This window comes from Sphaeramia orbicularis, chromosome 14, assembly GCF_902148855.1.
Source record: "Sphaeramia orbicularis chromosome 14, fSphaOr1.1, whole genome shotgun sequence".
Taxonomy (NCBI): Eukaryota; Metazoa; Chordata; class Actinopteri; order Kurtiformes; family Apogonidae; genus Sphaeramia; species Sphaeramia orbicularis.
This window is the reverse complement of record NC_043970.1, coordinates 51,744,511-51,816,599: the sequence shown is the minus strand read 5'-3', so window position 1 is coordinate 51,816,599 and position 72,089 is coordinate 51,744,511. Positions and strand designations below refer to the sequence as shown.

The following is a 72,089-nucleotide window of genomic DNA, read 5'->3' as shown; positions in this document are numbered from 1 at the left end:
GCATGAGAATAATGCAGATAAACTAGTTCAACCCACAGACCTTGAGCTGCTCATAAATTAACCTCCCACTTCGGTGTTTTGTGCAGCTCATTCACACTGACATGGATTAGACGTCAACGTTCATTATTAATAATCCACCGCTGACAGAGAACTGTTGAGCCTGTGAAACGTGTGTAAATGTTCTTTAATGTCGCTGACACCAACATGCATGTCATTAATCCTGTCATATTTTGAAATCTCACTCTTCTAAAGAATGCAGTTTGATCGTTCAGTGAATATCAGTGTTACATCACTATAACACTTTCACATCTTTCACTTAAAATAACTAACGTGGAGGAAATAAAAACAATGGAAATGACAACAATATTCCTCTTAATTCCCAACAGATCACAGACGATCGAGTCACCATCTTATATTAAATTACATTAAGGTTTCCACAGTAAAACGTCTAGTATAGCCCAGAAAGACCCAGTGCTACTTATGTGACAGCTCCAAAATATTTTTTCTCTATATTTAACTTTTCTTTTTTTAATTTTCAGCTATAAGTTTCCACATTTTGCTTCGTATTTGTATTGCATCTTGTGACATATTTATTTACTTATTTTGGTCTGGTAGAATGTTTTTGCATCATTTCCTCAGGTACATGTTTACCTATGTTTTGTACTTCCTGCACATGTAGTTTTACACTTGGTTTTGTATTCATTTGTATTATCTTTGGATGAATTTAGTTTGGTTTGTCTGACTTTTTACAGTATGATTTTATAGCTAGTTGTGTATGGCTAACCATTAAGGCTATTATTATTTAGAAGGAGGCAGGAAATATAAGATTTGCTTCATCCTGCTCCTTTTCGAGCATGGGTGTGCACGTTTGTTCAGTTGATGATTATTGAATGTTTGCTGATGAAACACACAACCATGAACGAAATAAATGAAAAATGAAAATGACATTTTAAATTATACATTTACATGAACATGTACTTAGACATAAGGAACCACACAGACACAATAGAAAAAAAAAATACAACAAACCTACAAACCTATTAAACACAAAAAAAGAGAAAAATAAAACAAAACACAACACCTTTTAACAATATTTAACTTTTCTTAAGTGATTGGTCACCAGTTGTTATAATATTATCCTTTCTATTTTGTGTTTTTCCAGTTTAAATCAGGTATTTTATTATATGAAATTTACAGATCATGTAGATGTTCATAAAAACTCAGATGACAGTTGAGGAATATTATATCAGAAACACAGAAAACTCAAGAAAAAGTGACTTTTTCAGCAAAATCTCTCATTAACTGAACATAAACCCAGTGTGTCCATCCACTATCATTGATCCAACTCCATGGGTTTTACTGGTGAACCAGTGTTGTAGAAGATGACAGTGTTTCCACGGTAACTACAGAGCCTCTGAACGTCCAAATGTGTCATATCTGATGACCATGAAAAGATGAAGAACTGTATTTTATACCAATTATTGACATGGATTAATAGGATGAGTGGATCTACAGTTATTAAACGTTTTACATCAGAAGACGGTTTTGGTCGACCGTGGATGTTTGGGTCTTTATGGGTTAAATCAGACATGGATCAGGTGTTTGTTCAGTAGAATAATGTGTGTTTGTATTAGAATTCAACAGACACAGGAATGGAATGGCTGTCAAACATGCACACACACTGTAAAAAAAAAAAAAAAAATTAAAAAAAGTTTAAAAAAATAGTATTATTCTGGCAGCAGGGGTGCCAAAAAAATACTGTAAAATAACGAAAAATAACCATCTCATAAAAATAAGGCAATTTCCCATAATTTAAATACAGTTTTTTGCCCTAACTTTACATGAGATTTGGCATATTTTTTTAAAGTAATTTTCAGTGAGACTCAATTGTACAATCCACTGATAAAAACTGTATTTGGACAGTTTATCAGTGCTTATACATGTTATACATTCACAAAAATACATTTATTCAACATTTTTGTTGTGAAACCTCCTGTAATTACACAAGATATTTGTCAATTAACAAACAAGTCTGGTTCAACTGACAGAACTAATGCTTTTACAGTTAATTGCCAGTAATTTTATCTCATTTTACTATTTTTTTTTTACAGTATTAAACTTTAAATTAACAGTTTAACCTCATAAATAGAAGAGAAATGTTTGTGAAACTATGATACATTTGCAAATGTATTTTAACTGTATTTTTCTGTGAAAAAAGACAGAATTTCTTAAAAAAAAAAAAAAATGAAATTTTTTGGTTATTCACAGTTACAGTTTTTTTGTGTTATTTTACATTTGACATGTAAAATCACAGTCTATTTTTGTCATTTCATTGATAGTTTCCTGTATCTTAAAAACACAGGAAAAATCTGTAAAATAAACTGTGAAAATTCTGTTAAATTACAGATTTTTTCTTACAGTGTAAAGTTTGACTTTACTGAGTTTTCATGAGCATCTAAATTCAGTATAGGAAATTAAATATAGGAAAATCCATAGTTTAAACTGAAAAATGTAAAATACAGAGGATAATATTATAACAAATGGTGATAAATCACTCAAGAAAGGTTAAGTAGAGAGAAAAATTGATTTGGGAACTGAAACAAAATTAGCACTGGGTCTTTATGGGTTAATCTTTGCAAACACCTTCAATCTATTTCCATTTTGACACTTTCACTGCGACGTCATTTCGCTTCATGTTTGCATCTTGTGTACATTTCTGCTGCAAAGAAGAGTGAATCCAGCCTGAACCCGTCACATCTGTCTGTGCTGGAGCCCCTGATGTGACAGCCATCAGCACAACTCGTCCGTCACAGATTTTCTCTCCGATCCGACTGATTAGACGTTATTCTGAAGTGGGTGTCAGGAGGGCTAGTGCTGTCAGAGGAGGAGGATGGAGCTGGAGGAGGCGTCGCAGGTCATTTATTACACAGACTGCATGTGTGTGTCATGTTAAAGGAGGCCTGAACACACAGGCTGACATTAGCAAAACTGGGCTGAACACACAAACACACAGCTGTGAAAAAATGAAGAAACCACTGCAATTTCCTCTGAAATCAGCCTGCACTGTAAAAAAAATCTGTAATTTAACAGAATTTTCACTGTTTATTTTACAGATTTTTCCTGTATTTTTAAGATACAGGAAAATATCAATGAAATGACAAAAACAGACTGATTTTACATGTCAAATGGAAAATAACATGAAAAAACTAACAGCGAATAACCAAAAAATTTCAATTTTTTAAAAGAATTTTTTTTCTTTTTTCACAGAAAAATACAACTAAAATACATTTGCAAATGTATCATAATTTCACAAATATTTCCTTTCTATTTATGAGATTTAACTGTTAATCTAAAGTTTAATACTGTAAAAAAAAAAAAAAATTAAAACCAGATAAAATTACTGACAAATAACCATAAAAGAAGTATTTGTTCTGTCAGTTTAACCACACTTGTTTGTTAATTGACAAAAATCTTGTGTAATTACAGGAGGTTTCACAACAAAAACGTTGAATAAATGTATTTTTGTGAATGTATAACATGTATAAGCACTGATAAACTGTCCAAATACAGTTTTTATCAGTGGATTGGACAACTGAGTCTCATTGAAAATTATTTATATATATATTTATAGGTAATTTGATTGTTTTAGTACATGAAAATATTCTTTATTAAACATTAAAAATAAAATAAAAATTTTAAAAAAGCCAAATCTTATGTAAAGTTAAGGCAAAAAAACTGTATTTTAACTATGGGAAATTACCGTAATTTTATGAGATGGTTATTTTCCGTTATTTAACAGTATTTTTTCGGCACCCCTGCTGTCGGAATATTACTGTTTTTTTACGAGTTTTTTTTTTTTTTTTCTTTTTTTTTTTTCTTTTTTTTTTTTTTTTTACAGTGTATTACATTAAAACAGAGAAACCAGAAGAAAAAGTGACATTTTCTATAAAGATTTCAATAACTGAATGTAGAAATGAGTATCTACAACCACTGTTACTTGTCAAACTTCATGGGTTTTACTGGCGAATCAATGTTGCAGAAGATGACTGTGTTTCCATGGTAACTACGGAGCCTCTGAACGTCCAAATGGGTCATATCTGATGACCATGAAAAGATGACAAACTGTATTTTACAGCAATTATTGGCATGTATTGATAAGATTAGTGCTTGGATGTCAAACTCATTTTAGTTCCGGTTCCACATTCAGTCCAGTTTCATCTCAAGTGGGTCGGACCAGAAAAATATTAGCATAATAATTTGAGAACTGCTGAGTTTTTATTCATTTTATTTATTATTTTATTTGTTTTTGTTAATTTTGTTGCTTATTTTATTCTTTTTTTTAACTTAATTTTAGAAATTTTTTTGCCTATTTTTTATGTTATTTATTATTTTGTAATTTTTAAATTCATTTGTGATCATTTTATTTATTGTTTAACGTAGGCTATATAAAACAAATGTGTCCATCCACTGTCACTGATCCAACTCTATGGGTTTTACTGGTGAATCAATGTTGTAGAAGATGATATTGTTTCCACGGTAACTACGGAACCTCTAAACGTCCAAATGGGTCATATCTGATGACCATGAAAGGATGACAAACTGTATTTTACACCAATTATTGACATATATTGATAGGATTAGTGCTTGGATGTCAAACTCATTTTAGTTCCGGTTCCACATTCAGCCCAATTTCATCTCAAGTGGGTCGGACCAGTAAAATATTAGCATAATAACTTAAAAACTGCAACATTTTTTTTATTCAATTTCTTATTTTTTATTCATTTTATTTATAATTTTATTAGTTTGTGTTCATTTTGTTGCTTATTTTATTCTTTTTTTTTTTTTTACTTAATTTTAGTAAACTTTTTGCCTATTTTTTCATGTTATTTATTATTTTGTAATTATTTTTAATTAATTTTTGATCATTTTATTTATTGTTCAATGTAGGCTATATAAACCCAGTGTGTCCATCCACTGTCACTGATCCAACTCCACGGGTTTTACTGGCGAATCAATGTTGTAGAAGATGACGGTGTTTCCACGGTAACTACAGAGCCTCTGAACGTCCAAATGGGTCATGTCTGATGACCATGAAAAGATGAATAACTGTATTTTACAGCAATTATTGACATGTATTGATAGGATTAGTGGATTAACAGGTATTAAACAGTTTAGATCAGTAGATGCTTTTGGTCATCGGTGGATGTTTTGGTCTTTAAGGGTTAAACACAAACTTGTCTCAGTCTGCTTAATTATTGTAAAACCCATGAGGATACTACAGTCACAACCATCCATCTGTCTGCAGCAAGGTTTGACATGAAATTGGTCCTAAAGGTCAGTCTCAACCATATTTCAGTCTGTTTTCATGGATTCTTCACCATGAACCAAATCTGACAGGAGGACAGTATCTACCAGTCCATGTCCTCCATGTCTTACTGATCCAGAGGAGCATGTTGTCATTACTAAATCCACCATATTAACGTCCTGTCTCGGTCTTGGACAAACACCATTCTTGATTTCTTTCAAAGCCGTGGGGATTTCATTACATTTCTGCTGCTTTTTCTGTGTTTGAAGACGCTGTGTTCATCTTTGTTAGCAATTTCTTCAAGCATCTTCTTTGACAAAACTACCACTCAGATTCTTTTCAAATTGTAAATGTAGCTTCCTTTGGGCAATGTCTACAAAGTTTGTTCACGGTTTAGAGAAATTTTTAATTTCTTTAATTTTTTATGGATTTTTGAAAAATTTTAAATGTGCCTTTACTTATAATAGTTCATATTTTGATGGTTTATAACATGTAAATAGTTACAGATATTAATATAGTAACTATTGAGCACTGATAGGAAGTCATATATGGACTTCCATTTGGGTCCATGACCTTTGACCTTGAGTGACCTCAAAGGGTCAAACTCAAGGTCACCAATGTCTAGGTTTCAACAATTTTCTTCTCTGATACTACTGGTCGGATTCATTTCAATTTTTTTTTTTTTACATATATATTTTCTTTGGGACAGTGTCTACAAAGTCAGTTCACAGTTTTGAGAAATTTAGATTTTTGAATTTTTTATGGATTTTTGAATTGTTAAAAAATGTGCCTTTATTTATAATGGGCCAGATTGTGATGGTTTAAAGCATGTGAATGGTTACAGATATCAATATAGTTACTATTGAGCACTGATAGGAAGTCATATATAGACTTTCATTAAGTCCATGACCTTTGACCTTGAGTGACCTCAAAGGGTCAAACTCAAGGTCACCAATGTCTAGATTTCAACAGTTTTCTACTCTGATACTAATGGTTGGATTCATTTCATTTTTTAAATACATTTTCTTTGGGACAGTGTCTACAAAGTTAGTTCACAGTTTTGAGAAATTTAGATTTTTGAATTTTTTTTAAGAATTTTTGAATTGCTAAAAATGTGCCTTTATTTATAATGGGCCATATTGTGATGGTTTATAGTATGTAAATGGTTACAGATATCAATATAATTCCTATTGAGCACTGATAGGAAGTCATATATAGACTTTCATTAGGTCCATGACCTTTGACCTTGAGTGACCTCAAAGGGTCAAACTCAAGGTCACCAATGTCTAGGTTTCAACAATTTTCTCCTCTGATACTACTGGTCGGATTCATTTCAAATTTTTTATATATCTTTCTTGGGACAATGTCTACAATTCAGTTTTGAGAAATTGAGATTTTTGAATTTTTGACAAATTTTTAAATTGTTAAAAATGTGCCTTTATTCATAATGGGCCACATTTTGATGGTTTATAACATGGGAATGGTAAAACAGTGAGAAAAGGTCAAATACATATAGTTTCAAGATAACAAATACTCATAAATATCATGACTAAAATGTAAAAGTTTATATGAAAAAGAGTAAAATGAGATGAAAATAGAAGAAAAGACAGTGGGAAAAAGTTGTGCAGCTATAGTTTCACGTATAAAAGACAATACGTCCATAAAGAAGAGAAAGAAAAAAAAAGACAATACGTAAAAGATAACACAGCTAATACGCAAAAAAGAACAATAAAGTAGTGTGAAAAGGTCAAATAAATGTAGTTTCACATGTAAAAGACATGAAATACCACTGCTAATACATAAAAGTTCATATGTAAAAGAATAAAAGAAGAGTAAAACAGTGAGAAAAGGTCGAACAGTTTCACTTGTAAAAGACATTACATACATAAAAATACCACAGCTAATACAAAAAGGTAATGTGAAAAAGAGTAAAATGAGATTAATATGGAAGAAAACTATAGTTTCACGTATAAAAGACAACACGTAAAAGATAACACAGCTAATACATAGAAAAAGAAGAGTAAAACGCTGAGTAAAGATCAAATAAATATAGTTTCACATATAACAGACATGAAATACCACTGCTAATACATAAAAGTTAATATGTAAAAGAATAAAAGAAGAGTAAAACAGTGAGAAAAGGTCAAATATATATAGTTTCACTTGTAAAAGACATTACATACATAAAAATACCACAGCTAATACAAAAAGGTAATGTGAAAAAGTAAAATGAGATTAATATGGAAGAAAACTATAGTTTCACGTATAAAAGACAACACGTAAAAGATAACACAGCTAATACCCAGAAAAAGAAGAGTAAAACACTGAGTAAAGGTCAAATAAATATAGTTTCACATATAACAGACATGAAATACCACTGCTAATACATAAAAGTTCATTTGAAAACGAGATTAAAACAGAAAAGACAGTGAGACAAATGCAGATTCTGTCGCTCTAACAGAGACATCGGAGCTCAAATGTCCTTTCATCCAGACTTCCATAAAAGGCTGCAGTTCCACCTGGTGCTGCATGCCATTACTGGCTGGAAAACACTTTGGGTGTAACACTTGAAACCCTGGGTGTGATTTATTGCACTTTCAAGAACAGGATGAATCATTCTGACAGTGACGTAGTATCACTGTCGGCTCCTGGACACCTGTTAGCCGCTATTTTGTGTTGCGAGCTGTGTTTTCATGTTTCTTCCGAGCCCGTCGCTCCCCCGCTTTGCCCCCGTACTCGACGAATGGCAGCCTTATTTGTCATGTGGACACGGCTGACGGTCAGCTGGAGCAGAATGGATCACATGTGTGACGGGTGCATATAATCTGTTGGCCCCAGACTCCTGTGGATATGAGCTTTGTGTTGTCTGAGCGATAGCAGGCCGACCACGCTGAGCTCTGTTTGACCTGCGGGGGCATTTTATTATCAGGATTAAAAAAATAACAATTAGTCTGTTTAAAATGTAAAGAGCAATCTTACCGATGGAACGTGGTTGAAGTCAAACGGAGTGAATACAGAAGCACACAGTCATGTCACACTGATGTTCAGACTCCGCCTCCCTGTTGACATTTAACAAAGGGCAGGGATGAGCTGTAATGTGTATGTATATAATTATGGAGTGCAGTCGGACTGCATAATGTGGGTATACCACTGGAAGAAAGCCCCTGAATTAAGTCCATATGTGTTTCAGACACAGTATGACTGCTCTAATACAGGTTTTGGACATTAGGGCTGTGTACTGGCAAGGATCTGGCGATATGATACAAATCACAATACTAGGATCACGATACGATATATCACAATATATCATGATTAGGGATGGGAATCATTAAGAATTTAACAATCCCGATTCCATTATCGATTTTGCTTATCGATCTGATTCCTTATCGATTCTCATTGGGTGAGGGAATAAAAGAGTACAAGCAGGTGTGTTGGCATGAACTGTCTTTTACATTTCAGAATCAGAATTGCCTTTATTGTCATTTGACAGCACAGTAGTACATTAAATGAAATTAAGATTGATGATTAGGGACATCGAGCCGCTGCAACTCCAGTCACGCCGCCACAGAACCCTTTGTTCGAATTTTTCAGTGAGGAACAGAGAGGATAATGCAGTGGTTCGCAATTTTTTTCTGTCGGGCCCCCCTTTGGAGCACGAAAAATCTCCAAGCCCCCCTCAACCCCAACAACATTGTACCTGTGGTGCAATTATTACTTTTATTGAAAGAAACATCAATATCGTAAAAATACTTTTTGCTTTTCTTGAATAATTTGTTGTGCAAATTAAAAATAACAGATTTTTGATTGAACAATACAAATGAACTCAACAAGACTGCTCCCTGAGACATTATTTTTCAAAATAAAAATAGGAAATGTGTAATTATCTTAAAACTATGACAATAAGGTAATTTTTTTTAGAACAACAGACACATTTTGGTAACAAAGATTCCACCCTTTTGAAGACATGGAAGCTTTGACAGTGTTCCAGTGGACCTGGTGTGGTCTGTTTAGACCTGGTGTGGTCTGTTTAGACCTGGTGTGGTCTGTTTGGACCTGGTGTGGTCTGTTTGGACCTGGTGTGGTCTGTTTAGACCTGGTGTGGTCTGTTTGGACCTGGTGTGGTCTGTTTAGACCTGGTGTGGTCTGTTTGGACCTGGTGTGGTCTGTTTAGACCTGGTGTGGTCTGTTTAGACCTGGTGTGGTCTGTTTGGACCTGGTGTGGTCTGTTTAGACCTGGTGTGGTCTGTTTGGACCTGGTGTGGTCTGTTTGGACCTGGTGTGGTCTGTTTAGACCTGGTGTGGTCTGTTTGGACCTGGTGTGGTCTGTTTGGACCTGGTGTGGTCTGTTTGGACCATTTCTGCCTCAACACCATGTTGTCTTCGTTCTGACCAAAACAATGCAGCGTACGTATGACATCATCGCACATGCACAACGAAGGCGGAATCGATGAGCAGAGTCGTTAAACAGGCAGGCAAACGATTCCAAGGAATCGAGCTTCTGGGATCCGGTTCTCAAAAAGAACCGGTTCTCGATTCCCATCCCTAATCATGACACGGTTAAAAAGGCAAAATTTTGCTTCTTTTTTAAAAATATTATTTCTTGGAAGAATTAAATTAAACCCGAAATATGCACAAATACCAAACACATTGTTATCTGATCACAGCAGGATCTGATGCTATATCACAACATTTTCCTTTGTTCAAACGTAAATTCTGTTTTACAGACATTACAGTTTCAGATCCTGTTCAAATGTTCATATTCTATTAGTTCAGAACTAACATCAGAACAGTATTTTTGTGCGATCCCAACAAAGGAACTAACATAATTTAATAAAAGAGTGTTAAATAATAAAATAAAAATAAACAAAAAAGAAAAACAAAAAAGAAAAATGAACCTCCACAATATGTGCATTTGAATAAATACCGAAAAATATCAATAGTCTATTATCTATTAGTTCAGAGCTAACATAACATTTTTATTTTCAGAAAAATGTAATAACATGGTTCATTTCCAAGATCATAGATACTGTATCAGACACGGCTGACACAGCAATAGAATAACAACGTGCTAAAGTAATGTTTAAACTGTGTGGTTAAAGTTCTGATTCCATAACCTGTAGCTCCTGTGACTAATTTCTTCTAAATTACTCTGAAATTATATTATATTAATTTGGATTGTTATTACATCATGAACCATGTTATTACATTTTTTTTTTTTTTTAAATAAAAATGTGTAAAGTGCATTTTGTAATAAATTTCTCAAATTGTAATAACTTACTACATAATGTGAAAAAATTCACTATATAATGCATTGATGTAGTTTATAACAAAATGCGTCAACTTATTGCATAATGTGGCTTTATTACAAGATGACGTGACATTCTTATTACATTTTGAACTTTTATTACATAATGGGAATTTATTACATAATGGGAATTTATTACATAATGCGCCTCAACACTGTTACTTATTTTTATTTGAATGCATTTCATATATTTCACTATATAACCAAAACTGCTGTTTGTTTATGTACTTTTCCCACCTGCTTAATTATTTCTTCATGCATCTCTATATCTGTACCTGCTTTGATCTTGGTGTTAATTGCACAGCAGAATTATAATGTGGCAGGTGAGAAGAGAAACAGCGTCACACGGTCCATATTGAAAAAAACAAACATATATAACACACTGATGCATTATTCAACAGGAGGATAGTATGCAAACCTCATAATTATGTTAGATTGTGTTTTGTGTTGTCTTGGGGGGACGCAGGATGTTGTTGTGTTAAAGCATCCAGCTGAGGGATGTGAAGGTAGTTTCTGTTTGTTTATGGAGAGATGGTCAATAATAAATAAAATATGAAATGTTTCTGAGATTGGTGTTGAAAATGCAAAATCAGCATTTCAGCAGGAGACAAACAGTGGAAACAGGCCTGAGTTGATCTTCTCCTTTAGTTAAAAAAAATCTAAATTCTGCCAAATGGAAGTCCACTGAGGTTCAGACCGACCTGGTGTGTTCACTGTTCTGTCCACGCAGGGTCTGAACTGAAACCAATGACATCACAACAAACAGGACACAGACAACATCTGTTCATGGTATCAGTGGACACCCATCCATCCATCCTTACTTTCATCCATCCATCCTTACTTTCATCCATCCATCCATCCATCCATCCTTACTTTCATCCATCCATCCATCCATCCTTACTTTCATCCATCCATCCATCCATCCATCCATCCATTCATCCTTACTTTCATCCATCCATCCATCCATCCTTACTTTCATCCATCCGTCCATCCATCCATCCATCATCCTTACTTTCATTCATCTATCCATCCATCCATCCATCCATCCATCCATCCATCCTTCTTTCTGTCTTTCCTTTCATCCATCCACTCCGCTCGTCTGGGGAACGTAGTCTGGTGGTCCCCAGACCTTGTACAAGACAATCCAGGCTCTTTTCATGGGTCGTTCCACGTTGGTGGAACGCTCTACCAAGTGCTACAAGAACAGAGTCATCCCTGCCTATCTTCAAGAAGCTCCTGAAGACCCAGCTCTTCCGAGAGCACCTCCTGTCCTAGCACTTTCAAACATTCCATTTTAAATATTCTAATAAGGTTTTTCCCAGGATAACCACAGATTCTTTCACGATTATCTCTGGACCTGCTGCGGTGGTCCGGCCTCTTCCCTGCCCTCATCATCACCACTCACTTATCCTCAACCGCCTCCATGTGTCTCCCCCTACTCCCCCCTTCTCCCCCTCTCCCCCAGTCTCTATCTCTATCGCTCTCTCTTTTTCCCCTTCTCTACTCTCTCTCTTTAACCCCAACTGGTCCTGTCAGTCGTCCATCCTCCAGGAGTCTGGGTCTGCTCCAGGTTTCTGCTGTTAAAGGGAAGTTTTTCCTTCCACTGTCACCAGTCACAAGTGTTTGCTCCAGGAGGATTCTGTTGGGTTTCTGTAAATTGACTTAAAGTCTGGTTTTGACCAACTCTATATATAAAATGTCAAGAGATAACTTTTTTGTGATCTGGCGCTATATAAATAAAATTTGATTGATTGAGTGATTTAATTGGTTTTCCCCTGTAAGTCGCTTTGGAAAAAAGCGTCTGCCAAATGCGTAAACATAAACATAAACATAAACATCCTTCCTCCTTTTACTCTATCTATTCTTCATTCCTGCCATCTATCCATCCTTCTATTGTCTTTCCATCCAACATTACATCTTGGTTCATTCCTTCATTTGTTTCTTCCTTCCCTTCATTCATTCTTCCTTCCCTCATCATCCATCTTTTGCTCCCTTTCATCCCTCCATCCATTCATCCATCCATCCATCCTTACTTTCATCCATCCATCCATCCTTACTTTCTTTCATCCATCCATTCATCCTTACTTTCATTCATTCATCCATCCATCCATCCATCCTTACTTTCTTCCATCCATCCATCCGTCCATCCTTACTTTCTTCCATCCATCCATCCATCCATCCGTCCATCCATCCTTACTTTCTTCCATCCATCCATCATCCATCCATCCTGTACATGTATGTATCTTCTCATAGCTTCATGCTCTCCATCCTGTTTTCCGCTCAAACAGGTTCATTATGAACCTTACATGTGTTGCTCATCATTGTCTGTTGTTGCTTCAGTCCTGTTTAATGTTTGACCTGATACTTTGCATCAGATTTAGAAAGTAGATCATTTCCATCTGCTCCTCCTTCCAGGTAAACACACATGTAAAACATCTACACATCTGCGTTGTTGACTCTATCATATACAAACATACATGCAAAGCCTAAGGATACTGTGCATCCATGTACACGTTCTTACTGTCGGTTCCAAAGATCTGAACACAACTGGAAAAAGGTGTTTAAGTAAATGTTAAAAGGTTATTTTAATACTCACCATATGAGAACAACCTAAAACTGCAGCAGAAACAACAGGATGCTTTTGTAAAGTGGCTTCGTTGTTTGTTTCTCCACAGTGTTGATGAAATGAACAGCTGTGAACTTCTGTTTTCCTCAACACACGTTTAATTCACAAATCAGCGTCGGCTTTGTGTGAGTCACTGTAATCGTTCAGTTTGGATGTGAGCAAATGGAAACTGTTCCAAGCAAAAGGATGATTTTATTTATTATTTAAGCAGTAAAAGAAGACTCAGTGATCAAACATACAGTGAAAAAAATCTGGGGTGGATATACGTTTATTTTTACAAACAAACCTCAAGTAATTTACTGATGATTATTAATATGGTCACTGAATTTTACTTTCTTCTTCTTTGTAAGTTTTATTTAGACTCTGACTGCTTCAGACTGAAAAATGCTAATGCTAATGCACCTAAAGCTAATGGTTTTTCAAGGTAATTTTTAAACACTGTGACTTCTACAGTAGGTAGAACAAAGTTATGGGAGAGTGACCATTGGTCGTAGTTCTCAGATTCCAATACTCCACATGTTTGTGAAAAGTCAGTGGAATTTACTCTTATTAAACAATGTGAGGACTGTGTACGACAGCATAGACCAGGGGTCACCAATCCTAGTCCTCGAGGGCCGGAATCCTGCATGTTTTAGATGTATCCCTCTTCCAACACACCTGATTCAAATGCTAAGCCTATCATCAAGTTCTGCAGAAGCCTGATAATGACCGTCATGTGTGCTGGAAGAGGGAAACATCTAAAACATGCAGGATACCGGCCCTGGCATAGACTGTATGACAGCAGCACAGAGCGTTCAGTCATGGTGTCAAACTGAATTATTCCTTCCACCCAGTTCACTCACATACTTTCCCCCACTGAGGTTTTGCACACACGTCACATGATCACGTGGTTTTCTGTTTATGACGCCACATTGGTAGGCAAGCTTTCCTTGGATCGTACAACGTGTTAAACGATGGAGCTGCTAAACTCCTGTGTGCCGTTTATTCCTTAGCTTTCACCAAGTATCAGTTCTGCATACAGACCGCTGGGTTCCACTGGTGGCAGCGGTGGTTCTGTTCTGCCGACCGCTGTTTATAGTTATTACCGCAGTTAGCGTAGCTTCTCAGTATAGTTAGCCTGCGTGCCTGTTGCGCTTAGCAGCGTGGAAAAAAAGAATTGTCATCATGTGGTACGGTGATGAAGACCCCTTTAAACCTACCAGGAGGGCTTCCCCTGGACTATCACCCTATAGACCACACATGTCAAACATGCAGCCCAGGGGCCAAATCTGGCCCGCCAAAGGGTCCAGTCCGGCCCTTGGGATGAATTTGTGGTACGCAAAAATTACACTAAGAAATTAACAATCCTTTTAGTTCAGGTTCCACATTCAGACCAATTCAATCTCCAGCGGGCAGGACCAGTAAAATACTATCATAATAACATAGAAATAATGACAACTCCAAATTTTTGTCTTTGTAAATATAAATATTTTCATGTATTTACACTAAAACAAAGTATAATTTCGCCAAAAAAAGGTGAATAACCTGAACGAATATGAACAACCTGAAATGTCTTGAGACATATATATATATATATATATATATATATATATATATATATATATATATATATATATATATATATATATATATAAAATTATTATTATTATTATTATTATTATTATTATTATTATTATATTATTGACATGTTTAGTTTTACTTGAATAATTCCAGTTCTCACTGATACTTACAATTACAAAATAAAAATTCTGACAGTTAACCTAATAAATATTACTACACCAAAAAAAATCTGTTTTTTTTCAGTGTATACAGATAAATGCTCATATACACCTTTTTATGTGTTTGTGTTTTCTCTTTTTGCCTTATTTCAAACCTTCTTTCCACCATTATTCTTACCCCAAAGATTGGCTTTTGGAATAGCCAGCATGTTAATAATATTCCATCAACCCTGTGCTTTGGAAAATACATTCAAGGGTTAAAATAGGGAGATTTTGAGTTGTTTATTTCATTTACTTTGCACCTGTATCCATGAAAGTTCAATCACAATAAAATCAGTGTATCTTTAACAGATTCCACAGCTTCCACAACAATCATCTCTGCACATATTTGCATTTTAATAAATATAATTTACTTTCAATTCTTTGTATTTTCTTCCACTCATTTGTGTTAATTCCATCCACGTTGTTTTATTTGCATAAAACCATTTCCATTAAATTCAGAGACATTTGTGCTGTTTATCTATTATTTCAGATAACCATCATCATTTTATGATTATTTCTCATTTCCTGTGAGATGCAACATGCCATTAAAAATAATTGCAGTGCTCTGGTATTCAGCAGATATCTGATATTATTGACATTAATAGTCAGCGTGAATATATGATGATGGAAGTAAATGTGGAGCTGAAGTCGACAAGAAGACACGAACGTCTAAAAGCTTCAATCCAGTCGTTAATAAAAAGCCCTGGAGACTGATCCTGATTCACAAATCATTACAGAACAGATGGATGAATAAAAATTATAATTTATTTGATTAAAACCAGTGAAAATTAGATGTGCGCATTGTGAAATGGGAGCAGCGATCGCGTCTGTGTAATTAACAATGAATGTGATGTGAAGTGACTTTCTCTCCTGAATAACCATTAAATGAACAAAGAAATGTTCTTTTCACAGCCTTAGAATACACCATCAGCCTTTAACTTCACTGTATCTCATGCATATTCAGCAGCGAAGTGTGGGTGTCAAAGTCTAATTAACTGACTTAAAAGTACAGATTGAAGTGATACCTCCATTAAACAAAGTGAGTGTTTGGAAACTTATAGATAAAAATATAGTCCCTAATTGTGTTTATTTTAACCTGTTGAAGGACTTTTTTTGCAGTTAATTAAAATTGGTAAAAATATATATATATATATATATAAATAAATTTAAAAAATAATAATAGTAATAATAAATGTCCAGTAGGGGGCTTGATCCAAAAATTAGTCAATCCTCACAGACTTAAATATTTTTAAAAAATATATTTAAAATATTTAGAGGAGAAATAAACATGTTTGCAGCCTGGTACAACAAGGTTTCTGTCTCTGTGGTTAATTTATGAACTCACCTCTTTAGTTCATATTATACCATATTAAGGGGCATGTTGAGCCGCATTATGTAATAAATTCCCATTATGAAATAAAATTTCAAAATGTAATAAGAATGTCACGTCATCTTGTAATAAAGCCACATTATGTAATAAACTGACGCATTTTGTAATAAACTACCTCAATGCATTATGTAGTAAATTTTTTCGCATTATGTAGTGAGTTATTACAATTTGAGAAATTTATTGCAAAATGCATTTGACACATTTGTATTTTCAGGAAAATGTCATGTGCTAAATTAATCTTTAAACTGTGTGGTTAAAGTTCTGATTCCACTACCTGTAGCTCCTGTGACTAATTTCTTCTAAATTGCTCTGAAATTATATTAATTTGGATTGTTATTACATAATGAACCATGTTATTACATTTTTTTTAAAAATAAAAATGTGTCAAGTTCATTTTACAATAAATTTCTGAAATTGTAATAGCTTACTACATAATGTGAAAAAATTTACTATATAATGCGTCGACATAGTAGGATTTACCCATGTTCTCTCTATTTAACCTTGCCTAAGTGATCTATCATCATTTATTATAATAAAATCCTCTTTATTTTGCGTTTCTTCAGTGAAAATCATGCATTCTTCTCTATTTAATGTACTGATCATGTAGATGTTCATAAAAGCTTAGAGGTAATTCAAAGGTGATTGTATCAGAAATGGAGAAAACTGAAGAAAAAGTGACTTATTCAGCAAAGATAGCAATAACTGAATATAAATCCAGTGTGTCCATCCACTGTCATTGATCCAACTTCATGGGATTTACTGGTGAATCAATGTTGTAGAAGATGACGGTGTTTCTACGGTAACTACGGAGCCTCTGAACGTCCAAATGGGTCATATCTGATGACTGTGAAAAGATGAAGAACTGTATTTTACACCAATTATTTCAGCGTATAATAAGTTTAGTGGTTCAGAAGTTATTAAACATTTCACAGCAGTAGATGCTTTTTGTTGCCAGTGGCGGTTTCGGTCTTTATGGGTTAAGAATATATGTAAGTGTCACCTCTAAGAAGGGCTTGATGGAAAATACATATGGTTTTATTCCAAGAGCATCAAGTTACAAGGTTATATATTTTAACAGACGAGGGTTGTGTGACATTTACCATGAAACACCCACTGTATGAGACTATGGCCGGACATGAAACCCTGTTGGAGCTGAGTAACAGGGACATGCTCTGACTCTACACTCTAATTAAAGGACAATAGAATTCCTCCGTTCACTTCTGTAGGATTATTAAACTGCACTGTAAAAAAAAAAAAATCTGTAATTTAACAGGATGTTTTACACGTCAAATGTAAAATAATATGAAAAAACTGTAACTGTGAATAACCAGAAAATTTCATTTTTTTTAAAGAAATTTTTTTCTTTTTTCACAGAAAAATACAGTTAAAATACATTTGCAAATGTATCATAATTTCACAAATATTTCTTTTCTAGTCATGAGATTAAACTGTTAATTTAAAGTTTGATACTGTAAATTATTAAATAGATAAATAAATAAATAAATAAATAAAGCGAAGTAAAATTACTGACAATTAACCATCAAAGAAGTATTTGTTCTGTAAGTTTAACAAGACTTGTTTGTTAACTTACAAAGATCTTGTGTAATTATGGGAGGTTTCACAACAAAAATGTTGAATAGATGTATTTTTGTGAATGTATAACATGTACAAGCACTGATAAACTGTCCAAATACAGTTTTTATCAGTGGATTGGACAACTGAGTCTCACTGAAAATTATATATATGTGTGTGTGTGTGTGTGTGTATATATATATATATATATATATATATATATATATATATATATACATACATTTTTTTTTTTATTATTAATTTTTTTTTTATCGGTAATTTGATTGTTTTGATACATGAAAATATTCTTAATCAAACATAAAAAAGTCAAAAAATATGCAAAATCTCATGTGAAGTTAGGACAAAAAACTGTATTTTAATTGTGGAAAATTACCGTGTTTTTATGAGATGGTTATCTTCCCTTATTTTACAGTATTTTTTACAGTATTTTTTCGGCACCCCTGCTGCCGGAATAATACCGGGTTTTTTTTACTGTTTTTTTTTTTGTTTTTTTTTTTACAGTATGGGAATGGGCTCCACTTCCATTTCACTGAGACTGATCGCTGCTCAGACGTCGAACTACCCACTGTACGGAGCGACACCCTGGAATTATGTGAGATGATTATGAATTGTGCTTTGTGAGTGGGTAAAAGTGGGTCTGCAGTGTGTCTGGAGACAGACAGAAATTGAGAGAAAGCTACTTAGTGCACTCGAACTCTCTCTGGAGCATTACTATTCTGCACTATCACTCACTCCCACTCCAGTCCACTCTGATTAATTTTCTCATTAATTTATTCTGTTGAAATTTACATATTGTGTCAGCCTGTAATGTCTTTGCATAATTTAACAATGGTCGACTAATGTATGATGATATAACTCTCCGGTGATTTAGGTCTGAGCATAATTGTGTTCTTTGCTGTTTATCTCGCTTTGCATTGTGTAAGTTACACACTGTGATTACGGTGGACTGGGAAGGATGCTCCTCTGTAACCACAACTATTGTCGCTTTGCAATTACACCATCACAACAAGTCTAATCGCTGAGGATCCAGACCTGAGGCCGCCATTCAATAAACAATGAGTGCGGCCTTATACCATCCAATTAATTCCAATGTAGATCCTCAAATTGCTTCTTGTAACGCATCAGAGGAATTTACATTTTTATTAAATTCCATCTTTATTTATGTATTTCCTGTCTCTGCACCTGTGATCTGGATTCTCACCTCCCATTGGTTCCTGCCCTGCAGCCTTTTCAGGTTTTTATGAAGTGCGAGGGCTGCTTTTGAGAGATAAACGTCAGCAGAGGATCAGTTTGAACAGTGTTTCCATCTCGCTTTGATGCACAGAACAGAGAATATGTGGGAATTTTACAAAGTAGGTACATAATAAACTGCTTTAACCCATAAAGACCCAAAGCTCCACCGACAACCAACAGCATTTACTGATCTGAACTGTCCAACACCTGCTGATCCACTAATACTGTCAATACATGCAAATAATTGGTGTAAAATACAGTTTGTCATCTTTTCATGGTCATCAGACATGACCCATTTGTACGTTCAGAGGCTCAGTAGTTTCCGTGGAAACACCGTCATCTTCTACAACAGTGATTCACCAGTAAAACCCATGGAGTTGGATCAATGACAGTGGATGGAGATGCTTGTTTTTACATTCCGTTATTGAAATCTTTACAGAAAATGTCACTTTTTCTCTGTTTTAATATAATAAAATTAGAATTTACTGAGTTTTCATGAGCATCTAGTTCAGGCCTGTCAAAGTCATTTTCTTTCAGGTAACATATTCAGCCCAATTTAACCTTCCATGGGCCAAACCAGTAAAATAATTGCATAAATAGCCTATAAATAATGACAACTCCAAAATTTTTAGTGCGAAAAATAACATTAAATGATGAAACTATTTCTATCCAAAACAAAAAAGATGTGAATAACTGGAAAAAACTGAAATTTCTAAAGAAAAACAAGTACAATTTTATCAATATTATGCCTCCACTTATGATTTATATACATGTGTATTACAGATCAGATTTACCAAGGCACAAAACAGGCAGAATATTGTTAAAATTGCACTGATTTTTCTTTAGACATTCCAGGTTGTTCATGTTTGTTCAGGTTATTGATGTTTTATTGTTAAAGGATATCAGAATTTAATGTTCTTTGCAATAAATCAAAGAGAAAAAATGGGTGTTGCCATTATTTAGAGGCATAATCTCATATTATTTTTCTCACATTAAACCAAGAAGAAAATTTGGAGTCATTATTTTTTTATTTTTTTATTTTTATTTTTTTATTGAGTCATTATTTCTAGGTTATTATGCTGTTATTTTTGAGTTTGATGCCCTTGACTGTTAATATCTTCAGGGTAATTTTCGCATTTTGCACTTTGTATATTCATCTCATGGGCCAGATTGGAACCTTTGGCGGGCCGGTTTTGGACCCCGGGCCGCATGTTTGACACCTGTGATCTAGTTTATTATGAAAATATATAGTTTACACTGAAAAATGTAAAATACAGAGGATAATATTCTAACAAATGGTGATAAATCACTTAAAAATGGTTAACTAGAAAGAAAAATTGATTTGGGAACTGAAGCAAAATTAGCACTGGGTCTTTATGGGTTAATCTTTGCAAACACCTTCAATCTATTTCCATTTTGACACTTCCACTGCGACGTCATTTCGCGTCATGTTTGCATCTTGTGTACATTTCTACAACAAAGAAGAGTGAATCTACAACACTGATTCACCAGTGAAACCCATAAAGTTTAATAAATGACAGTAGTCCTAGACGCTTGTTTTTATGTTCAGTTACTGATATTTTGGCAAAAAGTCACTTTTTCTTCCGTTTTCTCTCTTTTTGATACAATCACCTTTGAATTACCTCGAAGCTTTTATGAACATCTACATGATCAGTACATTAAATAGAGAAGAATGGACGATTTTCACCAGAGAAATGCAAAAGAAAGAGGATAATATTTTAATAAATGATGATAAATCATTTAAGAAAGGTTAAATAGAGCAGGGGTGTCAAACTGATTTTAGTTCGGGGCCACATTCAGCTAAATTTGATCTGAAGTGGGCCGAACCAGAACCAAAATAATAACATAATAATATATTAATAACCTTAACTCCAAACTTTTCTCTGGGATTTACAGTGAAAAAAGTAAAATTACAGTATGGAAATGTTTACATCTACAAACAAGAAAAGCACTCGGAGAGCGCAGACCTCCGCCAGGACAGATCTGCCCCCCCGTGTTTGTTTGTTTGTTTGTTTGTTTGTTTGTTTGTTTGTTTGTTTGTTTGTTTGTTTGTTTGTTTGTTAGTAAGATAACTCAAAAAGTTATGGACAGATTTTCATGAAATTTTCAGGAGATGTTGATACTGGCACAAACAAGACATGATTAAATTTTGGTGGTGATCGGGGATGGGGGGTCCACGGGGGGACCCCACTGATTGGCCTTGGCGGAGGTCTGCGCTGTCTCTTCTAGAAAAGCACTCGGAGAGCGCAGACCTCCGGGGGGGGGGCAGATCTGTCTTGGCGGAGGTCTGCGTTCTCTGAGTGCTTTTCTTGTTACAATTGCACTTCTCTTAAGACATTTCAGGTTGTTCATATTTGTTCAAGTTATTCAGATTTTTTGCACAATTACACTTTATTTTAGTGTAAATACATGAAAACATTTACAATAATTACAAGTGTTCAGAGAATGCAAACCTCCTCCAAACACCCCGAATGGTGTGCATGTGTGGATCGACTATTTCTGTTTAAATTCAACAGTTTCCAGGTTGTTCCATACAGCAGAAAAAGGTGAAGCTTGGTACCAGTCATGTGTCTGTCCAATTATAGTCAATTCCAATCAATATTTGTTGAGTTCTAATTTTAAATGTGTGGGAAATGGGATTGTCAGTGTTAAATGTAAATGTCCACAGAGTCCACATTCCACTGTGGATGTGGACAATTTTGGGTCAGATACGAGATTTTGTTTTAAGCTACGGGTGGATCCAATTGGAGGCTAATCGGAGTCATTTTGAATTTTTTATGAATTTTCAAAAATTGTTCGGTGATGACAGATAGGAAACATGTAGATGTTGTGACCTTGCTGTGACCTTGAACTTTGGCCTACTGGGACCAAAATGTAATGGGTTCATCCCAGGGCCTAGGCCTATCTGTGGGGAAGGTTTGGGAAAGATGGGTGGAAGAGTTTTCCTGTAAAGTTGCTAACAAACAAAAAACAAACAAACAAACAAACACACACAAAGCAAAGTGATCACAATACCTCCTGGCGAAGGTAAAAATTTGGAGTTGTGAGTATTTATAGGTTATTATGAGACTGAATTGTTCTGAATGTGGAACCTGAACTAAAAGGACTGTTAATATCTTAGTGTAATTTCTGCATTTCACACATTCATCCCAGGGGCCGGACTGGACCCAATGGTGGGCCAGATTTGGCCCCCGGGCCGCATGTTTGACACCTGTGAAATAGAGAGAACATGGGTAAGTCCGAATATTTCTGGATGTTTTTATTCTTAGTCTTATTTTTAGTCTTTGTACATCTGATCTGTAATGCACATGTAGAAATGATAAGTTATAAGCATAATATTGTTAAAACTGCACTTCATTTTCTTAAGAAATGTCAGTTTTTTCAGGTTATTCACTTTTTTTTTTTTTTTGCTTGGACAGTTTGTAAATATAAATATTTTACTAATTTAATGGGTTTTTTTGCACTAAAAAAAAAAGAAAAACATTTGTAGGTGTCAGTATTTATAGGTTATGATGTTATTATTTTACATTTATTCTAATATTATTCTCTGTATTTTGCATTTTTCAGTGAAAATCAGGTATTTTCATATATTAACTTCACTGATCATGTAGATGTTCATTAAAACTCAGATTAAAGTTGAGGTTTATTTTATCATGAATCAGAGAAAACTGAAGAAAAAGTGACTTCTTCAGTAAAATATATCATTAACTAAACATAAACCAAGTTTCTTGGTTTAATCTGAAAAAAAAATTACGTTATTCCTATGAATAGTAACTGTTTTAGTGCAAAAAAACCCCAAAACGTTAAAGTATGAAAATATTTATACTTTATCCCTTAGCGATAAAATGTGACCTGACAACCTGAAAAGACTAAAGAAAGTTAAGTGCTATTTTAACATTATTCTACCTGTTCCTAAATGTTGTGTGTCTTTGTACATCTGATCTGTAATGCACATGTAGAAATGATAAGTTATCAGCATAATATTGTTAAAACTGCACTTCATTTTCTTAAGAAATTTCTTTTTTTTCAGGTTATTCACATCTTTTTTGTTTGGATAGTTTATAAATGTAGATATTTTACTAATTTAATGGGGTTTTTTTGCACTAAAACAAAGAAAACAATTTGGAGTTGTCATTATGTACAGGTTATGATGTTATTATTTTACTGGTCCGGTCCATTTGAAATTAAATTGGACTGAATGTGGAACCTGAACTAAAATGAGTTTAACATGTCTGGTTCACATGATCATAAGAATAATCTGATAACGTCACATTTTCTGTCTAATTTGACTAAAACACATCATCATTTCCATTTTAGATGTTACTTTATGAACTGTATGAACACTTTTTCAGCCATTTGAGAAAAAAAAATCATCTTTAATTCACTGCAGAACAATGGAAAAGGAAGACATTCTGCTGAATTATTTAGGGTCTAGATGTGGTTGCATCAGTGCAACAGTGTTCAAATAGTGTTGCTTCCCCGTTGACCAGCACATGAATACTTTATCCACTGGTTTATTGGCTGTGCGTTGTGAAGAATCGGCCTGTGTTTGCAGTGTTTGGTGCTGCAGCTCGCTCTGGGTTCTGCAGGTTGTCGCTCTCACCGATAATCAATACCTCCAGCCTGCAGTTTGTGCCCAGAAAAGGCAAAAGAAAATGGATTTTCCAGTGTTTCTTTGAAAAGTCTCTTGAACTGTCTGTGCATTTGTGCGTCAGATTGACATCGGACAAAGCATGAGGCTCAAAACGCTTTTCTTTTGGTTTCATCGGTGTCATATATGGATATATACATATATAAGTACTATATAGAATATTATATGTGTTTATATTATAGATGTATATGTGTTTTGTTTTTGTTTTTAGTTTTATTAATATCTGGTATTACTATCTGGTAGGTTAAGTTGTAAATGGGTGTTATCGTATTAGTGTATATAGGAAAAAGGATGTTTGATATTATTATTATTATTATTATTATTATTATTATTATATTCATACAAAATAATAATTGCTATATAGTGATCATAAGGAATAGAAAGTGGGGGTACGAGTACATAATTTTTTACTTCTTCCTACTCCTTTTCGATCATGTATAATTTAATGTAATTATTATTATTATTTTTATTTTTTTTTTATTAATATTTTTATTTTTTTATTTATTTTTTTTATTTATTTTTGTTGTTGTTGTTTGTGTGCTTATCAATCATTTATGTACCAGTACTTATATTTTGTTGGTTGATTTTTGTTCATTCATTCATTCATTCATTCATTCATTCATATATGATGTTATAGACAGCATACATGATGCATATGTTATGTATAATAATAAGAGGATAGAAGGATTGGATGTGAAACTCCTCTAGAAAGTAAAACTAAGTGTCTGATAAATCTGGAAACACATTCAAACACACAGCTTTGGAAATAATCATCAGAGAACTTGTGGTTTTCTTTAGAAATTCAACATGACACTTAATTAAATGACCTTTTGACATTATGTTCTTGAAATATTAACTGGTTCTAGGTCGTTTTTTCTTCATTTACGTGTCAGTTCTGTTGTGCATCTTTAATCTATACGTCTCTGACAGATTTAATGGATGTTTTAACAGGTTTTTGCCTCATTATTAATGTTTTTTGTTTTTTTTTCACTTATATTTTATTTTTTCATTTTTTAAATTTTACAACGCAAACATTTAGAACATAGTGTTAGTTGTCTTTTTGTATATTGTCTATTTTTTCCATTAACCTTCACATGGATTTGCACATGGTTTGATGATGATATTTTCCATTCCTTTATAACAAAAAATATAATGTATTTTCGTGCAGTTCTCCAAAGGAAACACATGTAATAGAAGCTTTTTTGATGATGAGCCTGGCTCCACATTATGTTTGTTATAACTGATGCCTGTTATACAAAATGGACTCAACTAATGCCATATTTTTCCCTCCACCACCCATAAAATGACTTTTAAATTACTGGTATGAGTTTTTATGAGTGTTTTAAGAAGATGAGAGAGGCTGTAGAGTTCAGCAGTAGAAACAACTACTGGAAAAAACACACAAATCAAACATGACCAACACCTGAGGACCAGATAATGAAGAAAATGCAGGAATTATCAGAGTATTTTATTGTTATTTGTGCGCATGTTGCAGAATTTATATTTGTCCAAATCTCTCATGAAAACCAAGTAAGTAAATAACATAGTGCTGTAGCTCCCCCTACTGGCAGAATGTGTCTTTACACATTTATCAACAACACAGAACAAAGAACCATGTAGAGGAAACAGTGACATCTAGTGGACGGAGGTTGTGCAACAGAAAAACCCTGCACAGAAATGCAGATTAAACAATTAGAAAAAATAAAAAATAAATAAAAAATTTTTTTTTAAAAATTAAAAAGCACATTTAATGTTTTTTTGGGGTCATGGAAGAGGCATTTTTGTCAACATAAACTGAAACAGGCTGTAACTGTAAAAACAAACAAACAAAAAAACACCTTAAAGAATGATTGCAATGTTACATTAATGGAAATGAAGTGAAATCCAATATAATTGATTTATAATATTATTATTATTATTATTATTATTATTATTATTATTATTATTATTATTATTGTTGTTGTTGTTGTTGTTGTTGTTATCGTTATTATCATCATCATCATCATCATCATCATCATCATTATTATTATTATCATTATTATTATTATTATTATTATTATTATTATTATTAGTCAGATTTACAAATATTTCACAAAACTTAACTTAGATTCACTAGGTCCCTGGATAGTTGTATGTGAACTAAATTGCTAATTTAGATTCATTTATCAAATATTTTCGGTCATTTTTTCAAACGTTGTATCCTGCACAAATGTATAATGTTTGGAAGGTCTGAATGAACACAATTAAACTGAAAACTGATACTGAATTTTGTTCATTTTTTTAAACAAATCATAAAAAAGTAAAATAGGCTTTAGTTAAAATGAATAAGAACTGAACTGTCAAGTGTAAGAATATGCAAATATTAGTTTAAAAAATGCAAAATGAGTTTTTTTTTCAAACTGAAATTGCTCAGATTTCAATAAACAGATGTGTTTAATTCAGTGTTGTATTTATTCATTAATAATTTTAGCCTTTTTTTTGTATTTATAGTTTCTAGTTGTATAAAGTCAGCCCAGTGTGGTGTAAAACTAGATAATTCAGGAACAGTTTTATTCTGAATAGATGAGATGGGTTTATTAGATCTGATGATACATGGGTTGTGGGTTCAAAACATCTGAACATCTACTTTAGAAACAGTCTGTTCATGCTGCGTTCAAGGACATTCTGATTTTGATTTGTTCATGCCACGTTCAAGGACATTCTGATTTTGATTCTCTTTAATCAGTCTTTTCTTCCATGTGATTGTTAAATAAATACTCTGAAGGTAAGATTCTGTTTCAAGGACAGATAATAACAGACTAATAATCTGAGTCACACTGACTCCATGTGGTTTAATGTGCTCAGAGTTTATTAAAACTATAAAACACTCTCAGTAAAGGCTCTGTATTCAGGGATTTAATTAAATAGAAGTATGTATATTTTATAACAGAAAATAAAATATTTAAAGTCACTGGGTTCAACGTGCAGTAAAATGGTTCCTGTCACTGTTCTAATGTTATTTCCGATGTTTCTGATTCATTTTCTGCTGCGTGTACATGACTGTTGTCGGTTTAAGTCACATCAGTGCATCATTTTCTATCAGATCAACATGTGTTTGTAACGTCATGATCTAAAGTTTTATCAGTGACACAAACTGACTCCTAATAAATGTGACTGATTCGCTGAAAAATGTCTTTGAAACGTATAAAAAGCTTATAATTGTTCTTCAACGTTCGTCAGAAACACGTAGAAAAAAGCTTGTGAAAAAAGTTTACGTCAAAACGTTTGGTTTCTGTTGTTTGGCTGGAAAATCATCTTTTAATGAGTTCAGAAAACAGATGTTTTCAGCTTCACCATGATGCATTTAAAGAGGAATCCAAGAGTTTTAAGAGTCTGTTTATGAGAAGAATATGAACACTTTTAAAGAGCCCAATGAAATATTATTCTAATTTGGATGGTTGAAGTCTTGGATTTAATCACAGGTTTGTCAGTATTAGTATTCGTCAGTATTAGTCAGGATTCCTTTGTGTCACTAGATTTTCTTGGTTTCACTGGGCAGTTGTAAATTTCTTAGGATCAGCTTGTTTCAATAGGAACCATCTGTCTAAACCAGAGTTAGTTAGGTTCTGTTCTTCTGCTGGATACACGTCTGAACACACACATTCACACACACAGTGTTGTCAAATATAGGTGACGAGGGTAAACTGACTGTTGGTGTAAGTTTAGCAGTAGTAGTAGTAGTTTATTTCAAACACATAGAATCATCAGATAACAAAGAATCATACAACATGGTCAAAATGAATAGATAGATAAGCTTTATTACAGACTCATGGTCCACATTAAAAAGCAAAGAGAGAAATACAGATACAATTAAAAAAAAAAAATATATATATATATATAAAAATAAAAATTAATTTAAAAAAACAAAAAACAAAAAACCTCTATACTTTCAAGAGCCAGATAAATAAAGAATAAATAAATAATGAATACAATTTTTTTGCGCATGAAAAGGAGTGGGAAGAACTATAACTTATTGACTCCACCCCCTTTTTACAAACTAATAATCAAACTAGATCCGCTTCCTTTGCTTTGTTAACACACATTTATTTTTACAATAACACAAAACATCCATAAAAACCATTCATATACACTTTTTTTAGTCACCTCACACACAATCAGATTTGCACAACACTGGTCTACAAGGAAAATGCTTCCAGAATAAAGTAATGAAATTTTACCACGAGAGTCACTGATAAAGAAAAGTCAAGTCAAAAATGCTGGTTGGCTGAACTTTCCAAGATCCAGCCTTGGGTCAAAATGTGAAACTCAAGAATTAACGAGAGAATGGGTTTGACTCCAAAGGAATATTTGTCTCAGAGCTACAAGATCTACTTCCAAACACTGTCTGCACATTAGAATACATTCACTTTACAGGTTCGATTTAGTGGAAGATTTATAAAACTATTATATAAATGTACATAAACCAGTATATATGTGGAATAACACTTAATCATATACCTTGAAAACATCAGCAAACCGGCACTTGTGTCATTTATTTTCCAATTAATCTTATTAAAATACGTAACATTTAGCACATTTAATGTCTGAAGCAAATCATTTCTAAAAAATTATAGACCAGTGTTATCAACCGTTTTTAATATAAACTATAATATTTAAATGCACTTTAAATATTTACTCCAAATACAATGATCAATAAATATGATAGTACCTTCTTATGATAACCAATTAACTACAATAATATCTTATTTTATGCGTACTTCTATAATGTTCTATATTTTGTTATTATAGTGGATTTATACATCCTTTTAAACGCACAGATTGAAGAAGACATTTTTATGTTTTGCTCCAGATTATTCCACAGAGTTAAGGCCCCACATCTGTTTGATCTTTTTCGATAACGCTAAGTTAAAGACCCATAGTTTGAAGATCAGTTTACAAGGATTGTAAAAGTGATGTGCACTGGAATGTTCTGGGTTCATTTCCCCACTTGGGGGGTGGATCCTCAGCTGAGTTATATTTTGTTTGTGATCAGATCAAGTCAATAAATTTATAAAAAATGAGACAGAAAAGAATCCGGACTTATTCTTGAAGCTTCCAACAAAAGAACACGCTTACACCAGCATGGGTCATGGAGCTGTTTTTATTTGGTAGTCAACTTCCAAAGTAAAGCCCATAAGAATAATACAATATGTGAATTCATTTACATTAGAGTGCAATGGACTTTGTTTATTGAAACTAAAACAGAAGAACGACTCAAATTTAGTAAAAATAACACTGGGTTACAAAAAAATGTTTTTTGCAAGTTGTCTAGGTTTTTTCAACTGAACTAGGACCATTTTGCACCGCTAAATCCAAAAATGAAATCTGTTTTTCTCAATCAGGTCAGGTTTTTTCGCTAAATTGATTTTGAAAAATTTGATCTTCTCACAAAATTGATTACATTTTTGTGACTTTATCAGTTGATTTTTTTATATAGTTCTCACCCAAAATAGGTTTTAAGAGAAAAAAAATCATTTTCTAACAGGATTCCTGTTAGGTACAATGGTGTATTCACCGCAGATGTAGCAGAATACGTCAGGCCGTCTTCTAGTCGAAGCCATTTCATTCACCTGTAATATTAAAAACAACATTAATCATAAATTGGCAAAAGTAAAATCTTCAGAACTCGTTTATTGCAAGAAATATGAAAGAACTTTGTATCATATGATGTGAAAATGCCCATAAATGTAAGCAAAAATGTTAAAAAGCCAATATGTAGCATAGTTCAGAAAGTTGACCTGACTGAGCAAAATGAATGTGATTTTTGGATTCAGCACCAAAATGATCCTAAACCAGCTCAAAAAACTGAAACTATACATTTGTTGTTGACCAGTGTTAATTATCATATTCCATCACTGACAGTGTTGATGAGATAATTTCATAGAAATAATTTATGTGTTTATGTATGTATGGATGTATTTTTGTGGTCGGAACAACCTGGAGCTGAACACGCTCAAAACGGTGGAGATGACACTGGACTTCAGGAGTAGCCCCCCTAAACTGACCCCTGTCACAATCCACAATGACACAGTGACTACAGTGGAAACCTTCAGGTTCCTGGGATCCACCATCTCCCAGGATCTGAAGTGGACTTCCAGCATAGTCACAATCACCAAGAAAGTCCAGCAGAGGATGGACTTCCTGCGCCAACTCCGGAAGTTCAACCTGCCCCAGGAGCTGCCGATCCGGTTCTACACCGCAATAATCCAGTCTGTTCTCTGCACGTCCATCACCGTCTGGTTCAATCAGGACAAGAACAGACTGAAACGGACAATCAGGACTGCAGAGAAGATCACTGGTGCTGATCTGCCCACCATTCAGGACTTGTACACCCCCAGACTCAGGAAACAGGCAGGAAACATCGCTGCAGACCCCTCACACCCCGGTCACAACCTCTTTGAACTTCTTCCCTCCGGCAGGCGATACAGAACACTGTACGCCAAAACAGCCAGACACAAGAACAGTTCTTCCCCCGGGCCGTCACTGATGAACACTTCATGACCCATCCAGTGTCAGTACCCCTGACCCCAACTCACCACCTCACAAACGTATACTTCTGCACTCTGTATAAACTGTCTAATCTGCACTCTGTAAAAAGGACAACAAAACAAAACAAAACAAAACTGTATTTGCACTACAGTAACATATGTATATATATATATATATATATATATATATGTATGTATGTATGTATGTATGTACGTACGTATGTATGTATGTATGTATGTATGTACAGTACAGGCCAAAAGTTTGGACACACCTTCTCATTCTTTGCATTTTCTTTATTTTCATGACTATTTACATTGTAGATTCTCACTGAAGGCATCAAAACTATGAATGAACACATGTGGAATTATGTACTTAACAAAAAAGTGTGAAATAACTGAAAACATCTCTTATATTCTAGTTTCTTCAAAGTAGCCACCCTTAGCTCTGATGACTGCTTTGCACACTCTTGGCATTCTCTTGATGAGCTTCCAGAGGTAGTCACCTGAAATGGTTTCCTAACAGTCTTGAAGAAGTTCCCACAGATGCTTAGCACTTGTTGGCCCTTTTGCCTTCACTCTGCGGTCCAGCTCACCCCAAACCATCTCGATTGGGTTCAGGTCCGGTGACTGTGGAGGCCAGGTCATCTGGCGCAGCACTCCATCACTCTCCTTCTTGGTCAAATATCCCTCACACAGCCTGGAGGTGTGTTTGGGGTCATTGTCCTGTTGAAACATAAATGATGGTCCAACTAAATGCAAACCGGATGGAATGGCATGTCACTTCAGGATGCTGTGGTAGCCATGCTGATTCAGGTTGCCTTCAATCTTGAATAAATCCCCAACAGCGTCACCAGCAAAGCACCCCCACACCATCACACCTCCCCCTCCATGCTTCACGGTGGGAACCAGGCATGTAGCATCCATCCGTTCACCTTTTCTGCGTCGCACAAAGACACGGCGGTTGGATCCAAACATCTCAAATTTGGACTCATCAGACCAAAGCACAGATTTCCACTGGTCTAAGGTCCATTCCTTGGGTTTCTTGGCCCAAATAAATCTCTTCTGTTTGTTGCCTCTCCTGAGCAGTGGTTTCCTAGCAGCTGTTTGACCATGAAGGCCTGATTCACGCAGTCTCCTCTTAACAGTTGTTGTAGAGATGTGTCTGCTGCTAGAGCTCTGTGTGGTATTCATCTGGTCTCTAATCTGAGCTGCTGTTAATTTGCGATTTCTGAGGCTGGTGACTCAGATGAACTTATCTTCAGCATCAGAGGTGACTCTTGGTCTTCCTTTCCTGGGGCGGTCCTCATGTGAGCCAGTTTCGTTGGAGCGCTTGATGGTTTTTGCGACTGCACTTGGGGACACATTCAAAGTTTTTGAAATTTTCTAGACTGACTGACCTTCATTTCTTAAAGTAATGATGGCCACTCGTTTGTCTTTACTTAGCTGATTGGTTCCCGCCATAATATGTATTCTAACAGTTGTCCAATAGGGCTGTCAGCTGTGCATCAACCTGACTTCTGCACAACACAACTGATGGTCCCAACCCCATCAATAAGGCAAGAAATTCCACTAAGTAACCCTGACAAGGCACAGCTATGAAGTGGAAACCATTTCAGGTGACTACCTCTGGAAGCTCATCAAGAGAATGCCAAGGGTGTGCAAGGCAGTCATCAGAGCTAAGGGTGGCTACTTTGAAGAAACTAGAATATAAGAGATGTTTTCAGTTATTTCACACTTTTTTGTTAAGTACATAATTCCACATGTGTTCATTCATAGTTTTGATGCCTTCAGTGAGAATCTACAATGTAAATAGTCATGAAAATAAAGAAAATGCAAAGAATGAGAAGGTGTGTCCAAACTTTTGGCCTGTACTGTATATACAGACTGTATTCCTGTACATACCCACTCACTGTATAAATACTTCAATTTGCACTTTTCTGTACATACTACATTGTAAAACCCACTGTAAATAAGATATACATGTATATCTTATTTACAGTGGGTTTTATCTATCGATCTATTGTTCTATCGTTCTATCGTTCTATCTCTCTCATTGTGTTACTTATTTGTATTTGTTTTTGTCCATTTTCATGCCTATTTTATTGTTGTCTTTTTGTTTCTTTTTTTGTTTTGTGTCATTTTATTCATTTTTCTGCTTATTTTTTGTCTTTACTCATTTTGATGTTTGTCCATTTTTGTCCACTTTTTCCCTAATTTTTTTTAAAACTTTTTAACTGATCTGACAATTATTCATCTAGCTCTATCTCTTCCATAAAACTTGCTATTAACCAGACATATTGAATTTTTCATTAATTTTTCTGCTTATTTTTTGTCTTTACTCATTTTGATTCATGTTTGTTGATTTTTGTCCACTTTTTCCTTCATTTTAACTTTTTTAAAATTGATTTGACATTTTTATCTATCTATCTATCTATCTATCTATCTATCTATCTATCTATCTATCTATCTATCTATCTATCTATCTATCTATCTATCTATCTATCTATCTATCTATCTATCTATCACATTATTATTATTATTATTGTTTTTATTTATTGTATTATCATCTCTGTCAGTGATAATATCATGTTCATGTACCTCCTCATCCCTCCACACTCTTCTTCATCCTCATCTCCATCTACTGCTCAGATTCTTCTAAATGTCATCATGGTTCAAACTCCTGAATGGAACCCCCCCCCACCCCACCCCCACCCCTGTCCTATGTCCTATTTTTACAGGGCGTCATGACGTGAACATGTTTCTGTGTTACATAAGCCCTGACCTGGGGGCTATGTGTTATGGACACCGCCGGTATGTCGTGTGTATATTCACTTTGAGCTTCATTTACGATTTCCCCTTTGTGGTGATTTATGAGTCAAACATGTTTAGGTGTATTTTAAGTGTTTACTCGTCTTGGAAATGCTTTCATGACATTGTGTGATAGTGTATTGGACTGTGGGACCTTGGTGGAGGTATGCACACACTAAATGACCTTTCACATAAATATCATGAAGGATATAAGACTGCTGGCGTTCTGGGAGTTGATAAAGGCTCATCAACTAAATACAAACTGTAACACAGTAACACAAACAAAAGGCTCCTGAACGCATCACGGTTGTATGTTTTATTCAACCAAGGACAATTATTACAACTTTTTAGTGTAAATAATTTCACTTCCTGCATTCTGGCAACTATTTAGGACCAACTTAGGCCTTTTCTGTAATATCTCTAATATCCCACATTACATAAATGCATCATAGAACCATGTGACATCACCTTCACCTGATTGGTTCCTCACTGTGTTTGATGGATTCAGGCCTGTGACTGATCACTATAGCTGTCGATCACCTGTTTCCGTGACATTAAATAACTTTTTAAAAACAAAGTGATGATGATTAACCCTTTCATGCCTAGTGGTCACAACAGTGGACAGTTCTTCTCCAGTTGTTCTCTTATATATTCATGGATTTTGTTGTTTTAGTTCCATATCAGCCAACACAGTGGACACTTATGCACCATCCAATACACTGACATTAGTAGTAGTAGTAGTAATTTATTCGTCCATTTAACAGAACATGATATATACATACCTACAGTTTGGATTTCTATATTAAACATGGGTGAAAAGACGTAGGCTGAAGCAGCAGCTTATTTATGCCGACCCTATTTACAAGAAGAAAAGTTGCAGAAACAAAACAAGATAACAAGATGGCACAGTTTTAAACAATCATATAATAAAACAAATAATAGAACAAAAATCTTAGATTCATACTGATAATTGCTCACTTTATCCTAATAATAATTCATACCATTACTGTAACTTTGCTGTTCTTGAGAAACCTCATCTGCAGTGACATGTTTGAGTGTTAATCAGTTGCTTGTTATTGTTATTAAACTGTAATAAACAGGAGTTTTTTAAACAAAGAGGGTTTTTTTGTATATTATCTCCATGACGTGAGTAATAATTAGTATTAGAGTATGATAAAAATGTGAGAAAACATCAGATTAGCAGCATTAAAAATGTTTTTATTTCATAGTTTTCACACAGCATATCAGTAAATACATGTTTCTTTGCTTCAAAAATTAAATTCATGGTGTCCAGCTGGGTGAACATTTTTGGAACTCTATGAAAAATAGGTTCATAAGATAATTTTCATGCTCAAAGAAGAAAAAAAAACACTAAGGAAAAAAAAAAAAAAAATCTTGATTAAGGTTTTCATAATTCATGCATGAAAGGGTTAATAATTAACATCTATTTATCAACTAGAAACATTACAGCACTACTTTTATCACCATTTAAACTCATAATTAAAAAGAATGCAGCTAGAAGAGCCCATAAGCAAATACTGATGTTATTCATTCATTTATTTTTATTATATGCATGTTTATATGCGTTTGCAAGGCTTTTGTAAGCATTGTAAATTTTCTTACATATTTTACTGGACTTGACTGTGCACACGATGGAACTGTCAAAAACATGTCAATCAAAACTCGACAGAGCAGAAACTGAAGCTTCAATTCTGAACTGAGATCTGATTAACGAAGAATTAACTTACTATTCATTTTATTATTTATTGCTTATTATTAGAGGATCCATGTAAAACCTTTGAGACCAGAATGACCCCTGACATGACTATTATTGTCTTAGTATTTTTAGAAAGAAACTTAATGTAAGTCTAAGGGAGCCAGAGTTTTTTAGAGCAACATCTAGTGGCCGTCAGTGGTATTACACTTTAGTATACATGCAGTATGGGTTCAGTTAGATCCTGTTTCCAGACAGATTGGCATATTTTTGCTTCCAAGTTCATCCATATATGCAGTCTCGTAACGTGTAATGTTTTAGTCAGAATGGTCTCACATTGTCTCATTAAAACAAACCCAGTAACCGCAATAAACCAGTTTGGTAAATTAATCATCACAATGTAAAATATCAATATACATTTTACTCTTTACACCTTAAATTTTTGTATCTATGTGTCCGTCTTCACTAAAGTTCAGTCAGAATTGTTGATGGCCTCATAATTCTCATTCATTCAAGATCTTGATTTTTTTTTTTTTTTTTTTTTTTTTTTTTTTTTATGTTTACATTTTAATGTGATTAACTTTTGTGCATTAACCAGTTGGCTTTGGTCTGTTAAATGCAACACATGTTCTATATTAAATACTATAAATTTAACATAAAAGAAACACTGACTTTCACAAAGTCTGATTGTGTTATATTACATTGCATGACACGTTTTGAATTTAAGGGTGCAATCCATTAACAAAAGTGTATGACCACATATGTTTCCACTGAATGGAAAATATGTTTGTTTTTTTTTGTTTTTTTTTAATGAACTTGTGAAGATCTTGATGTTTTTTGGTTATAACTCATGTAGCTTGAGATTTCCTATTGCTCTTCAATATCTATAGTGTGGTTGCCTTTCCTAAACTTAAGGATCCAAACTGGGGCACAGAGCTGATTTTATTGATAGTACAGTGCACAAAAAAATACAACAAGATGTACACAACAGAAAAGACGAAACAAAAAATAAAATGACATAAAGACGAAAGTGTATGAAAATGATGCAAAAGATGAAACAATATGAAAATTATGTAAAAAAAAAATAAAATAAAATAAAATAAAAAAATAATAATAATAATAAACAAGATGAAAAGAAGCCCCATAAAGGATGATACAAAAAATATGTAAAAACAAAACAAGATGAAACCACAGAAAAAAAAAGAAAAGAAAAAAAATATCACACGACGATGTGAAATTGAATATGAACCGGAAGTAGAATTATTAGCAGGAAACAGGAAGTAGAAGGTTTGACTCTTTAACTGAAATGTAAAATATCATGTAAAATAAATCGCAGAATTCAGACACTTGTTACATTTATATAATAAATACTGTATATAATGGAATAAAAACGTAATACCTGTGAATTTTTTTCACGTCATACGTTTTTTTTTTTTCAAAATAAAGGTATTTTTCTTCTTTACTGTTGTTATTTATTTATTTATTTATTTATTTTTTATTGGAGGAAAAACGTCCCTGTCCTGAATCCAGAGGAGAACGGAGACCCGGATCCCCCCTCCATGTCCTGTTCCGGGTGTCACGCCACCCGTGGGCCGGTCTTCAAGGGCGGACACGCGCACGGAAAGCTGCATATCCGTGAGCGCGCACGCGTGGCGGTGATTTGATGGAGCAGGAGACGCGGACGCGGATGGAAGGTAACCGGATTCACGGGCATTTCCTCCTTCACAGCGGAAACACCGGACGAACGGCGTCGGTGTGCGCGTGTTTGGGTCGGATCGGTGTGTTCGGATGTAGAGCCGGGTCCGTGGACCGGCTCCGGTGACGTCATACTGAGTTAATATTATTGTTATTATTAGACATAAACAGTGCGCATCCATGAGGGTCCGGCTCCAGATGCATGAGGTCCAGACTCATGCAGATGCAGAAAAGTCAGGCTGTGGTACCTGAGAGTAGATTCAGTTATACCCGGGTCTGGTTTGGTCCGGGATAACAAATAGTCCCGATCTGCTACTATTCAGGCCAAAGCACAAACCCAGGCCAGTTCAAGTAGTGAGTTACAAAACAGGACATGGAGACAGTGTGAAGGGGACCAGTGTGTTTGGAGCTGCAGGAGTCTGGAACTGTGGATGTTTAGCTTCATCATCATCATCATCTTCATTATGGAAGTACATCTGTCTCATCAGATTTTGAATTATAAAAGCTATTGAATTTCTAGCACTGACTTTTTTTTTTTGCACTGAAATGAACCCTTTCATGCATGAATTATGAGAACCTTAATGGGTCCAAACACAGTCATGTCCAGTTAGAGAGTAAACTTTAATTGACATTCCAGTGTTTATTTCACTATAAAGTAGCTCCTTGTTTTGGATAATCCCTTATGGTCCAACTAAAGCAAAAATGAATTTAAAAGTAAAAATGTGGGTCAAATTGTCTGTAAAATGTCCCGTCAGAGATTTTGAATACCGTGTTTTGACCCTAATCAAGATACTGATTGTTTTACTTACTTAATTTCAGTGCAAAAAAAAAATCTGATTTTTAATTTCAGTGCAAAAAAAAAAACAAAAAAAAACCCAGATACTTAATTTCAGTGCCAAAAAAAAAATTCAGATACTTAACCCTTTCATGCATGAATTATGAGAACCTTAATGGGTCAAAACACAGTCATGTCCAGTCAGAGTAAACTGTAACTGACTGCCATTCCAACGTTTGTTTCACTATAAAGTAGCTCCTTGTTTTGGATAATCCCTTGTGGTCCAACTAAAGTAAAAATGAATTTAAAAGTAAAAATGTGAGTCAAATTGTCTGTAAAATGTCCCGTCAGAGAGATTTTGAATACCGTGTTTTGACCCTAATCAAGATACTGATTGTTTTACTTACTTAATTTCAGTGCAAAAAAAAAATCTGATTTTTAATTTCAGTGCAAAAAAAAACAAAAAAAAACCCAGATACTTAATTTCAGTGCCAAAAAAAAAATTCAGATACTTAACCCTTTCATGCATGAATTATGAGAACCTTAATGGGTCAAAACACAGTCATGTCCAGTCAGAGTAAACTGTAACTGACTGCCATTCCAACGTTTGTTTCACTATAAAGTAGCTCCTTGTTTTGGATAATCCCTTGTGGTCCAACTAAAGTAAAAATGAATTTAAAAGTAAAAATGTGAGTCAAATTGTCTGTAAAATGTCCCGTCAGAGAGATTTTGAATACTGTGTTTTGACCCTAATTGAGATACTGAGTGTTTTCATTCCTCTTTAGGCCTGAAAAAAGCAATGTGATTGAAAATTTTTTATGAACCTATTTTTCATGGAGTTCCACTCAGCTGGGCATCATGCATTTAATTTTTGAAGCAAAGAAACATGTATTTACTGATATTATATTGATTACTGAGTTAAAACTATGAAATAAGTTTTTAAAAATGCTGCCAAACTGGTGTTTTTTCACATTTGAACATACTCTAATATTAGTTATTACTGACTTTATGGAGATAATATGCCAAAACAAAAACCTTTTTGTTTAAGAAAAATGGTTAATTACAGTCTATTGACAATAACAAGCAACTGATTTACACTCAAGCATGTCACTGCAGATCAGGTTTATCAAGAACAGCAAAGTTACAGTAATGGTATGAATTACATACTGAATTTTGAATCTGAATTTTTTTGCACTGAAATTAAGAATCTGAATTTTTTTTTTTGCACTGAAATTAAGTGTCTGAATTTTTTTTTTTTTGCACTGAAATTAAGTGTCTGATTTTTTTTTTTTTTTTGCACTGAAATTAAGTGTCTGAATTTTTTGTCTCTGAATTCAGCTATGTTCATAAATTTAGAATTTTAAAAATTCAGATACAAAAAATTCAGATGGAAAAAATTCAAAAGCAAAAAATTCAGATGCAAAAAATTCAGATCACACATCCATGCTGGCCGTTTTCCTGCATCGGTGTCACATGACCAACCTGACGTAACTCGATTGGCTGGCTGTTGGTTCAACTCGAGATAGAATCATTACTTTTCCTTGGTGTCTCGGATGTGTGATCAGAATTTTTTGCATCTGAATTTTTTTTAATTCTAAATTTATGAACATAGTAAAATTGAGAGACAAAAAATTCAGATACTTAATTTCAGAGCAAAGAAAAAATTCAGTGCTAGAACTTCAGTGGCTTTTATAATTCCAAATCTGATGAGACAGATTTCCTTCCGTACATCATCCTCAGCCTGTACCTGTACCTGTACCTGCCTCTGTCTGATGTTTGTCCTGTTTTCTGTTCCAGGTTTGTGTCCTCACAGATAAACCGGACCTCCAGCCTGAAGACCAGACCAGACCAGTGTCCTGGTTCTGACCTGCTTCGTTCTCTAACACCCACTTCTACAGCTCAGATCGCAGCCTTGAAGTCCACTCCGACAGTTTGATCTCCAGTTGTGTGTCTTGGTTCTTCCTCCAGCCATGGGGTCCACAGGCTACAGTTACTACCGCATGGTCATCTTCGTCTGCATGTTCACCGGCTACTCGCTCTACTACTTCAACAGGAAGACCTTCTCCTTCGTCATGCCGTCTGTGATGGAGGAGATCCGCCTGGACAAAGATGACCTAGGTGAGTCTGTCTGGACCTGTCACTCAGAACTAGTACTCACACTTTAAAGGTGCGGCAGACTTTCGTGACCAGTTCTTCATTAAATCTGTCAAACCTCAGTCATATCCTCAGTATCATGAGTCTGTAAGTCTGTCTGTCATTACTCACCTGAATCTCTTGCATTACGGTGAACAGTTTCGAAATGCCATCCACCAGAAACAAACCATATGTTTACATTCAGAGCCGGTAGGGAACTCAGGCATCTTCGGAATTTTGTCACAACGTGGATTGTGGGAAACGCCAGTTCGCACAGCTGCTACAGACTCAACGCGGAAACGGCAGGAGCTCCCTTCCCTCTATGCATATTCCTCCAGCCGTTTCCATGTTTCCGCGTCGTGTTTCATCCATATAATATCATATGCTCATGCTGCCGCTATCACGCTGCGGTGCGAGCCTTCGCATCTCACAATTAGGGCTGAGTAAAAAAATCGATTTAATCGATCTTAGGTCGATCTCATTTTAATTTTGCATGATCGATTAATAGTGGATGAGATCGATTTTTCAGAGCAGGACCGGGAGTACACGGAACCTCGGGCGGCTCCGTCTTGCGAACCCCTGGGGAAGACTTGGTCTCGCTCGCAGAAAAGACGCAGAAAAGACGCAGAAAAGACGCGGTGGGGAACACCCCTCCGCTGGAGGTCCTCCGGCCTCAAACTCGAACCCGCAGTGTGAAGGAAGTGGCTGTTCGGCGAGTCACGGAAGCCGGTCGTTCTTTGACTAATAACTTGGATCCATACTATCACCTATGGCTGAGTATGGAGTTAGAGGAAGAGTAGAGCAACCGACCGCTACGCTACCCCCCCGACCAACATTCACGGAGTGTGTGCACCCCCCAGCCCCGCTCCGGCCAACAATCACGGAACAAGTTAACAAGTTAATTTATGTTATGACCTAAACTTTTGTCTGTGGCTTTAACAGATTTTTTCCATTCTAATAGATAGATAGAGAGATAGAGAGATAGAGAGATTTAAAAAGTGAACAAAATGAGGGAAAAAGTGGACAAAAATGGACAAACATAAAAATGAAGGGACAAAAAATAAACAGAAAAATTAATAAAATGACACAAAAAAATGAGACGACGACAACTACAAAATAGGCAAAAAAATGAACAAAAACATACGCAAAAAAGGAGCACAATGAACTAGATAGATAGATAGATAGATAGATAGATAGATAGATAGATAGATAGATAGATAGATAGATAAACTGGGAAATTGCCGTGCAGCAGCAGCAGCATGACAAACAGTGAAAATAGAACACAAGAGTGAACACACTGTGTTTCTTCACAGCTCAAAATAGTATTGAATGATCTGTGTAACAACTGTGTCCAGTACAAGTATCCATTAGAAAGTATTTAGTTCAGTTCCAGATAAGATAAACTGAGCGTCTGGTTTGTTTAATAAAGTCACATTCCTTCCTCTGTTTTACCTTCAATGAAACTACTGTGTGATCTGAGACGGCTTTAGTCATGGCCACATCGGCCTTATTTGGTTCCACATTGCAGAGGGATTAGAGGCAGAATGAAAGTCCCATTAGCTTTATTCACAAACACGTCTGTGCAGAATGACTCCACACACTGAGTGGAAATGAAAACATAAAGGTGTAATGTTCTGCACATTCACAGCCACAGCAAATGTGGAGTTAACCGCTTCATTCCCAGATGCCATTTTGCTTTAAATACATTAAAGTTTCTTGAGTAAAACATGTCAGTATAGGTTAGATTCTCCACAGTGGGGTCACCAAGTTTATTTTATCATATTTCTGACGCCAAAACATAATTAGTGAAGGATCACCTGGATGCTAACGGGGCTAATGTTTGTAATTCAGGTTGTATTTTAGCCACGTACTAAACTAGAAGCACTCGGAGAGTGCAGACCTCCACCAAGGCAGATAGATTAATTCAGAGCGGCGCCCCCTGGTGGATTAACTGACAAACACTCATTCCAACACATTAAATGTCAGTAGCAGCACTTTGTTCCAGTCAGACTAATGACAACGACAATAAAGCACATTTACAAAAGGAACTAACAAATGGAATGGGATTATTAAGTACTGGTATCGATACTCAGTATCGGCAAGCACTCAAATGTAAGTACTCGTACTTGTACTCGGTCTGGAAAAAAGTGGTATCGGTGCATACCTAGTCACAAGCCGACTCTCCAGCCGTCTAGGCTAACACACATTAGGTGAAACGGCTTCAGTGACTTCATTCAGGTGTGATTAGGTTCATTCTTCTCTCTATTAGCAGCACGTTCTACCCAAGTGCAATATGGGTACTGAACACACTGCAATGACAATACCTCAAATAAAAATATATATTTAACATATATCCTTAGTGTCCAGCCAGGGTTTAAGTGCAGTATATATTTATCTGTTCTGTTTCTTGGTTGGTTGACATGCTTGTTTTTATTCTGTATATAAATTTTTCTTTTAAACTGTTTTGCACTCCACACCAGTAGAGTTGTCTCTTTAATTTCATTTTACATATGTATAATGACAATAAAGGCATTCTATTCTATTCTATTCTATTCTATTCTATTCTATTCTATTCTATTCTATTCTATTCTATAATAAGATAAGATAAGTCCTGCTCTGGAGAAAGTCGGTGTGGTACAACATCAAAAAAACGACAACCATGTTAATGCTAAAAAAAAAAAAAAATGTTTGTTAAAAACACTGTAAAAACAAAAAAACCCAAATAAACAGACCTCTCCCTCTTTGCACAAACTCAGCCCTTCCATGTTCTCCTCACAGGTATGATAACCAGCAGCCAAACCATGGCCTACGCCATCAGTAAGTTCATCAGCGGCGTCCTGTCGGATCGGATCAGCGCCCGCTGGCTGTTCTCCATCGGCCTGCTCCTGGTCGGAGGCATCAACATCGTGTTCTCCTGGTCGTCCACGGTGTCCATGTTCTCTCTGCTCTGGTTCGTCAACGGACTGGGACAAGGCTGTGGGTGGCCGCCGTGTGGGAAGATCCTACGGAAGGTAACAACAATGTGGATTTTTAACGTTTTAAGAGAAAATGTAAAGGATGCCAACTCTAGATACATGAAACCTGATGAAAAAAACTAAAAGAACACAGTGGAACAAAAGATGAAAAAAAACAACCTAAAAGGCAAGACAAAAAGTGATGTAAAAAATAAAATATGATGAAAATCATGAAAGATGAGAAGAAAATAAGACAAAAATGATGTAAAAGATGAAACAAAAAATACTTCAAATGAAAAAAAAAAACAAAACAAGAGGAAAATGATGTAAAACATGAAACAAGATGAAAACATGAAAGATGAAAAAAATAACATTAAAGACAAAATGAGACGAAGCCAGTGTAAAAGAGGAAATAAAGTGAACTCAACATGACAATAAATGACCAAATAAAACCAGATGAAACTGATTTAAAACCAAAAAATGATAAGTTATAAGAAAAATGAAAACCAAACAAAGAGGAAAACAACATAAATGATGAAACAACATTATCATGAATTTGAGTGAATTTTGACAATGAAAAACTGAATGTAAACTGGAATAGAATTATTGACTCTTCAGACTCTTTATCTTTGCAGGATGTCAACTCTGGGTGCATACATTATTCTTAACTGTCTACACCAGGGGTGTCAAACATACGGCCCACGGACCAAAACCGTCCCTCTAAAGGGTTCAGTCTGGTCTGTGGGATGGAATTTGTTGTACTGATCATAATGTTAAATTCTTTATTTTTTCAGTTCCAGATGCCTGTTCCTAAATGTTTTGTGTATTTGTAGATCCAGATCCATGTCCGAGTTATATTACACACGTGTAAACAATAAACTGAGCCATAATATTGTTAAATTCCACTTATAAGACATTTCAAGTTCATATTTTTTCCGGTTATTCCCATTTTTTTGTTTAACCCATAAGGACCCAGTGTGACTTTGTGTCAGTTCCCAAATGATTTTTTCTCTCTATTTAACCTTTCCTAAGTGATTTTATGACCATTTATTATAATATTATCCTCTGAATTTTGCATTTTTTCCAGTGAAAATCATCCATTTTCCTGTGTTTAATCAACTGATCATGCAGATGTTCATAGAAGCTCAGAGTAAAGTCACAGGTTATTCATTCATTTTTGTTTTTTTTTGTTTTCTTTATTGTTTATATCTTATTTATTATTATTTAACACTGTTTTATTAAATAATGGTTATCTGAAGCATCCTGTAAAGCACTTTTTTACTGTCTGAGAGGCAGATGGTAGTTCCTTTGTTGGGACTGAACTAAAATACTGTTCTGATGTTAGTTCTGAACTAATAGAACATGAACATTGGAACAGGATCTGAAACTGTAATGTCTGTAAACAGAATATAAGTTTGAACACAGGAACATTTTGTGATATAACATTAGATCCTGTTGTGATCAAATAAAAATGTGTTTAGTATTTGTGCAGATTTCTGGTGTAATTCAATTCTTTAAGGACAGAATCATTAAAAAAAAAAAGAAACAAACAAAAAAATTGCCTTTTTAACAGTATCATGATATATCGTGATATATCATGTAGTGATCCTAGTGTTGTGATTTGTATGGTATTGCCAGATTCTTGCCAATACCCAGCCCTACTGACGGTGTTTCCCGCAGCGCCGGTTCCGTCGTTTCAGGGAAATGTGATGCTGTGAATTCCTTTTCAACACAAGGACTCACAGCAGGGTTCAAAGGTCACAGACGACTGCAGACGAGTCAAATACTATGTTGGGCGTTTACTAAATCTAGAATACACATGAAAACGAGTTAAAGATAGTTTCCCACAGCTGAGGAGGGAGCTTTCTGATTTGTTCACGAAGCCTTAAAAATTAAACTTGAAGGTGAAACTTTGTTGCAGTTCTGATTTGATACCAGTTAAAATACACTATATGGACAAAAGTATGTGGACGCGTTGAATTCAGGTGTTTCTGGGATACAAAACGATAATAAGTAATGTCATAATATAGTTTTATATTGGGATAAATATCACTGCATTGGTTAGTTTGGTTTAAATTGTTATCTTTGCTTCCAAAATGCCTCAGAAATGATTTTTACTGAATTTCTCTCAACACTGATTTTTTTGTTTTTTAATCCATGACTATGATTTTAAATGTTCTAGCTCTGAATTTGTAAAATATGTGTCATGATCTGACTGTAAATAATAATTTTCTACCACATCTAACCATCTACTTTCTTCACATGTCACTGAGGAAGAAAAATCTCCCATTAAACTTTAAGGAAATATTGATGTTTATAAACTATATGGACATAAATATTGGGACACATCATGTCTACAGTTGTAAGATGTCCTATTCATGAGGATTTGACATAAAAACATCAATATTTCCTTTTTAAGTTTAATGGGAGATTTTTCTTCCTCAGTGACATGTGAAAAAAATTTGGTAAAATGGTTATCTGTAGTACGAAATTATTATTTATAGTCAGAGCAGGAAAAATATTTTAGGGCAGGGGTGTCAAACTCATGTTAGTTCAGGGGCCACATCCAGCCTAATATGATCTAAAGTGAGCTGGACCAGTAAAATAATATAAATAATAGGATAAGAACTTAGAACTAATGTCAACTCCAACGTTTTCTCTATGTTTTTGAGTGAAGAAAGTAAAATTCTGTAATGAAAATGTTTACATATATGAAACGCACTTGAACATAACATAAACAAATATGAACAACCTGAAAATTCTTAAGAAAAATCAGTGCAATTTTAATAATATTATGCCTTAGTTTATCATTTACACATATGCATCACAACTTACAGATCACAGTGGATCTACAAATACACAGAACATTTAGAATATTGTTAAAATTCCACATACTTCTCTTAAGACATGTCAGGTTGTTCACATTTTTTGAAAAAGGCTCGTCTGTAAATATAAAATTTTTGTGTAATTTAACTTTTTTTTTTTTTTTTTTTTTACTCTAAAACAGAGGAAAATTTGCAGGTCTCATTATTTATAGGTTATTGTGATAGTATTTTACTGATCTGACCCACTTTAGATTGTAACTGACCTAAAATGATTTTATCATCCGAATTGTTCATATCTTCAGTGTAATTTTTGCATTTCACAAATTCATCTCATGGGCCAGATTTAGCCCCCGGGCTGCATGTTTGACACCTGTGTTTTAGAGTTTTAGAGACAGAACATAGAAAATCATAGTCATGGATAAAAAAATAATAAACTAAAAAGAATTAATATCAAACGTAAAAACCATCTCTGAGGCATTTTGGAAAGAATTTAAACCAAACTAATCAATGTAATGATATTTATCCCAATATAAAACTATATTATGACATTAGTCATTATTGTTTTGTATCCCAGACCCCTGTTAGAAAAGAAACACCTGAATTCAACGTGTCCACATACTTTCGTCCATATAGTGCACAGGTGTAAAACATGCGGCCCGGGGGCCAAATATGGCCCACCAAAGGGTCCAGTCTGGCCCCTGGGATGAATTTGTGAAATACAAAAATTACACTGAAGATATTAACAATCAATGATGTCAAAATCATTTTAATTCAGGTTCCACATACAGACACATACAGTCCGATAACAGTTACAGTTACACAGTTAGATTTCAAGTGGGTCAGAACCAGTAAAATATGATCATAATAACCTATAAATAATGACAACCCCACATTTTCTCTTTGTTTTTTTGGTGTAAAAAAGTAAAATTACATGAAAATGTTTATATTACCAAACTGTACTTTCGCAAAAAATGTGAATAACCTGAACAAACGGGAATGTCTTAAGAAAAGTAAATGCAATTTGACCAATACTCTGCCTGTTACTAAATGTTTTTTGTGATTATAACGCACATGTGTAAATAATAAACTGATAAACTGAGGCATAATATTGTTAAAATTGCACTTGTTTTTCTTAAGACAATTCAAGTTGTTCATGTTATTCAGATTTTTAAGGAAACTTTGTAGATGTAAACCTGATCATAATAGAATTTTACTTTTTTCACTGTTATTATTGTACTGGTCCGGCCCACTGCAGATCAGATTGGGCTGAATGTGGAACTGAACTAACATGAGTTTGACAGCCCTGGTATAGTGTATAAAACAGGAAAATCTGACATTTTTTAAGCAGATTTCTCTTCTAGACAGAGGAACTAGAGCTTTATGTTAAATATTTCTAATTATTAAGGTGTCGGTGTGGTTAATTAACAGTGTATGATTTCTAATCCAATCAGAACGCTGATTGAAACGTACACCAACTCTGGTCCATCCTGCGTGGACAGAGCGACAGCCTGGATTGAAGCTCAAGTGTTTAAGAGGCAGAGAATAAATAGACTTTGGCAGGTGTTCAACGAACTGAAGGGCATCAGATTACAGGAGAAGGTATTTATAGAAGAGCCTTAGTAGATGTTTCCAAAAAAAAAAACCAAGTCAAAGGGCTTTCCTTCTCCGTTCAGGTCGTGTAAGGGGGTGTTTGTGAGACCAGGTCCAGCAGAGGCTCATATAAGGACGGCCTCTGTTCTCAGGTTCTGTTCACGCACCGGCCGCTCGCTTTAATGTTTTCACTGTGTTCCTACCAGGGATGCAACGATACCGACGTTACCTTCTGTTTATTTACTTTGGGTTTTATTGGTATTTATTCTTCCTTAACCCTGAAATCATCATTATAAATTAGAGCTGTCAAAATTAACGCGGATTAATCCATCATCACGATTAATCTGATTATAAATTTAACTCAATTAACCCATTCGCAGCGCAGAACGACTCTGAACGTCTCTAAACGCATTTAGATCGGTTTGTTCAAGCGGAGTTAGTATTAATGTACATGAACAAATGGTCAGTTGATCCAGTAGTGACAGGCAGCAGAACCATCCTGTAAAGATGGAAGACACTAAACGGCACGTTGTCCTTCTGGATGGAAATATGAGGACGAAAAAAAAAAACAGGATGGAACAGTTTACATTTACATTTATGCATTTGGCAGACACTTTTTTCCAAAGCAACTTACAGGGGAAAAACAAAATTAAAATAAATAAATAGTAAAAAATAATAATAATAAAAATTTAAATAAAATAAAGTACACTGTAAGCCCAAATAAATAGAGTTTACTCAAAAAATTTGAGGCAAGTGATTGCACTTAAATGATTTGAGTAATGATCGATTAATCAATTGGTTTAAGTAGGTTCAACTTTAATGCTAAAAGTATTGAACTTAAACTCTTAAGTAGAAAACACTAAAAGACAAGTTATTTGTACTTTAAATCCGTTGTAAAATCAACCCCACTATCCAACCATTCAACGCAGCATTTTAGCTTACACTGACTAATGTTCTCAATTACAGCCACATTAATTTGTTATTGATTAAACAACTTTTTTTAAGTTAATTAAACTCAAAATCCTATTCCTGATCAAAATAGTTATGAATTTATTCAACTTAATGCATTGAAGCATGATTGGAAGTTAGCTCGATGACATTTGCCAGTATAGGAAGTGCTTTTAATTTGACAAGACATTAGGGTTTCCACTGTACAATAACAGTCTGAGTTGAACAGTAAAGCCATAGTTCTTCCTCTGGCTCTGACTCATGGTGCAGCTCTACAAAAATACACAAACAAACACAAAAAGGCCAATAAACACTGATATACACACATTAAATCCAAATTAACACTAACACCACAACCCCGCTGAACCCCTGCACTTTTTCGTACTTTCAACTATGTCTACAGATTAATAGAATATACTTAACATTTTATAGTAACATCATAAAACTGAAATTATTTAAGTGCATTGTAATTAAAGCATTTTAGTGAATACAAATTCCAGGCTTACAGTGTACAAGAACAGACTAAAGACATAAAGCAGCTGTACAATTAAAACAGTGTTGTACAGAAGAATAAAAAAAGCAAAATGAAATAAAACAGCTGTACAATTAAAACAGTGAAATACAAATACCAAGTAAAACAACAGAATAAACATAATAATACATTTAAAATGGAATGTTTGAAAGTACGAGGACAGGAGGTGCTCTGGATGAACTGTCGGCTACACTTGTTTTATTGAAACTGTTGAAGGTGTTTGATAAACACGTTAAGTGCATATCTATTCTGTTTGCTCATGCAAAATGAAACGTGGTTAATATAGATTAAAAATGAATGATATTTTTTTCATTTTATTTATTTGTTTAGACAGGGACAATGCACTATATGCATTAACCTTAAAAATCGGACCAATGGCCCTGTAGCTTAGCGGCCAAATTAAAAGCTTTGGGAAATGCATCCAGATGCCATTTATTATCACTCAGTTCTGTGTATTTATTCTATTACAGAAATAGTCCATGTTTTGGTCATATTCCAATCAGATCTGTAAAAAATTCAAATTCCCACTTGATATTATTGATACTGATTTATTGGATCAATCCACTTCCTATCTGTTATAATGGGAAAGTTTTTCAAAGTGGCACCAAATCCAGAATCAGATCTGGATCCAAATAATTTTAATACCTTGTGTTGACATCATCAACACAAGAAGATCCTGCTCAGCATGTGGACATTCTGTTTGGGTCATCTCCCCATCAGGGCTGGACTGGAGAAATGTACACTGGATATCTTTTATATTTACTGAGTTATTGAATGAATGAATGAATGAATGAATGAATATTTATTTCAGTTATGTACAAAACACATACATATTAAAAAACAAACAAACATAAAATGAACACAATTTGTAACTGAAAAAGGAAGAAGCTGAAGCCAGAGGCTTATTTCTGCTTCTCCTATTCCCATCCTTACTCCAACTCCACACCTGAAGTTGCAGCAGATTGAACATAAACACAAATTATTCTACATTTGGTTTCTTAAGTCACTTATAATCATATTACTTCCATAGCCCTTGAGAATTTGACAAATTAAAACCTTTTTGAAACTCGACAGCGAGCTACACAATTTCACTTCATCCTTCAGTTTGTTCCATAATTTGACCCCAGTAACAGAAACACAGTGATATTTAACATTTGTTCTTACTTTACATGTTTCAAACACAAACATCCCTCTTAAATTATAATTTTCTTCTCTTAACTTAAAAAATTTCTGAATACAAACAGGAAGATTTTTACTTTTAGCACGAAACATAAATTCCATTGTTTTTAAATATACAATATCAAAAAATTTTAGTAAACCAGATTCTACAAAAAGTGGATTACTTGATTGGAGATAAGCAGCTTTGTTTATGACTCTGATAGCTTTTTTTGGAGTTTAATTATCGGGTCTGTATTAGTTTTATACACATTGCCCCATATTTCCACACAGTACGACCTATATGGCATTACAAGTGAACAATACAATATATGCAAACATTTTTTGTTTAACAAGTCTAGAGTTTTATAAAGAATCACAACAGCCTTTGACATTTTACATTTGATATATTCTATTTGTGCATTATTGCATCCATCCACTTCCTATCTCTTATAATGGGGACATTTTTCAAAGTCGCACCAAATCCAGAATCAGATCCGGATCCAAATAATTTCACTAACTTTTGTTGACATCATTTTAAAGAAGCTGTATACCAAGTTTGAAGTCAATCAGAATTGTAGTTTTGGAGAAGAAGACGATTAAAATTTTTAAAACGGACGACAAACGACGATGCTAACGGACGCCGCATGACAACAATATCTTACGGCCTGTCAGTCAGTAAGCTAAAAAAACACCTCTGAGGCATTTTGGAAACAATTTAAACCAAACTAACCAATGCAATGATATTTCTCCCAGTATAACTCACGTCAGCAGAGTCTGGACCAGAACGGACGTCAGTTTGGGAACAGGTGAAACAGACAAAACAGTAAAATGTTTGTAAATTCTGTTACATTTTGAAAATTAAATGAATTTTAATAAACACCTGCTTTACAATTATTTCAAGTGTGTATACATTTTTTGGGGACACTCTGTATATACCCTTCTTTCTTAAGTCTGTTTACTCATGAAAAATGAAACAGGGTTAATATAGATTAAAAATGAATGATATTTAATCGTGATTAATCGAAATGAATCCACAGCAGCCCTGTGATTAATCTGATTAAAAATTTTAATCGTTTGACAGCACTATTATAAATATAAAACTATCATTTAATGTCGGCCAATACAATCAATCTATCAAATTTCATTTAGAGAGAGAGAAAAGGAGAGAAATTATTAGAATTCAACACATTACACACCTACATGTTACAACCAAGGTTATTATCATTAACGAAAACTAATGAAATGACGAAAACTAGAATTGTAAAAACATTTTCATTAACTGAAATAAATAAAAACTATGGTTAAAAGAAAAAACGATAACTAACTGAAACTGTATTGTGTGTTACAGTAACTAAAACATATAAAAATTATGGATAAAATTCCCTTCATTTTCATCTTTGTCAATGTCAGATTGATACAAAATCAATTTATTTCACTCAAGCAATTTTCTCTGCTGGCACCATATGATATTTAAGGGTCCGTCACTTGTGTTCACTTGTGGTTTCCAGTCGTCTTCTGGTCCCCACTCTACCTGGAAACATGGAGACTAAAGTTGGGAGAAAGCAGCAGAGTCCTGTCTGGGATTTATTTGAATACGACGACAGAGAAGAAGAGAAAAGATATAAAAAAACTAAACTAAAACTAAGCATTTAGAAAAAAAAAGAAAACTAATAAAAACTAGTAAACCTGCTCAAAAAACAAATTAAAACGAACTGAATTAGAGAAAAAAAAGTCCAAACTAAATAAAACTAAACTATAATGAAAAATCCACAACTATTCGAACCTTGGGATGAACCTACGGTATGTGACATCAGCTCAAACCTGAGGGAACAGGATGTTTTTTTATGTCATTCTGAACAAGTTTTCTACATTCTACATATCTATGGAATACAACAGAAAAGAAGAGAAAAGATATAAAGAAACTAAAATTAACACTAAAACTAAGCATTTAGAAAAAAAAAAAAGAAAACTAATAAAAAACTAGTAAACTAGTAAACCTGCTCTAAAAACTATTTAACCCTTTCATGCTGGTCACTCCAGTGGACAGCTCTTCTACAGCTGTTCTCTTGTATAAATATGGATTTTTTTGGTGTTTTCATTTGTTTTTTGTTGTTTTTTTTTTTTTTACACATATCTTTATTAAAGTTTTAAGACACTCCATATCTTTTCTGACATGAATTGGTAACATTATGTAGATCTCTCCTGAGCATAAACCCCCAGAATCACAAGCCCTCCTCATAGTTTTCACACAATTTATCAGTAAATACATGTTTCTGTGTCAAAAATTAAACGTGTGGTGTCCAGCTGAGTGGACATTTTTGCAACTTCATGAAAAATAGGTTCATAAGAATTTTTACATTTTTTTTCATTATTATTTTTTTATGTATTTTTTTTTTTTAATTTTTAAAATTATTTTTAGTTTTATTTTATTTATTTATATTTATTTTTCAGAAGAAAATTTTCAATGGCATTGTTTTTTTCATGCCTAAAGAGGAATAAAAACACTCTGGAATTTTTTTTTTTATTAAGGTTCTCATAATTCGTGTTTGAAAGGGTTAAAACGAACTGAATTAGAGAAAAAAGTCCAAACTAAATAAAACTAAACTATAATGAAAAATCCAAAACAATTAGAACCTTGGTTATGACCTCCTCCAAGAAGGAAACACCAGTATGCTCCACAGGAAAGTCCTCATTCATACAGAAACTATAGAGCCCCCCCCCCCCCCCCCCCCAGCCAGATGGTTCTGGGACCAGATAAAGATGAACACAAATGAACTGATTGAATCCTATTAATATGTTTCTTTGACCATTGGCTGCATGATGAAAACCTACAGTACTGTCTGAACCTCCTCTTTGCTGACGCTCCTCTGTGGTGGTTTTCTTCTTCAGTGGTATGAACCGTCCCAGTTCGGAACCTTGTGGTCCGTCCTGTCCTGCAGTATGAACCTGTCTGGGAGTCTGGGTCCCATCCTGGTCACGGTTCTGCTGCAGTTCTACGACTGGAGGTCCATCCTGTCCATGTCCGGCGTCGTCTGCGCTGCGCTGTCTCTGTTTTGTGTGGCGTTTGTGAAGAACGAACCCAAGGACGTGGGTCTGCCCAGCGTTGAAGCAGCCGCCAAGAAGGGCGCCAAAGGAGGTACGAACCAAAGGAAGGGGAGTTATGACGGTGATGTGTTTACGCAGGTATGATATATGGACAAAAGTATGTGGACACGTGGAATTCAGGTGTTTCTTTTCTAACAGGAGTCTGGGATACAAAACAATAATGTCAGATATTATAATATACTTTTATATTGGGTTAAATATCATTGCACTGGTTAGTTTGGTTTAAATCAGGGGTCTCAAACATGCGTCCCGCCAAAGTTTCCAATGTGGCCCGGGGGATGAATTTGTGAAGAGCAAAAATTCCACAGTCAAGGCTGTGGAACTCATTTTAGTTCAAGTATAATAATAATAATAACCTGCAAAAAATAATGACTCCATATTTTCTTCTCAGGTTGATGTAAAAAAAAAATTACATTATGTCTACAAATAATGACAACTTCAAATTTTTGTCTTTGTTTTAGTGCAAAAAATAACATTAAATTATGAAAATATTTACATTTACAAACTATCCTGTAACAATAAAATGTGAATAACCTGAACAAATATGAACAACCTGAAATGTCTAAAGAAAATTCAGCACAATTTGAACTCTTTTCTTCGTGTTCCTCAGTGTTTAGTGTCTGCAGATCTGATCCAGAATGCACATGGACAAATGATAAGTGGAGGCAGAATATTGTTAAAATTGCACTGATTTTTCTTAAGAAATTTCAGTTTTTTCAGGTTATTCACTTCTTTTTTGTTTGGATAGTTTGTAAATGTAAATATTTTCATCATTTAATGGTATTTTTTTTTACACTAAAATAAAGAGAAAACTTTGTAGTTGTCATTATTTATAGGTTATGTTATGTTATTTATTTATTTATTTATTTATTTATTTATTTATTCACATTTATTCTAATACTATCCTCTGCATTTTGTATTTTTCAGTGAAAATCAGGTATTTTCATATATTAACTTCACTGATCATGTAGATGTTCATTAAAGCTCAGATTAAAGTTGAGGTTTATTATATCATGAATCAGAAAAAACTGAAGAAAAAGTGACTTTTTCAGTAAAATGTATCATTAACTGAACATAAACCAAGTTTCTTGGTTTAATGTAGAAAAAAAATAACATTATATTATGCCTATGAATAATGAAAACTGTTTTAGAGCAAAGAAATAACATTAAATGATGAGAATATTTACATTTACAAACTATCCCTTAGTGATAAAATGTGAATAACCTGAACAAATGTGAACAACCTGAAATATATAAAGAAAATTAAGAGCAATTTTAATGTTATTCTGTTACTAAATGTTGTGTGTCTTTGTAGATCTGATCCAGAATGCACATGTAGAAATGAAAAGTAATGAGCATAATATTGTTAAAATTGCACTTATTTTCCTTAAGAAATTTCAGTTTTTTTCAGGTTATTCACATTTTTTTTGTTTGGATAGTTTGTAAATGTAAATATTTTCATCATTTAATGGTATTTTTTACACTAAAATAAAGAGAAAACTTTGTAGTTGTCATTATTTATAGGTTATTATGTTATTTATTTATTTATTTACATTTACTCTAATACTATCCTCTGTATTTTGTGTTTTTCAGTGAAAATCAGATATTTTCATATATTAACTTCACTGATCATGTAGATGTTCATTAAAGCTCAGATTAAAGTTGAGGTTTATTATATCATGAATCAGAGAAAACTGAAGGAAAAGTGACTTTTTCAGTAAAATGATTATTTAATTAACTAAACATAAACCAAGTTTCTTGGTTTAATGTAGAAAAAGATGTGATAAGTGATAAATTGAGGCAGAATATTGTTAAAATTGCACTTATTTTTCTTAAGAAATTTCAGTTTTTTCAGGTTATTCACATCTTTTTTGTTTGGATAGTTTATAAAAATAAGTATTTTCATAATTTAATGGTTTTTTTTGCACTAAAACACAGACAAAAATTTGGAGTTGTCATTATTTATTGGTTATTATGTTATTATTTTATTGGTCCGACCCACTGGAGATGAAATGGAGCTAAATGTGGAACCTGAAAGAACATGAGTTTGAGAGCCATGATTTAAATTGTTATATTTATTTCTAAAATGCCTCAGAGATGGTTTTTACTTAATTTCTCTCAACATTATTATTATTATTATTATTATTATTATTATTATTATTATTATTATTATTATTATTATTATTATTATTTTAATCTGTGACTGTGATTTTAAATGTTCTACCTCTGAATTTGTCAAATATTTTTCATGCTCTGACTGTACTTAACAATATTATTTCTCAACTTATCATTTGTCCATGTGCATTATGGGTCAGATCTACAAAGACACTAAACACTGAGTAACAGGCAGAAAAATTATTAAAATTTTGCTGAATTTTCTTTAGGCATTTCAGGTTGTTCATATTTGTTCAGGTTATTCACATTTTATTGGTACAAGATAGTCTGTAAATGTAAATATTTTCATAATTTAATGTTTTTTTTTTTTACACTAAAACGAAGGGAAAAAATTAGGTGTTCATTCTAGATTTTTTTTTGGCGTAATTCAAGATTTTTTTTTTACTTAATTCAAGATTTTTTTTTTTTTTTGTCTTAATTCAAGATTTTTTGCTAAATTTGAGATTTTTTTTGGCTTAATTGAAGATTTTTTTACTTAACTGAAGTTTTTTTTTTTACTTAATTGAAGATTTTTTTTAACTTAATTGAAGATTTTTTTTGGCTTAATTCAAGATTTTTTTTAGTTAATTGGAGATTTTTTTTTGGCTTAATTCAAGATTTTTTTGTACTTAATTGAAGGGTTTTTTTTTGTTTAATTCAAGATTTTTTTTTAACTTAATTGAAGAATTTTTTTGGCTTAATTCAAGAATTTTTTTACTTAATTGAAGGTTTTTTTTTGCTTAATTCAACATTTTTTGCTAAATTTGAGATTTTTTTTGGCTTAATTGAAGATTTTTTTTACGTAATTGAAGATTTTTTTTTTTTTTTGGCTTAATTGAAGATTTTTTCACTTAATTGAAGATTTTTTTTGGGCTTAATTCAAGATTTTTTTTTAACTTAATTGAAGACTTTTTTTTGGCTTAATTCAAGAATTTTTTTTTTTATTTAATTGAAGTTTTTTTTTGCTTAATTCAAGATTTTCTTTAACTTAATTGAAGTTTTTTTGCTTAATTCAAGATTTTTTGCTAAATTTGAGATTTTTTTTGGCTTAATTGAAGATTTTTTAACTTAATTGAAGATTTTTTTTTTTTGGCTTAATTCAAGATTTTTTTTACTCAATTGAAGATTTTTTTTTGGCTTAATTCAAGATTTTTTTTTAACTTAATTGAAGATTTTTTTGGCTTAATTGAAGATTTTTTTGTACTTAATTGAAGGTTGTTTTTTTTTTGCTTAATTCAAGATTTTCTTTAACTTAATTGAATTTTTTTTGCTTAATTCAAGATTTTTTGCTAAATTTGAGATTTTTTTTGGTTTAATTGAAGATTTTTTTGACTTAATTGAAGATTTTTTTTTTTTAACTTAATTGAAGATTTTTTGCTAAATTTGAGATTTTTTTGGCTTAATTCAAGATTTTTTTTTAACTTAATTGAAGACTTTTTTTTGGCTTAATTCAAGAATTTTTTTTTTAATTTAATTGAAGTTTTTTTTTTGCTTAATTCAAGATTTTCTTTAACTTAATTGAAGTTTTTTTGCTTAATTCAAGATTTTTTGCTAAATTTGAGATTTTTTTTGGCTTAATTGAAGATTTTTTTGACTTAATTGAAGATTTTTTTTTTTTACTTAATTGAAGATTTTTTGCTAAATTTGAGATTTTTTTGGCTTAATTCAAGATTTTTTCCTTAATTCAAGCTAAATTTCTTTTTGCTTAATTCAGTTCAAGCCTGGAATTTTTGCACTTGGCAAAAACATCCCAGGGGCCGGACTGGACCCTTGGGCGGGCCAGATTTGGCCCTCGGGCCACATGTTTGACACCCCTGGTATAGAGTATGATATATGTGTTATGATTCCACAGATGACAGAGTCTGCGCTCAGGGCCTGGTGGACTTTGCGGTGCATTCCTGTTAAGTCCATGAGGGTTTAGAGCCGTCGTTCTGTTAAATCCCTCTGTCAAATCGATCAGCGAGTGCACAAAGGCTCCAAAAGTCTCACAGCGCTGAACATTATCAGAGCTTCTTCAGATCCTTAAACATCTAAAACCCAGTAGTCAGTGTTTGAAGCTCGGTACGGTCGTGACGGTCGGTTGGAAGCAGCTGAAAATAACACATTAGAAGATGGATGCGTGAAAATAGAGCTGCATGGGAACTCAGGAAAAAAAGCATAAATCTGCAAAAAGCCAAAAACAAACACCTGCCGTCATCCCATATTCATTCAAGTCTGACCACGACAGGAGACGATGGGAAATGGGTTTAAAGAACCTGTAGTTCAGGTTCCACAGTCGGCCCAGTATGATCTGAAATGGGTCAGACCAGTAAAATAATAACATCATAACCTACAAATAATGAATAAAGTTTTCTCTTTATTTTAGTGCAAAAAAAAAAAAAAAATACCATTAAATGATGAAAATATTTACATTTACAAACTATCCAAACAAAAAAGAAGTGAACAACCTGAAAAAACTGAAAATTCTTTAGGAAAACAAGTGCAATTTTAACAATATTATGCATATGACTTATCATTTCTACATGTGCATTACAGATCAGATCTACAAAGACACACAACATTTAGTAACAGACAGAATAATGTTAAAATAGCACTTGACTTTCCTCATATATTTCAGGTTATTCACATTTTATCACTAAGGGATAGTTTGTAAATGTAAATATTTTCATAATTTAGTGTCATTTCCTTGCTCTGAAACAGTTGTCATTATTTATAGGCATAATGTTATTTTTTTCTACATTAAACCAAGAAATTTGGTTTATGTTCAGTTAATGACATATTTTACTGAAAAAGTCACTTTTTCTTCAGTTTTCTATGATTACTATATAATATAATAAACCTCAACTTTAATCTGAGCTTTAATGAACATCTACATGATCAGTGAAGTTAATATATGAAAATACCTGATTTTTCACTGAAAAATACAAAATACAGAGAATAATATTAGAATAAATGTAAATAAATAAATAACATAATAACCTATAAATAATGACAACTACAAAGTTTTCTCTTTCTTTTAGTGCAAAAAATACCATTAAATGATGAAAATATTTACATTTACAAACTATCCAAACAAAAAAGAAGTGAACAACCTGAAAAAAACTGTAAATTCTTTAGGAAAATAAGTGCAATTTTAAAAATATTATGCTTATAACTTATCATTTCTACATGTGCATTACAGATCAGATCTACAAAGACACACAACATTTAGTAACAGACAGAATATTGGTAAAATTGCTCTTAATTTTCTTTATATATTTCAAGTTGTTCATATTTGTTCAGATTATTCACATTTTATCACTAAGGGATAGTTTGTAAATGTAAATATTCTCATCATTTAATGTTATTTCTTTGCTCTAAAACAGTTGTCATTATTCATAGGCATAATATAATGTTATTTTTTCCACATTAAACCAAGAAAGTTGGTTTATGTTCAGTTAATGATACATTTAACTGAAAAAGTCACTTTTTCTTCAGTTTTTTCTGATTAGTGATATAATAAACCTCAACTTTAATTTGAACTTTAATGAACATCTACATGATCAGTGAAGTTAATATATGACAATACCTGATTTTCACTGAAAAACGCAAAATACAGAGGATAGTATTAGAGTAAATGTAAAATAACAACATAACAACCTATAAATAATGACAACTCCACATTTTTCTCTGTTTTAGTGCAAAAAATTACATTAAATTAGTAAAATTTTTTACATTTACAAACTATCCAAACAAAAAAGAAGTGAACAACCTGAAAAAAACTGTAAATTCTTTAGGAAAATAAGTGTAATTTTAACAATATTATGCTTATAACTTATCATTTCTACATGTGCATTACAGATCAGATCTACAAAGACACACAACATTTAGTAACAGACAGAATATTGGTAAAATTGCTCTTAATTTTCTTTATATATTTCAAGTTGTTCATATTTGTTCAGATTATTCACATTTTATCACTAAGGGATAGTTTGTAAATGTAAATATTTTCATAATTTAGTGTCATTTCCTTGCTCTTAAACAGTTGTCATTATTTATAGGCATAATATAATGTTATTTTTTTCTACATTGAACCAAGAAATTTGGTTTATGTTCAGTTAATGACATATTTTACTGAAAAAGTCACTTTTTCTTCAGTTTTCTCTGATTCATGATATAATAAACCTCAACTTTAATCTGAGCTTTAATGAACATCTACATGATCAGTGAAGTTAATATATGAAAATACCTGATTTTCACTGAAAAATACAAAATACAGAGAATAATATTAGAATAAATGTAAATAAATAAATAACATAATAACCTATAAATAATGACAACTACAAAGTTTTCTCTTTCTTTTAGTGCAAAAAATACCATTTAAATGATGAAAATATTTACATTTACAAACTATCCAAACAAAAAAGAAGTGAACAACCTGAAAAAAACTGTAAATTCTTTAGGAAAATAAGTGTAATTTTAAAAATATTATGCTTATAACTTATCATTTCTACATGTGCATTACAGATCAGATCTACAAAGACACACAACATTTAGTAACAGACAGAATATTGGTAAAATTGCTCTTAATTTTCTTTATATATTTCAGGTTGTTCATATTTGTTCAGATTATTCACATTTTATCACTAAGGGATAGTTTGTAAATGTAAATATTCTCATCATTTAATGTTATTTCTTTGCTCTAAAACAGTTGTCATTATTCATAGGCATAATATAATGTTATTTTTTCCACATTAAACCAAGAAAGTTGGTTTATGTTCAGTTAATGATACATTTAACTGAAAAAGTCACTTTTTCTTCAGTTTTTTCTGATTAGTGATATAATAAACCTCAACTTTAATTTGAACTTTAATGAACATCTACATGATCAGTGAAGTTAATATATGAAAATACCTGATTTTCACTGAAAAATACAAAATACAGAGGATAGTATTAGAGTAAATGTAAAATAACAACATAACAACCTATAAATAATGACAACTCCACATTTTTCTCTGTTTTAGTGCAAAAAATTACATTAAATTAGTAAAATTTTTACATTTAGAAACTGTCCAAACAAAAAAGAAGTGAACAACCTGAAAAAGCTGTAAATTATTAAGGAAAATAAGTGTAATTTTAACAATATTATGCTTATAACTTATCATTTCTACATGTGCATTACAGATCAGATCTACAAAGACACACAACATTTAGTAACAGACAGAATATTGGTAAAATTGCTCTTAATTACTTCCGCCAAGGAGGTTATGTTTTTGCCAGGGTTTCTTTGTTTGTTTGTCTGTTTGTCTGTCCGTTAGTGTGCAACATAACTCAAAAAGTTATGGACAGATTTGGATGAAATTTTCAGGGTTTGTTGGAAATGGGATAAGGAAGAAATGATTAAATTTTGGTGGTGATCGGGGGTGGGGGGGCCCACAGGGGGGGCGCAGACCAGAAAGTTTCATCTAAATCTGTCCATAACTTTTTGAGTTATGTTGCACACTAACGGACAGACAAACAAACAAACCCTGGCAAAAACATAACCTCCTTGGCATGGGGGGGCCCACGGGGGGGGGCCACTGATCAGCCTTGGCGGAGGTCTGCGCTCTCTGAGTGCTTCTAGTTTTCTTTATATATTTCAGGTTGTTCATATTTGTTCAGATTATTCACATTTTATCACTAAGGGATAGTTTGTAAATGTAAATATTTTCATAATTTAGTGTCATTTCCTTGCTCTGAAACAGTTGTCATTATTTATAGGCATAATATAATGTTATTTTTTTCTACATTAAATTAAGAAATTTGGTTTATGTTCAGTTAATGATACATTTTACTGAAAAAGTCCCTTTTTCTTCAGTTTTCTATGAGTACTATATAATATAATAACCCTCAACTTTAATCTGAGCTTTAATGAACATCTACATGATCAGTGAAGTTAATATATGAAAATATCTGATTTTCACTGAAAAATACAAAATACAAATCTTTGTCAATGTCGGATTGATACAAAATCGATTTATTTCCCTCAAGCAATTTTCTCTGCTGTCACCATAGGATATTTAAGGGTCCGTCACTTGTGTTCACTTGTGGTTTCCAGTCGTCTTCTGGTCCCCACTCTACCTGGAAACATGGAGACTAAAGTTGGGAGAAAGCAGCAGAGTCCTGTCTGGGATTTATTTGAATACGACGACAGAGAAGAAGAGAAAAGATATAAAAAAATAAAACTAAACTAAAACTAGGCATTTAGAAAAAAAATGAAAACTAATAAAAACTAGGAAACCTGCTCTAAAAATGAATTAAAATGAACTGAATTAAAGAAAAAAAGTCAAAACTAAACTATAATGAAAAATCCAAAACTATTCGAACCTTGGGATGAACCTATATGACATCAGCTGGAACCTGAGGGGAACAGGATGTTTTTTAATGTCATTCTGAATATGTTTTCTACATTCTCCGTATCTATTACATCATGTCAACTCCATATTTGATCAGACTTTACAGGAGTTGGTCCTTATTTGGTGTTTTCACTGGAATCTCCAAACCTTAACCCTGGTCTGGTGGATTTTACAGATAATACAGAGTCAAATGTGTGACTGTGACAGAAGAACTGCATCCACACGTGAAACTCAAACTGCTCTGTCTCCCCCTGGTGGTCGGAAATTCAACTGAAAACCAAACTAAAAACTCAAAGCAAACATTCAATGCATTTTTTCTGAAGATGATTTCAGACTTTTAGATGGATTTTATGAGACTGATTTATGTTAAATCATCCATTTTCTGATTTTTCAGACTAAGGGTTCGGAACCAAAATGGGTCGTGAAGTTTTGTTTTTTACTCGGTCTTTAATTGGTGCAGGAAAATGAACAGCGGCATTTTCCTAATTAAAACAGAAGAAAAGTCATCTCTGGAAAAGTTTCTGGACATTGACCTCAACAAAACCATGAGAAATGTTGAAGAGAAGCATTAGATGAAGATGTAACAAAAGAGACACAGAGGAAAAGATGGAAATGATGAAATGAAACATGAAGTAAAAGATGTAAAAAGATGTTTCTGTTCTAAACTATTTTTTTTATTCTGTTCTATTCTGTTCTACTCCATTTTATTTTGTTCTATTCTATTTTATTCTGTTCTATACTATTTTATTTTGTTCTATTCTATTTTATTCGGTTCTATACTATTTTATTTTGTTCTATTCTATTTTATTCTGTTCTATACTATTTTATTTTGTTCTATTCTATTTTATTCTGTTCTATTCTATTTAATTCTGTCCTATACTATTGTATTTTATTCTGTTGTATTCTGTTCTATGCTATTTTTTTATTCTATTCTATGCTGTTCTGTTCTATTTTATTTTGTTCTATTCTATTTTATTCTATTCTATTTTATTCTGTTCTATACTATTCTGTTCTATACTGTTCTATTCTATTTTATATTTTTCTATTTTATTTTGTTCCATTCTATTTTATTCTGTTCTATACTATTCTGTTCTATTTTATTTTATTCTATTCTATTTTATTCTGTTGTATACTATTCTGTTGTACGTTATTTTGTTCTATTTTATTTTATTCTGTTCTATACTATTCTGTTCTATGTTATTTTGTTCTATTCTGTTCAGCTCCATTGGCCTTAAACACACATACGTCTTTAAATCAGATCACGATGAAAACAGTAAAACCACATCTCTCTCTCTCTCTCTCTCTCTCTCTCTCTCTCTCTCTCTCTCTCTCTCTCTCTCTCTCTCTCTCTCTCCACTTCCACCTGAACTAGTCCGTTAAACTACGTTGTTGTTTACGTTTGAACGTCCCTCTGTGTGTATACGTTTTCCCAGGGAACAGTGAAAGCACCCTGACGGAGTTCCTGCTGTCCCCGTTCCTGTGGGTGCTGTCGCTTGGATACCTGGTGGTGTTCGGGGTGAAGACGGCCGCCACCGACTGGGGTCAGCTGTTCCTGATGCAGGAGAAAGGCCAGACCGCGCTCATGGGTATGCACCTGAACGCACCACAGCCTCATTAAGCCTTTAAGCACCAACTTTGCAATACTGCGAAAAGCATCAGAACTGAATAAAACAGACCATAACTCCAGATAGTTACCAAATGTAGTTACCACCTCCCACCAACAGATGGCGGACATGTGCCCCTTCAGTCCTGACACCATTTCAGGGCACGTTTCTGTTCAAAGAGAAGAAGAAAATCCAGTTTAAAGGCGTGGTCCTGAACTGTTTTTGTTTTTTGTTTTTTTTACAACTTTATTATTCAAAATCTGATTAAACATTTCCACCATTTTCATACAAAAATTCTTATTTTCTCCAGAATGAGCAACATTTTCAAACTTAAGAGAACAATATTAATAAAGAACATCATAAAATAAAATACAATTGAATAAAATAATTATCAAAATAAAGTCAGAGGTCTAATCAGGAATCAACAAATTTAAATTTTCATTTCCTTCAGATGATTTTGGGTTCATATTCATGCGTTCATCTCAAAGGCTTCACATATCTCACCCATCCCTCCCAGTGTCACACAAAAACATCCATCTTCAGATTTACAGTAAAGGTTATTCTTTCCATCCCATAAATTCCCATATTTATGTCGATCCAATTATTTATTGTCGGTTCTTCTTGTGTCATCCGTCGTTTAGTTATTGCTTTTTTTCCTGCAGCTAGTAATATACCGAAAAGGTATCTGTTTATGTTCTTGACCTCTGGAGAAATGCATCCCAAATACATGGTTTTGAAATCAAAAGGTAAATAGATATTAAGAAGGATTTCTATGGCTTCATAAATTTCTTTCCAATAATGGTTCATTTTTGGGCATTCCCAGAATATGTGGAAATGATGTGCAGTGTGGCTGCTACAATTCCTCCAGCACTGTGAATTCCCATTTGTGTAGAGTGACTTATGGCTAGGGGTAATAAAAAAACAAGTTATATTTTTCCAACAGAAGTTTTTGCATAAATGAGACTTTGTACTTTCCCATTGAAATTGGCAGATGTTTTGCCATTCTTCGTCCGTTACACTGGTCTACAATTTTTTAGAAATGATTTACTTCAGAGATTAAATGTGCTAAATGCTACGTATTTTAATAAGATTAATTGAAAAATAAATGACAAAAGTGCCGGTTTGCTGATGTTTTCAAGGTATATGATTAAGTGTTATTACACATATACAGGGTGGGGAAGCAAATTTTACACTGAACATTTAGTTGTTTTTTCTCAGCAGACACTACGTCAGTTGTTTTGAAACCAAACATATATTGATGTCATAATCATACCTAACACTATTATCCATACCTTTTCAGAAACTTTTGCCCATATGAGTAATCAGGAAAGCAAACGTCAAAGAGTGTGTGATTTGCTGAATGCACTCGTCACACCAAAGGAGATTTCAAAAATAGTTGGAGTGTCCATAAAGACTGTTTATAATGGAAAGAAGAGAATGACTATGAGCAAAACTATTACCAGAAAGTCTGGAAGTGGAGAAAGCAACAAAAAACGTACAAAAGCTGTTATTAAAGCTCTCAAATCCAAAATCCTAAAGGATCCAACCAAATCCATGAGAAAAATGGCAGTTGAACTTGAGGTAGACAACAAGACCGTTAGAAATGCAGTAAAATATGATTTGAAGTTAAAATCTTACACAAGAACACCGAAACACTTGTTGACAACAGCTATGAAGGAAAAGAGATTGGAAAGGTGCAAGAAAATTATTACATGGTTCAAGAAAAAGTCCTCCATTGTAACGATCTTATCAGATGAAAAGATCTTCACTGTCGATGCTGTTCTGAACCGCAGAAATGACAGATTTATCGCAAAATCTCCTTTGGTGTGACGAGTGCATTCAGGAAATCACACACTCTTTGACGTTTGCTTTCCTGATTACTCATATGGGCAAAAGTTTGTGAAAAGGTATGGATAATAGTGTTAGGTATGATTATGACATCAGTATATGTTTGGTTTCAAAACAACTGACGTAGTGCCTGCTGAGAAAAAACAACTAAATGTTCACTGTACATTTTGCTTCCCCACCCTGTATGTATCGTGTTGAGTGATTGGGTTGACTAGTTTTTCAATAAAATTTGAGCCACAGTTGATCGTTACTATGATCAGAATTTATCAGTGATTGACAGACGGATGGGACACAGTTTCCACTTATGCTGAGTTTGTACGTTAAGTGTTTGATTTTAGTCTTAAAACTCTCACACGTGTTGGTGAGATGATCTGTACTGACATGAAGGCTGTTCCCAAAGGCAGTACGTACATGAGCGCCCTGGAGGTGGGGGGCTTCGTGGGCAGCCTGGCCTCGGGTTTCTTCTCCGACAGGGCCGTCGCTCGGGTAAGAAACCGACACGAGTAACCCGATACGATCTGTGGCGGATCAGTGTAACCGAGCCCGCCGTTTGACTTCCCGCAGCACGGCCTGGGAACCCACGGCAACCCCCGCCACGGCCTGCTCCTCCTGATGATGACGGGGATGTGCGTGTCCATGTACCTGTTCAGAGTCACCATCACACCTGACATCCCACAGGTACCGCTTTACACCCACGGGACCATCTGTCGCCCAGGGAAACGCTGGAAACGTCATCCCATAACGACTGGTTTTATGTTTTCAGGACGCGCTCTGGGTCCAAGCCCTCCACCCTGTCTCCGCCCTCATCGGTGTGTCGGAAAAAGAGGTATTTACTGACAAAACAAAGAGGATCTCTAAGTGTGGTGTGGTAAATATTCTGTGGTGATGAAGCTGTAGGTGCAGAATCTTATCTGAAGAAACTGAAAAGACAGAATAAAACCTGTCAAACTCATTTTAGTTCAGGTTCCACATTCAGCCCAATATGATTTTGACATTGTGTCTGTTTTTTTGTTTTATTCTACTTTTCTTCTTGTAAAATAATTTATTCTTTTTTTCTTATTTTACTTTTTGCAATTTTGTATTCTTGTTTATGTGGTTTGCAGAATATTGCCTTTGGACCCTTTGGGAAGTGGACGTCCTGCATGAAAGGGTTAATGTCAAAATGAGACAAAAAGCAGAGAAAACTGACATTAACCCTCTGGTATCCCGTCCAGCAAGGCCCTCACTAAGCACCAAGTGGGCCTTTTTCACACACTTGTGGAATAATGTCAATTTCATACAGTTTATTTTTAATTTTTTTACACTTTTTTCTATTTCATCAACTTGAGCTGTAAATAAAAATACCAAATACTCAATAACTGTCACAGTTTTTAACCCTTTAAATGCCATGTTTGTAATGTAAACAAACCTTTTTTTTGGAGGCAAAAAACACAAAAAAAATATTTTTTTTCAGTATACTACATAAAAAGTGGATCACATATTATTTGATTTTTGCATCCTGGCATATGTTAATGATTAACAGCGACATTGGTTAATTTGCATTATTATTTTTGGCACTAGGTCAAATGTTCAAAACAGTGGTGGCTGCTTGTCTTTCAGACAGGAGAGGCTCATTGTCGGCTTACATAAAAAAAAGTCAAGTTATTTAAACATAAATTCGGACCTCTGTTCCTTTTTAAGAAAATGGTCGTATTGTACCAAGTAAACAAGAAAACGTGAAATTATGTTAAATTGAAACAAGGAAGTACAATGATTGAGTTTTATTTACAGTACAAGAAATGAACAAGTCATTTCGTAGTGGTGGAGCTCCGCCCACAGCTCCATTCACCCCCAGAGACGCTGGGCGTCCGGGGGCGGGACAACATCATGGTGGTTATCCAATTACCGTCCAGTTTTGAGGCAATGAAAAAACCAGTTCCACTCAGTCCCATTGAAGTGCATGGACGCTGAGCGTCTACGGACAAATGCACTGAGCAGAGACACGGGAATGGAGGAGAAGTGAACAACATCCAGTCTGTGATTTGGGATAAAACTGATTCTGAACGAACTCGTCTGTGAGATGAACGTGTTCTAACGCATTTGGAGTCAATGAAATGAAAACATAACTGAACAGATTTAACCATTGAATTTGAGTCATTTTAGGACAAGCTGAGCTTCCACTGCAGTCTGACAGAAAACACCTCTGGTTCAAAAATACAAGCATCTGTCACCAAGTGTGCGTAAAATGCACACCTATAAATCAAACTATTAAATATTATATATTGATTTATTTTTCTGCTCTAATTTGATTTTATTTTGTAAATCCAGGTCAGCCCTAATCATACAGATCAAATGTTAGAAATAGTGCGTTTTAGGCACACTTGGCAGACAGATGCTAGTCTGGTCATTTTCTTTTGTTTACAATGTGCACATTTTAGTTGGTGGACAGAATTTTAAAGATCATGGAAAAATGAACAACTTTTGAATTCTAACCTTATTTAAATTGTGAAAAATAATATGAAGTTTTTTAAAACAAAGTGTGCCTAAAAGGTTCACGTGGATACCGGAGGGTTAATTCCATCAGGTTCAGAGGTTATTTTACAGCCGTAGATCTGTTCAGTTTTCACCTGGTTCACTTTTTGTCGTGAACAGCTCTGGATCCTGTTTCTCGGTGCGGTCTTCGGATTCTCTACTTACGGACCAATCGCTTTGTTCGGGGTGATCGCCAGTGAAAGCGCTCCGTCAAACTTCTGTGGAATGTCTCACGCCGTCGTGGCTCTGATGGCGAACGGTGAGATGTTGAAAGCATTGGTTTACTGTGGCGTTTCCACCGGTGACGTGTTCATGTGGGTAACCCGGGTCTGGTCTGTGTTCCAGTGGGGGCGTTCATGGCGGGGCTTCCCTTCAGCACCATCGCCAAAAAACACAGCTGGGAGACGGCATTCTGGGTAGCCGAGGTGATCATGACCGCCACCACCGTTGGGTTCTTCCTGGTTCGAAACATGCGAACCAAAATGGGACGGATCGCAGAGAAAACGGACTAAAGTATCGTGGTACAAATAAATACAATATGTGGACAAAAGTATGTGGACACGTTGAATTCAGGTGTTTCTTTTCTAACAAAACAATAATAATAAATGTCATAATATAGTTTTATATTGGGATAAATATCATTGCATTTTTTAGTTTGGTTTAAATTGTTTCTAAAATGCCTCAGAGATGGTTTTTACTTATTTCTCTCAACATTGAATTTTTTTTTTTGTTTCTTTATCTATTATTTTAAATGTTTTTCCTCTAAATTTCTAAAATATTTCTCATATATCTAACTGTAAATAATAATTTTCTACCACAACTAAACATCTACTTTCTTCACATCTCACTGAAGAAGAAAAATCTACCATTAAACTTTAAGGAAATATTGATGTTTATAAACTATATGGACATAAATATTGGGACACATGTCTACGGCTGTAAAATGTCCTGTTCATGATGATTTGACATAAAAACATCAATATTTCATTTGTTTGATATTGATTCTTTTTATTTTATTTTATTTTTTTTATCCATGACTATGATTTTAAATGTTCTATCTCTAAAACTCTAAAATATTTTTCATGCTCTGACTGTAAATAATAATTTCGTACTACATATAACCATTTTACCAAATTTTCTTCACATCTCACTGAAGAAGAAAAATCTCCCATTAAACTTTAAGGAAATGTTAAGGTTTTTATCTCAAATCCTTATGAACAGGATATCTTACAGCTGTAGACATGATGTGTCCCAATATTTTTCTCTATATAGTTTATAAACATCAATAGTTCCTTAAAGTTTAATGGTAGATTTTTCTTTGTCAGTGAGATGTGAAGAAAGTAGATGGTTATTTGTGGTAGAAAATTTTTGTTTACAGTCAGAGCAGGAAAAATATTATAGAAATTTAGAGGTAGAACATTTAAAATCATAGTCATGGATAAAAATTTTTTAAAAAATCAGTGTTGAGAGAAATTAAGAAAAAACCTTTAAAAAAACGCAACCAGAAATTGAGTATTTGATGATTTAGGCAAAAAAGTAATTTTCGTCGAAAAGTTATTATTTATGGTGTTTTAGTTTAATTTATATAAACTAATACAGTTGTTGGTTACATGAAAAACATACCGGTAATCGAAATAATCAAATATAGTATAAATTCTGAGTAAAACTGTATATAATTATAAATTACAGCCAATCGTATACAGTATTTATAATGGTTTATATTTAGCACATATGTAGTGGATTATGATGTAGAATTGGTCATTATTTTTATGTGTGCTGATGTCAGTATATCAATTGCCCCAATATATATGTGCTAAGGACATGTATTATTTACAGTCAGTGCATGAAAAATATTTGAGAAATTCAGAGGTAGAACATTTAAAATCACAGTCACAGATTAAAAAAAAAAAACAGAATTAATGTTGAGAGAAATTAAGTAAAATCCATCTCTGAGGCATTTTGGAAACAAATATAACAATTTAAACCAAACTAACAAATGCAATGATATTTATCCCATAACATCAAACTTTCTTCCTCAGTGAGATGTAAAGAAAGTAGATGGTTATTTGTGGTAGAAAATTATTATTTACAGTCAGAGCAGGAAAAATATTTTAGAAATTTAGTGGTAGAACATTTAAAATCATAGTCATGGATAAAAAAAAAAAACAAATCAATGTTGAGAGAAATTAAGTAAAAACCATCTCTGAGTCATTTTAGAAACAATTTAAGCCAAACTAACCAATGCAATGATATTTATCCCAATATAAAACCATATTATGACATTAGTCATTTTTGTTTTGTATCCCAGACCCCTGTTAGAAAAAAAAAAACCCACCTGAATTCAACGTGTCCATATACTTTTGTCCATATAGTGTAGATTCAATGTGACCATACAGACCATTAATCCAAAATGAGGCCAGTGTCAACACAGATGTAAAAAAAAAAAAACAAAAAAACATGGATCAGATTCACACGGCGACGCCACATTTAAGGGTAGAAAAGCTCATGTTTCTTTCATTTCTGCCGGTTGGCGTCAGTATCAGCTCATGGTTAAAGCAACTGGAGCCAAAATCAGAAAAAAAACACAGTATTTATGAATAAACTTCTCACTTTTGCAGCTCTCACCTCATTCCATCAGTGATCAGTCATTAATTTAAACCCTATATATACAAAAACGACTGAATTACAATTATATTGAAGGTAATGAAAGGATTTTTACCCAAAGATGGAAAAAAACATCCAGATCAGTCGTTGGTGTCAAATGCGGGCCGTGTGAATATGGTCGGTAGCAGGTGCTCGGGGTGGGCGGGGTCATTTATTCACCTTTAATGGTCTTAAGACGTTTATTTCCATTCAACCGCACAAACGCACGTCATTTACCGAACACGTCCGATTCCCTAAAAAGCCTCACATTTCACTTAATGACGTATGAAAGTTTCTTTTTAAAGCTAAAAGGCTAATGACGGCGACATGAAAATGTAACGTAGAAGTGGATTTGTTTGAGTTAAACGTCACTTGAATGTTTGCCAACGAGTTCGATCTAGACCAGGGATGTGGAACCGGTGTTAGTTCAGGTTCCACATTCAGACCGGTAGGATCGAAAGTGGGTCAGACCAGCAAAAGAATAACCTATGAATAACACTGGTCAACAACAAATTTACTGTTTCAGTTTTTTGAGCTGATTTAGGATCATTTTGGTGCTGAATCCAAAAATCACATTCATTTTGCTCAATCAGGTCAACTTTCTGAACTATGCTACATATTGGCTTTTGAACATTTTTGCTTACATTTATGGGCATTTTCACATCATATGATACAAAATTCTTTCATGTTTTTTGCAATAAACGAGTTCTGAAGATTTTACTTGTGCCAATTTATGATTAATGTTTTTTTTAATATTACAGGTGAATGAAATGGCTTCGACTAGAAGATCTTGCAAAAATAAGCCTGATGTATTCTGCTCCATCTGCAGTGAATACACCATTGTACCTAACAGGAATCAAGTCACAAGTTTCATAAAGTGTGCTTACCAATCTTATTTTGGTATTAATTATTATATTTTGTGAGAAGATCAAATTTTTCAAAATCAAATTAGCAAAAAAAACCTGACTTGATTGAGAAAAACAGATGTCATTTTTGGATTTAGCGGTGGAAAATGGTCCGAATTCAGTTGAAAAAACCTAGACAACTTGCAAAAAACATTTTTCTGTAACCCAGTGTAATAATCCAAATTTTACTTTTTGTTTTAGTGTGAAAAAAAGTAAAAATTACATGAGGAAAATGGGAATCACCTAAAATTTCTTAATAAAAATAAGTGCAGTTTCATCACTATTATGTCGCAGGTTATCATTAACACAACGCACAGATCACAGTGGATCTACAAATGCACAAAACATTTACGAACAGGCAGAATATTGGTAAAATTACACTTAATTTTCATTTTGTCCACATTTTATTGTTAAAGGGTTATTATTCTATTATTTTACTGTCGATCATGTGACCCCTGAACTAAAACCGGTTCAACATCCTTAACTGTTAATATCAGTGTAATTTTTGTACTTTGTAAATTCCTGCTGCAGGTCGGATCGGACCCTTTGGAGGGCCGGTTTTGGACCACGGGCCGCATGTTTGATACCTGTGGTTTATAGGTTATCCTGGTAGTGTTTTACTGGTCTGACCCATTTGAGATTGAACTGGTCTGTATGTGGAACCAGAATTAAAATGGTTTGGACTGCACTGATTGTTAAAGGTGCGGGTGACTTTCATCCCCAGTTTCTCCTCACATCTGTCGAACCTCAGTCGTCTCCTCAGGATCATGAATCTAAGTTTGTCTGTCATTACTCACCTGAATCTCTTCCTCACGGTGAACAGTTTCTTAGTTCCATCCGCCAGAAACAAACCATGTGTTTACAAACAGAGTCGGGAGGGAACTTAAGAATTTTGTCATGATGTGCATTGTGGGAAGCGGAGGTTCGCGCAGCCGCCTGGCAGCAGCAGCGCAACCATATCATATTATATGGCTGCAACAAACACGGCATGTAAACGGCTGAAATGTGGAAATGGAGTAAGCGGAGTTCCACCTGGCAACGGCAGCCGCAACAAATCATCTTTGGAATTTTGTCACGACGTGCATCGTGGGAAGCGGAGGCTTGCACAGCCGTTTACGCGTCGTGTTTGTTGCGGCTGCCGCTGCCAGGCGGAGCTCCACTTGCTCCGTTTACATGTTTCAGCCGTTTACATGTCGTGTTTGTTCCAAGGTTAGAATAGTTTTGGATTTTTCATTATAGTTTAGTTTTATTTAGTTTGGACTTTTTTTTCTCTAATTCAGTTAGTTTTAATTTGTTTTTAGAGCAGGTTGGCTAGTTTTTATTAGTTTTCTTTTTTTTTCTAAATGCTTAGTTTTAGTTTAGTTTTGGTATTAATTCTAGTTTTGTCGTCTCTTTTCTCTTC

At 33.9% G+C, this 72,089-nt stretch overlaps 1 protein-coding gene across 1 annotated transcript; it reads left to right on the top strand.

Annotated features, from left to right (window-relative positions):
• The first annotated feature begins 36,511 nt into the window (after positions 1-36,511).
• slc37a4b (solute carrier family 37 member 4b) lies at positions 36,512-67,755 on the top strand. Its single transcript, XM_030153392.1, has 10 exons — positions 36,512-36,627; positions 39,201-39,521; positions 42,315-42,547; positions 52,433-52,679; positions 62,610-62,762; positions 65,029-65,114; positions 65,193-65,306; positions 65,392-65,454; positions 67,260-67,398; positions 67,485-67,755. Exons 2-10 carry the CDS (start codon positions 39,374-39,376, stop codon positions 67,649-67,651), a joined length of 1,350 nt encoding a protein of 449 aa, XP_030009252.1. The 5' UTR covers positions 36,512-36,627; positions 39,201-39,373; the 3' UTR covers positions 67,652-67,755.
• Positions 67,756-72,089: the final 4,334 nt, after the last annotated feature.

Coding starts and splice junctions, on each gene's coding strand:
- slc37a4b (XM_030153392.1), top strand. CDS start 39,374: ATGGGGTCCACAGGCTACAGTTACTACCGCATGGTCATCTTCGTCTGC. Junction 39,522..42,314: donor CCTGGACAAAGATGACCTAG/GTGAGTCTGTCT, acceptor TTCTCCTCACAG/GTATGATAACCAGCAGCCAA. Junction 65,115..65,192: donor CCGACAGGGCCGTCGCTCGG/GTAAGAAACCGA, acceptor GACTTCCCGCAG/CACGGCCTGGGAACCCACGG.